The sequence below is a fragment of the Malania oleifera genome, chromosome 7, assembly GCF_029873635.1.
Source record: "Malania oleifera isolate guangnan ecotype guangnan chromosome 7, ASM2987363v1, whole genome shotgun sequence".
Classification (NCBI taxonomy): Eukaryota; Viridiplantae; Streptophyta; class Magnoliopsida; order Santalales; family Ximeniaceae; genus Malania; species Malania oleifera.
In genome coordinates this window covers 57,260,806-57,332,894 of record NC_080423.1, presented here as the reverse complement: position 1 = coordinate 57,332,894, position 72,089 = coordinate 57,260,806, and the positions used below count along the sequence as shown (strand labels likewise).

General features: G+C 34.7%; 2 protein-coding genes across 2 annotated transcripts; one reads left to right on the top strand and one right to left on the bottom strand.

The window, feature by feature from the left end:
• Window positions 1–21,659: 21,659 nt before the first annotated feature.
• Window positions 21,660–22,253, top strand: LOC131160847 (beta-fructofuranosidase, insoluble isoenzyme 1-like). The gene has a single exon (XM_058116727.1). It carries the CDS (start codon window positions 21,660–21,662, stop codon window positions 22,251–22,253), a length of 594 nt encoding a protein of 197 aa, XP_057972710.1.
• Window positions 22,254–23,536: 1,283 nt separating this feature from the next.
• On the bottom strand, window positions 23,537–31,517 carry LOC131160312 (dihydroceramide fatty acyl 2-hydroxylase FAH1-like). Its single transcript, XM_058115870.1, has 7 exons — window positions 30,907–31,517; window positions 27,926–27,996; window positions 27,234–27,326; window positions 24,812–25,008; window positions 24,482–24,587; window positions 23,946–24,092; window positions 23,537–23,850 (listed from the first exon to the last, which is right to left on the bottom strand). Exons 2-7 carry the CDS (start codon window positions 27,974–27,976, stop codon window positions 23,731–23,733), a joined length of 714 nt encoding a protein of 237 aa, XP_057971853.1. The 5' UTR covers window positions 27,977–27,996; window positions 30,907–31,517; the 3' UTR covers window positions 23,537–23,730.
• Window positions 31,518–72,089: the final 40,572 nt, after the last annotated feature.

Genomic DNA, 72,089 nt, shown 5'->3' with positions numbered 1-72,089 from the left:
TCTCTAAGTTATTATCCTTAGGCTCCATTCTGAAACAAAATAGGAATTGGTTAGAATTCCTTTATCGTATGCAGTTAACACAATCATAAACCAAATCATGTCCACTACTACTCTCACAGGTCTAAGCCTGTCCCGTCACACCAACACGAAAGTCGTCAATGGTCTGCCTTGCCTTTACTGGAATCGTCATTCTAGGAAAAACTTCGAATACTGCCGACACATCCTGATCTAGCAACATAACAACCCTCAACCAACACTACCCATTTCCTACATCCTATACTCGGGTATGTACACCTCAATACTCCTAACCAAGTCTACAAGACCTAAAAAAACCTAGTTAGCTCTGATACCAAGCTGTCACGCCCCAAACCCGGAAATGGGACCCAGGGGTGAATTTAAGTATCCTAACATGTCTCTGTATCAATTAAAACATACATGATACAACATACGAAGAGGGTCCAGCCCCGTGGGGTGACGGATGTCCACATACCTACATACAACCATTCATACTCATCCATAATACGCAGCGAAATACGGTCTTTCTATACAAAAAGTGTACCATACCAGAGTCTATACATACTAGGGTAAACATCCCTATGAATACCATACATACTACGGGTTTCTACAAAATCCATCATGACAACCCGGTTACAAAAACTCATACCTACTAGGCACTAGTAGTAGCTAAACCACACCCCCGCTTCTAGATGCTAAGACGCTAGTTTCGGCTACCCGAAGGACCTGAAAAACATTTGTATATATTCAGGGTGAGACACCTCTCAGTAAGGGAGAAAACAGTTTATATCAGTGTGTGGCATACCAGTGTCATTTTACATACTTTAAGACACTATACATACGATATAGTTTGAAACAATTCGTACAGTTTCAAAACAGTTCCATACAATTCCATACATTTCCACACAGTTCCAGTATTTTCACAAAAACCATTCCAGTTCATACGATACCCAACATACATACATACGGTCAGTGTCATCACACTAGTTCGCAACTACACCAGGTCACCTCGTCTCACAACGATTACATTGCTACATACGCAACTACACGGCAACGACCAAGGCCCAATGGTGAATCCATTGCTTCACACGCAACTACATAAGGTCACCATTGCGTTTCTACACATGCAACTATGAAGATCTACCACTCAAGCCCAATACTCAATCCATTGCTACATACGCAACTACACAAGGTCACCTAGTCTCACCCCGATTACATTGCCACGTGCCAACTACGCTACGAAGACCTAGGCCCACTATGAATCCATTGCAACATACGATGTAGCATATAGCTCACACCACTTCGGTGACCAACCGAAATTAAACTGGTGATATTTCTCACCCTCGGATATAGAGTCGGTCACTCTTGGCGTACGGTAATTAACCGCCACATAGACGATTTTACAAAACCTGGAATCATTTTGGAACTCACGTCCCTATACATTTCAGCGTACGATAATTAGTCGCCACATAGCTATTTTACAAATACTTGGAACAACTTCATACAACCATACATACCACACTTATTTGGTTTACGGAAAATCATATCATTTACAATTTCAAGTATACAGTTTATGCAAATATGGATTACGGTCACCTCAATAATATAGTTTAAACGCAACCAACAGTTTTCCAAAAAAAATAGAGATGATACCTGAAATCCCCAATTTTCCCAAAAAATTGTAACCCGAAAATCCCGCATTTTTTCCCGATAGATTTCCCCAAATCGGTAGTCAAAACATACATACGATCATAGCCTACAGGCTTATTGATATTGATTTAAAAAATGGAGTGATATAAACAGAATCCCCTTACCTTAACCTAAAAATCCAACTACGAACTCTACGGCTCTCAAAACTACGAACCGAGACTCCGAAATCTACAAACCACAGTACATAACATACTTACAATCCATATCACTACACATATACCGAATCATAAATGAAAACTGAGCCTTACCTCGATTTTTTGCCCAAAACCTGAAAACGCTCAAATCGAGATTTTGATCCACTAGAAACGTAGAGAATCCTTCACTGATCCTCGCAGTAACTTTCGATTTGCGATTCTGGTAAAAAACGGCGAAGGAATCAAGGAGAAAGAAAGAGAGCTTCGAAATCTAGAGAGAGAGAGAGAGAGAAAGAGAGGATTTCCATAACTTAGCAATGAAGCAAGCCCAAAATATCTTTTATAAGCCTTTGACCCGAGAGGCTTCGTCGACGAATTGGTGTCCTCGTCAACGAAGTCTTCAAGGATTTCATCGATGAGACAGCGATTTCATCGATGAACCCTAATATTTAAATTTCCCTGAACCTCTTGACTTTTTCTCGTCGACGAACCCCTGAATTTCGTCGACGAAAATCCTACTACTTTCGTCGACCAATTATGCCCTCGTCGACGAAGTCTGCAGAATTTCCATTTTACCCCTCTTTTACAAAATAAACCCATATATCATGGTTTGGGTTCTTACAATTTTATAGTATGTCAGACACCGCAACAATATGGTGTGGAGAAAAGGATAAACAGAACCATCGTTAAAAGGGCTCGGTGTCTCTGGTTGAATGTTGGACTCGCTATGAATTTCTAGGTCGAGGTGGTTAGTATGACTTGTTTCTTGGTAAACAGATCACCAAGGACATCACAAGAAAGGAGATTTGCTGAGGAGGTGTGGACTGGTGCCGAGGCAGACTACTCCAAATTGAGATTATTTAGGTGTCCAACCTATGCGCACATTCTTGGTAAGAAGATATCAAAACTTGAGGCGAAGTCTAGACGGCGCACCTTTCTGGGATATCAAAAAGGCATGAAAGGGTTCAAGGTGTGGGATCCAGTGGCAAATATGGTGGTGATCAGTAGAGAGATGATTTTCAATAAGAAAGCCATGTTGTAGCGTACTCGAGAGTAAATAAAGACACAAGTGCCAGAAAATCATAGGAGCACCGAGCATGCAATTTAGATGGAGCTGGAGACTTAGGATAGAAATACAAGGAGTTCTAGCTCAAAAGATCAGCTAGCGGTGCAGGTGGAGTAAAAAACTCAGGGTGGAGATGGTGGTGTTCAAAACACAGGGATTTCTAGCTTGGATGAATAGCAACCGCATCGTAGCATAGTTGTAGACAAACCCAAACAAATTGTCTAGCCACCCCCCAGGTACGATTTTAACAATCTGGTGTCTTAAGCGCTTATCACTTGAAGCGAGGATCCTACTACATTTTAAGAGGTTGTGCACAGCTAGTAGAAAGGTAGTTGGATAGGCGTTATACTGGAGGAGATGGAGTCATTGCATAAGAACTAAACATGGGACTTGCAAGAGCTTCTAGTTGGGAAGCAAGAAATTAGATGCAAGTGGGTATACAAAAAGAAAGAAGTGGTTTCAGAAAGGGAAGGAGAGAAGTACAAGGCTCACTTGGTAGAAAAGGGATAATCATAGAGGAAGGGAGTAGATTATGATGGAATCTTCTCCCCTATGGTTAGACACACTTCCATCAAGATAGTGTTGGAACTGGTGGTGCAACACGATACGCATCTAGTGCAGATGAACATAAAGACGGCCTTCCTCCATGGTGATCTAGAGGAGCTGATTTACATGAAATATCTATAAGGGCCAACCTAGACATGAGCACTTAGTCTGCAAACTAAAGAAGTCACTTTACGAGGCTGAAGCAGTCTCCAAGGTAGTGGTACAAAAGGTTCGACGTCTATATGATACGTATTAGCTACAGAAGGTGTGAATATTGAAATTTGAATAGCTTCCCAATAGGGGGGTGAATGGGATTTAAAAATTTTATTCCCTTTTATCTTAGTTCTTTTAAGTTATTAAAAACTTAAACACAATCACAAAATTCTTTTAGAATAATCACAATCAAAATAATATAATCAATCACTCAATCCTTGTAATAATAGCCATATCAATATGAAAATTTGTTGAACTTGTTATAAGCCCTGTATCACAATTATACTTCTTCCCAATGTTCAGCTTTTAAATAAACTTTCAGATTATTGAGTCAAGGATGATCAATCAACGTAGTCCCTTTCGGTTTTTGCAATCAATGATGATCAATCCAAAACAAATTACCTTCCGGTCTATTTAACAACCAACCAAATACTCAGAATTTATTGATTTTAAAACAACCACACAAATTACAACTTTTTCTAAAAAATAAAGAGTAGGGAAGAGAAGGAAGAACACAGGATTTTACGAGGTTCATGTTGAACACAGCCTACGTCCTCACCCTTGGCAAAACCACCAAAGGATTCACTATCACCGTTCCTTTACCAGGAAAAACAATACCAATTACAACACTCCTTGGGTAAGGCTATAGCTCACCTTCTCCAAACAATATCCCCTTGTTTGTTCCAACGATTCAGCACTCGAACCGTCAATCATTCTGTTACAAATATATAAAACAAGGCGTACAAGAACTTGCTCCACAAAGATCTGATTAGTACAAATTGAAAAACTATGTACTTCAGTAAATTCAGAATATGAATTTTAGAATGAAGCTTTAGAAATTTATCACTGTAAGTATCTTTCAATGGATGAAAGAATTGACAACCGATGCACAATCACAGTGAGAAACTCAACAATACTTCAGAGATTTTCGCGAGTGATGAGAGCAATGGAGAACTTTTAGAATTTCTGTAAGCTTTGAGAGAGTATGAGAGTTAAATTGATTTCTTGGTGTTTAAAATAATGAAGCTTGAGGGTATTTATGCCCATTGGAAATTTTAAAATCTGCCTCGAGCCAGACGACTGTGTAGTCACTGGCAATCGGCTGTCCATGTATTACAACTATAAAATTCACAAACAGAGAGGTGGCAGTCACCTGTCCTCAGGTTGGCAGTCGTCTATTACTAGAATAACTTGGTTTTAAAACAAACTCAAAAGGGTGGCAGTCGGCTAGAAGAACACACACAAACGACTCACTTGTCACTGGCAGTCGGCTGTCGGCTGTTTGGCAGTTGTCTGTCAGGCTTCTGTAACATGTTTAAAACCTTTCAAAAATATGTCAGTCGTTTGTCATGTGACAGATAGTCGTATGTCAGCAGACTTATCTTCTTTTAAAAGAATTTTTATCTCTCTCATTTTTTCTTAGTTATTCTTGGAGTATAAACTTGTTTAACTTTGAAAAACATGTTCCAAGTTTTTAAGACTTTAGATTTCTGAGTGTGTTTTTGCCTAATGAGCTTCAATATGAAAATTCATATTTGAATAAACTTAGAGTACTTACAAAGCTTTGTTCTAAAAAAAATTTAAAACTTCTTTACTTTGAGTCCTTTTCATGCTGCTCTTTAATCTTCCAGACTTCTTATGAGCTTTCATTATGGATCTTTGGTATTCATGTGTGACTTTCCTTGTTTCTTGATCCTTGTAAGCTTTCATGTCAGGGTATGTGAATTTTGATCAAATCATCTTTTCCTGAAATAATTTCACTTGAAAACACATTAGATAACTTTACTTTGTTATCATCAAAATCAAGAGTTTGTAAGCCTAACTAGGCCAAAAAGTATGATTGTTGCGTCTATGTGAGGAGTCTTAAGGATAGGTCTCTCATATTTTTGTTGTTGTTGCATGTTGACAGCATGTTGATTTCTACTAAAGACATGACTGAGGCGAATCAATTGAAGAATTTGTTGGGAAAAGAGCTCGACATGAAAGACTTGGGTGTAGCCAATAGGATTCATGGCATGGAGATTCACAGAGGTAGAGCTGCAAGGAGACTATGGTTATCTAAAGGCAGCTATGTGGAAAAGGTGTTGGAAAGGCTTAGCATGGCTAATGCTAAGCTGATGAGCACACCATTGGCAAGTCATTTCAAGTTGTCTACCACTCAGTGCCCAAAGACAGACGATGAGGTTCGTGATATGTCGAAGGTCCCCTATGCTAGTGTAGTTGGGTGTTTGATGTATGTTATGACGTGTACAAGGCCAGACCTAGCACGTGATGTTAGAGTGGTGAGCATGTTATTTCCCAATCCAAGTTGATAGCATTGGGATGCGGTCAAGTGGATTCTCAGATACTTGATGGGTACAACTAAATATGGCATCATGTTCAATAAACAAAAAAGTGATCCGTTAGTGGTAAGGTACGTAGATTCTGACAATGCAGGAGACTTGGATTACATGAAGTCTACCACAAGGTACATATTTAACCTTGTGGGAGGACTTATTTTTTGGAGGTCTATGGTGTAGTCGCTCATAGCTGTATCTACTACTAAGTCAGAGTACATGGCAATGGCTAAGACTGCCAATGAAGCTTTGTGGCTTACGGGATTGGTCAGGGAGATAGGTGTCCAGCAAGGTGGAGTTCAGGTGCAGTGTTAATAGTCAGAGTGTCATCTACTTGGTGAAGAATCAGGTGTACCTTGTGAGGAGAAAGCACATTGGTATGGGGTTTCAAAGGGTTAGGGAACTGATTGCTTCAGGAGAACTTCTACTTGAGAATATTCATACGTCTAACAGTGCAGTTGATATGCTAACAAAGCTGGTCACAACAGACAAGTTCAAGCATTGCTTGGACTTAATCAATGTCTCCAGGTGCTAGATGAGAGACAATCTCAATCTATTGTCCCAGGTGGAGCAGTGGTTATGTTTTCAGATTTCTCCTGAGTGGTGAATTTTCACTAAGGTGGATATTGTTGGGGATGTGGCTCATATTTTAGTGGAATGCATGCACCGCGAAAGCATCATAAAGCAAAGAACAAGAGAGAGGTTTGCAGGAAGAAACTATTATCAGTTTGCTTGATGGTTTGGGATAACCGTTGATGGTTTGGCTGTAACCATTGACGATTTTAGGTAGTTTGCAAGGAATTTCTCTAAGCTTCAAACCATTGACGGTTTCGTTCAGCGCAAGTTACGATTTTTGAATCTGGAGATCAGTAGATTGGGGGGATTGGGGGATTTTCCTCCGGGGATTGTTACAGGGATGATTTAGATAGGTTCTAAGGTTCCTATACGGTTAGGGTTCGTATTTAATCAATATTTGTAACACTACATGTAAGCTTGACATTGTGATAGTGAAAATTCAGTTGCTGCCCCCGTGGATATAGGCACATTGTCAAACCACGTATCTTGTGTCTTTGATTATTGCTTTCTTATTCCGTATTGTTTATCATTGAGTGGTTGCATTGCTTGTTTTGAATCAATTGTGTGGTTTTCGCTGTGCACTCGATCCAACAGTGTTTTTCTCTTTATATAAAATACTACTAAAAATAAATATTTATTTTAATATGATTAAAAATTAAAGAAAATTAAATGTGAATGGTGTATAAAACCAAATATTTGTTCATTGATTTGATATATTTTTATTTTCTTTTTCAATTTCCTTGAGAAATTTGATTCCTTTATGTTTTTCTTTCCTTTTTCTCATATTTTCTAAGTTTCAAACGGATGCTTAAACATGTCTACAACTTGGGATTTGATCAATCTTGTATCTTGGTGCAAAAATGCATGGTTTAAACACTGCATTCCTAGGCAGACTTTCATTTTATGGCTGGTAATCTGGAATAAACTGAAAACCATAACATGTTGAATTATAGCTCATTTCTAGAAGCTCACCGTTGTTGAACTTGAGATTGTCATGGAAGTCTTCAATGGTGAGCTAATTTTTCTATGGTAGGTGATGGGTTGTTGTAATAGTGTTATTCTCTAACCTATATAAAGTCATCACTTCCATTTGTAAATCCATCCCCAAATTTGCCTACTTCTCTCTTAGGCACATTCTCTCTTCTCTCTCTCCTTTTGTCATATTTTTGCAATAGAGGAATATTAGTTGATAGTGTCCGAGGACATAGGCACAATTAGTCAAACCTCGTTAAATTCTGGTGTTCTTTCTTTCATCTATTCAGTAGTTAGCTATTGTCAAGTATAGTTGTAGTAATATATTGTGCTAATTACATGTCTAAGGAAAATTATGTCTAGGAAAGTGGGACATAAGCGGTCCATTGTGACCCCCCACTTCCCTGGGAATTTACCTGGTATAATTTTGTACAATCATTCACTCTTTATTCACCTGTGCAATAGTAAATTGTGGTGAAGTTAGGTGGAATAATCCTGAGTTTCACAACAATTGGTATCAGAGCCAAGGTTATTCTTAGTATGCTTTGTGGTTGCAGCTTAGTCTGATCTTCCACATCAGAAAATTTTTCCTTAGGCTATTAGCATTCCACATCTGCAGCTATTGAATAGCATTTATGGCAGAGATGACAAATAGCGCAAAAACATCCATATCAAACTCGTCTATTCTGGAAATAACTATTGTGACAAATGCCAAATTTGCAGTGGAGATTTTTTACGGCACCAATCATTTTGATATGTGGCAAAGTGAGGTTCTAGATGCTCTCTTTCAGTGAGGTCTAGACATTGCCGTTGAAGAAAAGAAACCATAAGATATTAAGAAGAAAGAATGGGGGACCATCAATCGGTTAGCATGTGGTACAATTCGATTGTGTCTTTCAAGAGAGCAGAACTATGCATTCTGTAAGGAAACTTATGCAAATAAGTTGTGGAAGGCACTAGAGGAAAATTTTTTGAAGAAAAGCTCTCGGAAGAAACTCCATATGAAGAAGAGACTATTTTGCTTCACTTATGTCTCGGGTACCACTGTGAATGATCATATCACCAACTTTAATAAGTTGGTTACTGATCTTTCACTTGTTGTTATGCCATCAACTAGTTCTTCGAGTATATGGCTACTAAATTCTGGGTGTAGCCATCATATGTGTCCCAATCGAGATTGGTTCTTTGATTTTAAAGAACTAGAAGGTGGAGTTTTCTACACAGCAAATGATATCCCTTTTACCACACATGGGATTAGTTCAGTCTGCTTGAGGAATCAAGATGGATCAATCAAAATATTAACGGACATTAGATATGTACCAAGTTTGATGAAAAATCTTATTTTTTTGGGAACCCTAGAATCAAAGGGGTTCAAAGTAACATCAGAAAATGGAGTCATGAAGATCATCTCTGGTGCACTCATGGTAATCAAGGGAATTTGGAAGAACATTAACTTGTATCACTATCAAGGTCATACAGTTATTGGGACGGCAGCAATAGTTTCTACTAATGATTAGGAAATAAAAGCAACCAATTTATGGCATATACATTTGGGGTATGTAGGTGAAAAATACTTGAGACTTCTTACAAATCAAGGATTATTAAAGGGAGCAAAAACCTGCAAGCTAGATTTATATGAACATTACATCAAAGGGAAGCAAACAAGAGTGAAATTTGGCACTACAATCCATAATACCAAGGGTATTTTGGCTTATGTTCACTATGATGTGTTGGGACCTTCCAAGACAACTTCACTAGGAGGAAAACACTACTATGTGACCTTTGTTGACGATTTTTCTCAAAGAGTATGGGTGTATACTATGAAAACTAAGGATGAAGTGTCAGGATTCTTCCTCAAATGGAAAAATATGGTGGAAACTCAAACAAGCAAAAGGATCAAGCGCCTCCGTACAGATAATGGTCGAGAATATAAAAGTGATCCATTTCTTAAATTCTGCGAAGAAGAAGGTATTATATGACACTTCATAGTGAGAAGTACACCACAACAGAATGATGTGGCAGAACGTATGAATCGAACATTGTTGGAGAAGGTTCGGTGTATGTTGTCCAATGCTAGGTTAGGTAGAAAATTTTGGGCTGAGGCTGTAACATATGTCTACCACGTCATCAACCGCCTACCGTCTACTGCTATTTGTGGTAAAACACCATTGGAGAAATGGTTTGGAAAGCCTACTACAAATTATGATTCCTTACATGTATTCGGTTCCACTACCTACTATCATGTCAAGGAATCAAAGCTGGATCTAAGGGTTAAGAAAGCAATCTTTATGGGAATCACCTTTGGAGTAAAGGGATATCATCTTTGGTGTCTAGAAACAAAGAAGATAATCTTCAACAAAGATGTTACCTTTAATGAATCTACTTTTTTAAAAAGGGTGACAATAGAAAGTGTTGAGCAGGCAGATGGTGCTCCAAAACAGGTGGAGTTTGATAGAAGAATTGTTTTCCCAGAAAATGAAGAGACAAAAGACTCTCCTATGGTAGAAGAAGAGTTGCCTAAAGAATAGGTTTTAACCCAAGAACCTCCATAGCAACATGAATCTATTGCATTGAAAAATCCAAAGAGAAAAATTAGAAAGCTTGCTCGCTTTGTTGACATGGTGGCTTATGCATCTCCAATTGCAAACGATGATACTCCTGTCACTTACAATGAAGCAATCCAAAATTCAAAATAAGAAAAGTGGGGGGGAGCCATGAATGAAAAAATGCAATCCCTTCATAAGAATCAAACATGGAAGCTTGTTAGTCTTCCGAAGGGAAAGAAGGCAAGTGGGTGCAAATGGATATATACAAAGAAATATGGATTTCCTAACGAGAATAGTGTTCGTTACAAAGCAAGGTTGGTGGCTAAAGGCTATGCACAAATGGAGGGAATTGATTGCAATGAGGTATTTTCTCCAGTAGTAAAGCATTCCTCCATTAGAATCTCATTGGCTTTGGTACCAAAATTGGATATGGAACTAGTTCAATTGGATGTAAAAACTGCATTTTTACATGGAGATTAGGAAGAGGAAATCTACATGACTCAGCCAGGAGGTTTCAAAGTTGTTGGAAAAGAAAATATGGTGTGAAAACTTGAAAAATTGTTGTATGGATTAAAGCAATCCCCAAGGCAGTGGTACAAACGATTTGACAAGTTTATGATGGGGCAAGAGTACAGAAGAAACAAATATGATCACTGCGTGTATTTTTGCAAGCTGTAAGATAGATTTTACATATATCTTCTTCTTTATGTTGATGATATATTGATAGCCTCCAAGAGTCAGACAGAAATTAACAAATTGAAGGCTCAATTGAATAGGGAGTTTGAGATGAATGATCTAGGCGAAGCAAAGAAGATTCTCAGTATGGAGATAAGTAGAGATATGAAATTAAATTGTTAAATTTTGAGTGTATGGTTGGTTATTAAATAGACCGGAAGATAGATCGTTTTGGCTTGATCAGCATTGATTGCAGAAACCAAAAGGGACTACGTTGGTTGATCATCCTAAACTTATTAACCTGGAAGTTTGTTTAATATCTAAACACAAAGAAGAAGTGTGATTGTGAGATAACACATGGCTTTTATAAATTCGGTGTGTTTTACACTTTGATACAAGGCTATTGATATAAAGATTAAGATATTGATTATATTTTTGATTGGTTGTGGTTGACTTGATTTTGTGATTGCTTGTTGATATAAAACAAAGTATTAAAAAGAAAATCATTTTAAAAACCCAATTCACCCCCCTCTTGGGAAGCTATCCTAATTTCAATTGGAATTAGAGCTTAGTTATAGAAAATTCCTAACAAGAAGCTATAAAAAGATCTAAATGGCAAACATAAGAGTAGTTCCTTTTGGAGAGGGCCAATCCTCAACTTGTCCACCAATCTTTTGTGGACACAACTACACCTTTTGGAAAAAGAGAATGCAAATCTATCTCCAGCACATGGATTGGAAAGCATGGGAAGTAGTTATGGATGAAGACCTTATTCCCACTAAAATAGTAGATGGAAAACATATTCCAAAAGAGAAAAAGGATACGATTGATTCAGATTATAAAATTCTTCAAATAAATTCGAGTGCTATAAATGTTTTGTATTGTGCTTTAGATGCTAACAATTTAATAGGGTCATGGCTTGCAAGATGGCTAAAGAAATATGAGACAAATTAGAAGTTACATATGAAGGAACTATTGATGTTAGGGACAATAGGATAGGCATGTTAACAAGCAAGCATGAAGCATTCAAGATGAATCTGGATGAAACCATATCAGGTATGTATACAAGATTTGCCCACATAATCAATTCCTTAAGTGCCTTAGGAAAAACTTATACCACCTACGAAATGATTAGGAAAATTTTGAGAGGCCTTCCCTCAATATGGGAACCAAAGGCTACAGCAATTACCGAAGGCAGAAACCTTAAGACCACTTCCTTAGATGAACTCATAGGTTCACTCCTTACCTATGAAATGGCTTTAAAAGAAAGAAATCCTGAACCAAAGCATAAGAAATCTATTGCACTAAAAGCATCTAGTCACAGCTCAAGTGAAGAGGAAAGCGAAACAAGTGACTTAGATCAAGATGAATTAGCATTCATCACAAAGAGACTAGGTAAGTTTTATAGAAGAAATAAAAGATTTCCTAGAAAGTTCAATAAAAGGAAAACTGAAAAAGGAGAATCAAGTAGAAAATAAAATAAAAGTAAAAATGAACCTCCAATATGCTATCATTGCAAGAAACCATGGCATATCAAACCGGACTGCCCATTGCTCAAGAAAGACAAGCACTTGGGATGACTCAAGCTCCAACGAAATGGAAAACGAATTAAGTGGACAAGAGATGGCAAACATATGCTTCATGGTGAATGACGAAGAGGTAAATTCTTACTACTCTTCAACAGAATTTTGCAATGAATCATGTGATGAATCATGTGATAGTATGCCCTCATACAAGGAATTACAAGCTGAATTGTTTTCCCTACATAAAAGATTCATAAAAATTTCCAAAAGAAATATAACCTTGAATGATCAAAATAAAGAACTATTGAAGCAACTTGAATCATTCAAAACCATCGAAAAAGAAAAAAGACTCTTGTATTGAGAAGTTAGAGGAGGAAGTAAATAAAGTAACTCAAGAATTAGGCAAAACTCATAAAGAAAACTTGAATAAAAAGGATTTAGAAGTAAATAAACTTAAGAAATTAGTAGAAGATAAGGAGAAAATTATATATAACTTTACAAAAGGTAAAGATAATTTTGAAAATATGATTGGACAACAAAGGCTACATGGAAATAAAGAAGGAATAGGTTATAATGGTAAAACAAATAAAAAGAATAAGAAATTATACATGGGATACTTCGTCAAGGAAGCCAAGCACTATGCTAGCACTTCCTCAAACAACAAACATGAACACACTACTTGCTATATGTGCAAGACTAAAGGTCACGTAATGTTTGATTGCTCACTAAAAAGAAAGTATGTTAAAGTACAAGGAGAATGGAAAGTTAATAATGAAACTAACAAAAAAACAAAGAAAGTTAAAAGAATTTGGGTTCCAAAAACTAACACAATGAATCCTCCATTGTAGGTATGTTTTAGGACAACATCGTCAACGGATAAGTGGTACTTGGACAATGGGTGTTCAAGACACATGACCGACAATTAGATCAAGTTTACCTCTCTAAGACAAAAGGATGGAGTATATGTCACCTTCGGCGATAATGCCAAAGGTAAGATTATTGGCATCGAAAGAATAGGTAAAGAACCTTCTATTACCATTGATAGTGTTATTAGTAGAAGGATTAAAATACAACCTTTTAAGCATTAGCCAATTGAGTGACAAAGGGTTTGAAATAACCTTTAAGAGAGAAAAATGTGTTATCCAAAATCCTAAGGAAAAAAAAACCTTGTTTATAGCTCATAGGATAAATAATTTTTATTGTATAAACCTTGAGAATCTAGTGAATCAAAACGTAACTTGTTTGACAGCAATGAATGAAATAAGTTGGCTATGGCATAGGAAATTAGGACATGCTAGCATGGACCTATTATCCAAATTATCAAAGAAAAATCTTCTAAAAGGATTACCAAATACCAAATTCATAAAATACAAGATGTGTGATGCATGCCAAAAGGGAAAGCAAGTTAAAACAAGCTTTAAAAAGAAAAATATATATATTTACTAAAAGACCCCTAGAACTACTACACCTAAACTTATTTGGTCCAACTAGAACTTTAAGCCTAGGAGGAAAACAATATGCTTTTGTAATAGTGGATGATTATTCAAGATTCACTTGGGTATTATTCCTAACAAACAAAGATGAAGCCTGTGACATGCTAATCACCTTATGTAAGAAATTACAAAATGAAAAAGACTATAATGTAACAAGTTTTAGAAGTGATCAAGGTAGGGAGTTTAGAAACAAATAGGTTGACAAATTCTGTAATGAATATGGAATAAATCGTAATTTCTTAGCACCTAAAACTCCACAACAAAATGGAGTTGTAGAAAGAAAAAATAGAACCCTACAAGAAATGACAAGAATAATGATAAACAAAAATAACCTACCTAAATACTTTTGGGCTAAAGCTGTAAATACAACGTGTTATATTGTAAATAGGGTGTCTATAAGATCAAGTATAGACAAAACACCGTATGAAATAATGGAAAGATAGAAAACCTAATATCTCTTACTTTCATGTATTTGGGTGCAAATGTTTTATCCTTAACACTAAATATGATTTAGCAAAGTTTGATGCAAAATCTGATGAAGGTATCTTCTTAGGCTACTCTACAAATAGCAAAGCCTATAGGGTTTATAATAGAAGAACTCTTACTATCATTGAATCAATACACATAACATTTGATGAATCAAACAATTACATTTAATGAATCAAACAATTATGACAATAAAATTAAGATTGATGAAAAAGAAGATATTCCATAAAAAGAAGAAGATCTTGAAATCAAAGAAGAAAATAATAATGAAACTTCAAATGAAAACATTGTAGAAAATCATAACTACCTAAAGAATGGAGATATGCTAAAAGTCACCCAAAAGAACAAATTCTTGGTGAAACATCAAAAGGAATAACCACTCGTGCCTTATTGAAAAATATTTGCAACCATTATGCCTTTTTGTCTCAAGATGAACCTAAGAATATTGAAGAAGCCTTAAAAGATGATTCTTAGATTTTGGCTATGCAAGAAGAGCTAAATCAATTTGAAAGAAGTCAAGTGTGGGAACTTCTACCTAAACCCAAAGACAAATCAATCATAGGAACTAAATGAGTGTTTAGATATACAAAGGATGAAAATGGGATAGTTATAAGAAATAAAGTTAGGCTAGTAGCACAAATTTATAATCAAGAAGAAGGTATTGATTACGATGAAACTTTTGCTCCTGTAGTAAGAATGGAAGCAATTAAGATGCTCTTAGCTTATGCAGCCCATAAGGATTTAAAATTATACCAAATGGATGTAAAGAGTGCATTCTTAAATGGATATATAAATGAAGAAGTATATGTCAAACAACCTCCAGGTTTTGAAAATTTTAAAAATCCAAATCATGTATTTAAGTTAATAAAAGCTTTATATGGATTGAAACAAGTTCCCAGAGCATGGTATGAAAGACTAAGCAAGTTCCTAATTCAAAACAATTTTTCAAGAGGAAAGATAAATAGCACTTTATTTATAAAAACCAAAAATAAAGACATGCTTATAGTAAAAATTTATATTGATGATATTATTTTTGGAGCAACTCATGAGGATTTGTGTAATGAATTTGCTAAGTCTATGCAAAAAGAATTTGAGATGAGCATGATGGGAGAGTTAAATTACTTCTTAGGGTTATAAATCAAACAAAAAAAAAATGGAACTTTCATAAATCAAACTAAGTATATTAAAGATATGTTAAAGAAGTTTGATATGGAAGAAAATAAACCTATAGGAACTCACATGAGCACCTCAACTAGTCTTGACAAGGATGAAAAAGGAAAACAAGTAGATACCAAGCATTATTGAGGCATGATAGGAAGCTTACTTTACCTAACAGCAAGTAGACCAGATATCATGTTTAGTGTATGTATGTGTGCCAGGTTCCAATCGGCAACTAAGGAATCACACCAAATAGCAGTTAAACGAATCCTTAGATATCTACTAGGTACACTTGAACTAGGCTTATGGTATCCATAGGGAACGGAATTTGAAATGATAAGCTATTCAGATGTAGACTTTGCTGGATGCAAGATAGATAGAAAAAGCACTAGTGGAACTTTTCATTTTCTAGGACACTCTTTAGTCTCCTGGTCTTCAAAGAAACAAAACTCTATGGCATTGTCCACAGTAGAAGCAGAATACATAGTAGCCGGGAGTTGCTGTGCCCAAACATTGTATATGAAACAACAACTAAAAGATTTCATAATTCAACATCAAACTATTCCAATAAAATGTGACAACACAAGTGCCATAAATATTTCAAAAAATCTGGTATCTCACTCAAGAACAAAACATATTGACATAAGACATCACTTCTTGAGAGATCATGTGCAAAACGAAGACATAATGCTAGAATTTGTAAATACAAACGACTAATTAGTAGACATATTCACAAAACCACTCTCTGAAGAGCAGTTCATATTCATTAGACGAGAATTAGGAATGATGCATATACGAGAAGCAACTTAAACAAGTTTTCTGCTTGGCAGGCGACTGCCACCTAGGTGCCAGTTGATTGTCATGCTACTGACTTTATATTTTCTTGTTTGACAGGCGCCTACCTACTCCTAGCAGGCGACTACCTCGCAACGGGTAGGCTTTAAAACCCTATTTTATGTCTTTTTAACTTCCCTTAGGCGCCTGCCACTTCTCCTCTCTCTTCGAAATTCCTCATTCCTACTCTTTTCCAAATCAATTTCTCTTCCAAATCAGCCTGAAACCTTGAATCAAACCTAACCTCTACATCATTTCACATAAAAACCTAGGGTTTATCAGTTTCCCTCTTCAAAAAAAATATGCCATGGATCAAATCGGATGGTAATAAGGGTTCCTCCTCCTCCACAAGGATCAACAATGATGAAGTAGAGAAGTGGTTAGTAATTCCTCACGCCAAAACTCTCTATAGGAATCAAATCGCTTTAGCCGAACCAATCTTAGGTAAAATACTTGATGTTAAATTCTTCAATTCTGATTTTCCTAAAATCATAGAACTTTTTAAGGAAATTGGGTGGGAATGGTTTATCACGTATCAAGCAAAAGGGTACTATCCAAACGTGGTTTGGATTTTCTATGCTAACATGGAGAAATTTGAAAATGGAATAAAAACAAATCTTCTAGGAAAAAGTATTCATCTTACTCCCATATCTTTGGGAGAAATTCTTCAAGTCAAACTAGGAGATTTTGAGGTTCAAGTTGCTGAGAAACAATAGATAATGACCCAAGGATTTACTCCAGAGGAATTTTTACCTCTAGTCATAACTGATACACCTATCTCCTTTGGGCATCCACCCCTTTACAAACAGCTCAATCTCCAAGCTTTAATCCTACACAAACTTATTACATATAATATCCTATCACGTTTCGGTTCTCATAATCATATTTCCTTCTTAGACTGTTTTGTTATGTGGTGTATTCTCAAAGGAAAAAAGTTGGATCTTCCAAGTTTACTTCTCAAATGGATCAATATGAAAGTTGATGCCCCTTGTGTCATTCTACCATATGCTGGGGTCTTAAATATGGTATTTGCACATTTCAATGTTCTCACACCATCATTCAACTTCACTAGCAAAACCCATTACGATATCTTTTCTGATACTATTCGTAAGCATGTGGGATATAAGCAAACTTCTCAAGGATGGTTTCACAAGGGACACGCCACATCTCATCTACACCACCTCCTCAGTCTTCCATGACAGCCCCTTCAGTACAACTTGACCTAGAAACTCCTTCTTGTTTCGTTCCATTCTACAATCACTACATGACCTTTAGTGATGGAATGCAATCTGGACTTGGTACACTTCGGGAGAAGGTTTCCACTGTGGAAACTCATTATTCAAGCCTTGTTTAGCATGTTGACAAGATTGAGAAACATTTGGCTAGTTATTCCAAAGGCAAAACTCATATGGATATCAGCTCTGCTTCATCTAGTGATGATGACTATGCTGAAAAATCTGGTGAACAAAAAGAAGAGGAAGATAAAAGTGGGTCTATGGAAGCCTTTGATTGATTTGTTTCATCTATGTGATATTTAAAACTTTTTCCGATGTATTAGTATTTTTGAGTACTTCACCGAATAGTATTTCCTTTGTGTTTTGTACAAGTCCTATGTCTTACAGCTTTGCACTATATTTTTTGTATCGCTCCCTTTTCCTTTTTGATTGATGTCCAAAGAGGGAGAGTGTTTGAGAGAAAGCAATGCAAAAAGAAATATGCTATGGTCTTGTAAGAATATGAATGCTTGTATGAATTCATTTTGAAAATGACATGGTATATTTGGTATATCATGCTTGTTGAAAGAGGTAGCCATGAGCATTATTTCCTTTTTTTTTTGGCTCTAGATTTCTCATCATCAAAAATGGGGAGATTGTTGGCCTAACAAGGCTTACAATTCTTATTTTGATGATAACAAATCATGATATGTTTAATATGGTTTGTTTCAAGCGAAAGTTTTTCGGGAAGAAGGCAAAGCTTAGAGAGAATTCAAAACTCAAAAGGATGATAAAACTTATGATGAAAGCACTATTCAAAAAGATCAAGAAAGAAAGATGATCAGAAGCTCAAAAATGATAGAAGAACAAAGAGTCAATTGAAGATCAAAAGAATATAGTTTTAAGAATGGTTGAATGTAAGTACTTCAAGTAAACTTCAAATATAAACTGAATTGAAGCTCTTATAAAACAAAAGAAACTTAGAAATGTGATGTTAGAAAAACTCTAAAGAATGTTTTAAAATCAAAGTGAATGAGGGTTCAAAAGAAGGAAATTTTTTTGTGAAAACTGATAGGCCAGGCGACTGCCTCCTTGTGGCAGGCGACTGCCTAAAGAAGAACATTTTTTTAAAGAGGCAGTAGGGTGCCAGGTGATTGCCTGAGCATAGCCAGGTGCCTAGGTTTTGGCAGGCAACTGCCAGTATTCTGAATTTTAAATTTCTTCTATGGCAGGCGACTGCCAGGTCGTGGCAGGCGACTGTCACTCGAACAATTTTTTTTTTAAATATCCAACAGGAAGATTTTTTAAATAGATTTCTTGGGCACTACTCTTTTGAAAAACTTGGGGATTACTCCAAGTAAACTTGGGTGGCAAGGAATTACTTTTAAACATCTATAAATAGCCCCAAACTTCAAAGATTTTGATACCAAGAAATTTTCCAGCAATCAAAATTCCCTAAAAAGCTCTCAAACTCTCTTGTGTTCATCCTACTTCAACTACTGAGTTACTACTAATACAAATTCCAAAGTAGAGCTTTCAAAGTCTAAATCTTTCAATACTTGGAAGATATTTGGTGATCTAAATTCAGTTTGAGCTTCAATCTTTTTATATTTGATTTACTTTGAAGTATACTTGTGCTGAATCTTGTACTAATCTACTCTGCTGTGAGAGTGTCTTTTGTACACAAATTTTTCTCTATCTTGTTTCTTGTTTATAGACGATTCAAGGTTGTAGAATCGTTGGACCGAACGAGGGAATATCGTTTAGAGAGGCGGGCTCTAGCCTAAAGGAAGGAGTGGTTGTAATCGGTATTGTTCCACCCGTCAATGAAACTGAACTAGTGAATCCTTTGGTGGTTTGCCAAAGGCGATGACGTAGGCTGGGTATAAACCAAACCTCGTAAAACCTTATGTCTCTCTCTTCTTCCTTACTTTTTATTTTTCAGCAAAAAATTACAACCTACGTGTATGCTTTAAATTGTTAAATTCTGAGTGTATGGTTATTAAATAGACCGGAAGATAATTTGTTTTAACTTGATCAGCATTGATTACGGAAACCGAAAGGGACTATGTTGGTTGATCATCCTAAACTTATTAACATGAAAGTTTGTTTAATATCTAAACACAAAGAAGAAGTGTGATTGTGAAATAACACAGGGCTTTTATAAATTCAACGTGCTTTACACTTTGATACAGGGCTATTGATATAAAGATTAAGATATTGATTATATTGTTGATTGGTTGTGGTTCACTTGATTTTGTGATTGCTTGTTGATATAAAATAAAGCAATAAAAAGAAAATCATTTTAAAAACCCAATTCACCCCACTCTTGGGAAGCTATCCTAATTTCACCATCACTTCCATTTGTAAATTCATCCCCAAGTTTGTCTACTTCTCTCTTAGGCGCATCCTCTCTTCTCTCTCTCCTTTTGTAATATTTTTGCAATAGAGGAATATTAGTTGATGGTGTCCGAGGATGTAGGCACAATTAGCCGAACCTAATTAAATTCTGGTTTTTCCTTTCATCTATTTAGTAGTTAGCTATTATCGGGTATAGTTGTAGTTAATATTGTGTTAATTATATGTCTAAGGAAAATTTTGTCTAGGAAAGTAGGACTTAAGCAGTCTATTGTGACCCTCTACTTCCCTGAGAATTTACCTGATGTAATTTTGCACATTCATTCACTCTCTATTCACCTATGTAATAGTAAATTGTGGTAAAGTTAGGTGGAATTATCCCGAGTTCACAACATAACATTCTATCAAAGTTTAAAACTAGTATTGATTTACATTCCATTTTTTAGAAGATTGAACTGGAGACCAATAATCACCTCTCTTTAATGTCGGCCTTCTCAGGAGATAATGGAAAAGTTATATGATTTTTGAATCTTCCTTCCCCTGCATCCTAGGAGGGGGGAATGTAAAGGGTAACCAAATCAAAATCCTAATCCTAAAGCAAGTTTTTGCTTTTTGACATTACAACTCACCTTTATTATTTTTGGAAATGTAAGAATAAGTAATGTTTGAGAGCATGAATTTCATATTTTGAATTCAAATTTGAGTGAATTTGAAAATTTTTTAATATAATTTTATTTTATATTTTATTTAAATTCAAAACAACTTCAAATTCAAGATTTGGAGGATAAATGAATTTTGAAAATATTGAATTTAAAAATAATTTCAGTGTTACTTGTTCACTGGAGTATGTTTAGATGTCGAATTTTTTTAAGTTACGAGATTTAGGAGATTTTGATTTTGTGCCATAGCTGTTTGTATCTATTTTTTTATCTATTAGTTTTTCCCAATGCTAATATATTCTACTTACCACCTTCTCAAAAAATCATTAAACCATATCCCTCATCACAATTTTATCCCCTCAAATTCAAAACATTTCAACTTAGTCAAATATTAAACTCAAAGAAGCAAACGCAACTTTATTTCTTGTCATTTTTTTCTTACGATAAGTTTGTTGTGATGAATAGGATTTTTCACTTTGACTTTTTTATCAAAATATTAAAAAGAAAAATAAAAGAACACAAAATGAAGGAAATTAGAAAAATTTACACAAATGTACCCAACCGTCTTTCCAAAAGTCGGTTTGAACTTTAAAATAAAATAAAACAAAAAAAATCAGCCGCAATTCTTGACTGCCAAAATAAAATAAAAAATAAAAATTGAGAACCAACTTTTCAAAAGTCAACCCCCCCCCCCCCCCAAAAAAATCCCAACCCCCCCCCCCCCACCCAAAATCATTTAATAAAATATATATTAATTTTAATTTAAATAATAATAATATATATATATTATTTTTCAAATTTTAAGATTTAAATAAAAATTGGTAAATAAAAAAAATATTTTTAAGTGTCATTTAATATAAAAAATATTTTCTACTTTTTATTTATTTTTCAAATGAATTAAAAAAGTAAATTATTTTTTTAATTTCAAAATATTATATAAAAATTAATACAATAACAAAAATATTGAAATAATTTACTTTTGAGAATAATAAGACAAAAAAGACATCTTACTTCCTAATTACATAAAAAAAATTATTTAAAAAAACTAACTTCCATTTTTTCCCAAAATAGAAAATTTGTCTCTAATTTTAATTAATTTTTCCTTTCCCTGCTATTCTACTTTTCTTTCGAACTAAATAGGACCAATGTACTGCAATGGAATCTATCATCTCTTCTACCAGTACAGCCCGAAGGGAGTTGTGTGGGGCAACATCGTTTGGGCTCACTCCATCTCTAAGGACCACATCAACTGGGTCGCCCTTGACTCGACCATCTACTCATCCAAGCCCTTCAACATAAATGGGTGCTGGTCCGGATCTGCCACCATCCTCCTGGGCAACAAATCCGTCATCCTCTACACTAGACTCGACCCCCAGAACAAGCAAGTCGAGAGCTACGCCGTACCTGCTAACCTATCCGACCAGTATCTCCGTGAATGGTTCAAACCCAACGACAACCCCCTTATGGTTTCCACCCCGAACATGAACACGAGCGCGTTTCGTGACCCGACCATGGGCTGGATCGGGCGAGACGAGCATTGGAGAATGGTCGTTGGCAGCCGAATGAAGCATCAGGGAATGGCCTACTTATACCAAACTAGAGATTTCATGAATTGGGTCAAGGCAAAGCACCCACTCCACTCCACTCCGAAAATCGGAATGTCGGAATGGCCGAATTTTTACCCAATTGCGGGCGCGGGCAGCACGGGTTGGACACATTGGTGCTGGGAGAACACGTGAAGCACGTGTTATAATTTTTTTATTTCATTACATTTTTCTTCCATTCCATTATTTCATTCTAATTGTTTTTTGTACCTAGATTTTTGTGCAAGTTTTTTGTTTTGTTTTATTTTTTTTTTTAATCCAAACCGACTTTTAAAAAGTCGGTTAGGTAAGAAATATTAAATTTTAAAATTTTCCTATATAAAACATACATAAAATAATATGTTAAATAATTTTTCTATTCTTAATTATATATTAAATAATTTTTTTTATGTAATTAGGAAGTAAAATGTCATTTTTTGTCTTAATATTCCCAAAAGTAAATTATTTCAAAATTTTTTGTTATTGTATTCATTTTTATGTAATTTTTTGAAATTAAAAAATTAACTTACTTTTTTTAATTCATTTGAAAAATAAATAAAATGTAAAAATATTTTTGTATTAAATGACACTTAAAAATATATTTTTTATTTATAACTTTTTATTTAAAATTAAAATTTGAAAATAATATATATTTTATTATTTGATTTTGGGTGGGGGTTGGAATTTGGTTTTTGGGGAGTGACTTTTGAAAAGTCGATTCTCAATTTTTATTTTTTATTTTTATTTTGACAGTCAAGAATTGTGGCTAACTTTTTTTTTTATTTTATTTTAAAGACTAAACCGACTTTTGGAAAGTCAGTTTGATATATTGTGTAAAATTTTCCAATTTCCTTCATATTTGTGTTTTTCATTTTTATTTTTTTAATATTTTGGTAAAAAAAAAAACTCCCACTTTCGTTTTCTAGTACAAAGGAAACCAAAACACAAGACTACATCCAAAAAAAAGAAAAAAAAAAAATGAAATACCACACACATCCAACATAAGGATCGATTTCAACACCTAAGAAAAAGCAAACATACTAAATGTGCATCAATAACTAAGGTTGATTGCTAAGCTGCACCAACATTATTCATGGATGCTACAATTTCGCATAATACCTCTTCATATGTATAAAATTTTGATTTCTAATCTCAAAATTTTCTCTATATTATATCTCATTTCAAAGAATAACTATTCTGCAAATCAACTCTATAGTTTCTTTTGAGTGTTATAGGCATATTCAATTTTGAAAATTATGTACCAAAAATAAATTATTAAAATAGATGCAAAGTACTAGCCTAAATCTTTTAAGATTGAACATGTTCAATTTTTCATAAGATATTCAAAGCACTCGAAGGTAATTTACTTTTTCTTTTCAGATATTTAAAAGACAAATTGTAATATGTGTGTGTGTGTGTATTTGAAGTACCAAAAACTATTTTAATGAACTTATAAAGATTAAATTTTAAAAAAAATTAAAAAATATGAAAGAAAAGCATCATAAATATATGTTACAATCAACAGGCCCACAATGATAGAAAGCACATGCACCCTCGTAAGCCAGGAATGATGAACACCATGATCAACTCCTTGGAAACCTGATGGATAACTTTATACACATCTCCTGCAAAATCACCTACTTTTCTCAGCTGCTTTTGATTGAGGAATTGTTCCAAACACGATGTCCCACATGGACGAAGTGATCCCGAAACCTTTGTTATGAACTTTGAAGTGATGGTTCAAGTGATATCTCTGTCAAACATAATTAAAAATACATCCTCATGCTCTCAAACAAATTAATTCCTTTGCGGGAAGATAAAACCCAGTTCTTTCGGCTTAGTTTTTACCTTTCGATTTTGAGAAACTCCCTCAGATGGCTTCCCATGGTGCAGGTAGTAATGGGTGAGATCGTACATCACATATCCCAACAAGCCCCCAGCAAACAAAGCAGGAGCAAACGATGGAGGTGATAAAAGCTTAATCACAGTCCACAACTAGCAATCACAGACGATGATTAATCAGAATCAGTAGCAGCGGATCGAATAAGAAATGAATTCTTCCTAATCTCTTTTTGTCTAATTCATTAAGAACCACTGGCATTAACAGTATCTTTGGTGAACAATATTGGCAAAATGTGCATTCATTTGACTGGCTAAACTTGGAAGGGGATTGTATTAATTGAGTACTCGCTGTGCCAGGACTCTGAACATAGAACTGGGAGACCGAAAAATAAAATAAAACAAAATAAAATTGAAAAAAATAAATTCTTAGTAATAAGTTCACACATCACTCTATCCAACCTTGAAGAAACCAGAGGACGAACTTGCAATTTCTTGCATTTGAATGGAACAGAAATGCATTAAGATGGTGAAGTGCAACATACCGGTACAGACAAAATAGCTGTTGCAGCAGGAGGGAACACAAGCCGTAATCCATCCATAGGGTGCTTGTGATGGCAGCCATGCAGAAGATAGTGTAGGGTGTTTGCCCTGCAGCCAGTTCATAAATCATTTTTTTCAGAAGACATCAAGCTGCTCATGCATGAAAATGAGGCAGCCAAGTATCTTTTTCTTTTCCATTTTTTCTTTGGTTAAAGAAAAGAAGCTAATACTAGGGCCTAATAAAACAAAAAGAAGACATGCATTCCCATGCAGAAAGAGAGAGAGAGAGAGAGAAAGAGAGGGAGAGTGGGGGGTGAGAAGAGTAAGCTAACCAATAACTTTTTGTTTTAATGTGGAAAAGGAAGCGGTGCAAAGTGTACTCCAGAAATGTCCACATCAAGATGCCACCACCAACAGTCCCAGCTACTTGAGGAGGAGTGAGGCCCATTCGCACGGACAATGAAACAAACCAACATACCACTGGCAACCAAACGAGAGGAACCACCCACCAAACTGTGCGGGTCAAGGACTGTTTCAGATCAAGAGAAGCAACTGGGCATTAAATAGAATTACCAACAGACCTTAATCATTTAACTTTCTGCATTTATATGATCACCAATACTTAGCGACATCATAATAATATACATGCAAGATGGACTTCTAATTGATCCTGCTTATATGTATATATATAGAATGTGTAAAAATATTATTGCTGCTTTTGCTTGTGTGGTTTAAATTCGTTTCATTATGTGACTACTTAACACAGATTGCTGTAGTCACAAAGAAATCCACAATTGTGATAAGTGAATTGGAAGTTACTGAAAATAAAAAAGAATTACATCATAAATGTATCTCCCACAAATTTGTGGCATTAACCATTGCCATTTGGTATTGGTGACCATTCTGCTTCAACCGAAACTTTCCATAAAAGAAAAAAATTTATTATTGCCCTCTGACATGTAACAATACAGATATGCAAATGCACTCGCCATTACATTTTGAAGAAATAATCTGAAATTTGAACAAACTTTCACATAGAAACTAGTGCACAATCCATGCTTATGACATGTATTCATTTTATTTTTTATTTTTAAATTCAGTTGGTTTATATGAGAGACAAAAGTCAGATCAAAGTAGACCATGCTAATCATCTAGTCCTCTTCCATGGTTGCTTTTAGACATGAAATTCTGACACCTATTAATTCTGAATTCTGCTTGTGCAACATAAACTGTAGATTGCTTAAAAGCATAAAACTTTTTCAAATAAATTATTAAATTACAACAGTCAAAGCTCATCAGGCATGAAAAACTAGAAGAAATCTTCCAAGTTTTAAGCCACTTTTTATTCTTGAATTATGTGAGGGTTTCATGAATAATTTGGACAACAAAACTTTGTTGAAAACATACTGAGAAAAAGTTTGAAAGCTATTTGTAATGGAAGTGCAGGAAAAATAATAGAAGAGAACCGCTTTATCAAGAGAGAAGAGACTAATTTTGAAAGATTGAAGCATATGGTATCGCTCAGAAGACAAGTTTTGGGGCCAATAAAAAAATGATGTTGCTAGGATTCAAAAATATGGAGACAGTTAATGCCCAAAAAAAATTGAAAATGCATGGAAATTAGTAGTTCCTCGGAAGTTTGGGATCAAACTTCTGGAAAGAGTAAAATCATAAGTTAGCTCTTGTAATATTAAGTTAGCTCTTGCAATATTAAGTGTAATTTATTTAATCCCTATGCTTTTGATCAGTACAATTAAAGACTTAAACTAATTAAATTATGCAACTAAAGTTGTCACCTCATGGCTGCAACTTCTTTTTCTTCTTGTTCTTTCTTTCTTTTTATGGTTAGGTTCACAGAAACTAATAGTAATACAACATTAAATGCTAGGTCAGCATTTTGTTTGGTCCTCAGTGAGTTCAATTGAGGCTGTTGGACCTAATTTGGATGACAAATGTAATTATGTGAAATTAGTGAGTACAAACTAAAGTGCGTGAATTAAATTAAATTTCAATTAATAGTTCAGAGATTCATTTACAATTTCACTTTACTGCAAATGTAATAAAAGAAAATACAGAACAACATAATAGTCATACGATGTGAAAATGATCCATCCATAGAAAACAGGAGATAATAAAGTGTACAAAAGCAAGCAACATTTACGCACAATGACACATCCATAAGAAGAATATATATTCCATCTTAATTTAAGCATCCAAATTCACGCACAAGTGAAACACATTTCACAATCCAAATCAATCTGTGACACAGAAGAGTGGGAGCTCAAAACAATCGACTTTATATCACCCATGATGCGACTATAAGATTTTTCATTTGCCATATTTGGACCTTTTACCAATTAAATTTCTCACTTTTTTGTACTGCATTCAATTCAATAATTAGATTATATTATCAATATTCTTTCAAAATCTCAGGTACCACATTAACTGAGATAAAATGTATAAATATTTTACAATGATCAATTAAATTTATTGTAATATCAAGCATCAACTTACTAGTTCTATAAACATAGGCACTAATTGCTGTTGTTTTGTGTTGTGGCATTAGATTTCATAAAAAATTATGCAAGCCATCATGATAATTTTCTGGTATGTAGCATAGAAATAAATCCACAAATATAATCCCACTTTCGTTGATTTGTTGCCTTCGTAGTGAAAAGCATAGGTATGTGTTTTTTCATTCTTGTAATTGTGTGGTTGGGTGGAACCTTTAAATACAATGAACAGGAGCAATACCTCCAAGAGGTCACTTGCGAAAAATCGGGGGCCTTCCTTGCTGACAATAGGTTGGTGAACCCATCGTTGGTATTCTTGTCCAAGATGGCCAACCTGCAAATTATTTCAGCAATTTGAAATCAGATTAGTAAAAGAGTTAAAAACGTGGCATCAACATGTTAATGCTAATGAATAATTTGAGAACATAGATAATGCATAATTCAGCAAGCATTTTCTTCTTATGTAGATTGCATTCTGAGACAACTGACAAGCACAAGAAGCTTCAAATTAAAGGAAAAATTAAAGCTTCTAAAAATATTTCAAATGGAGTTATAAATTGGACAAAGTAGCTCAATGGATAAAAAGGATAGCCCAGCATACAAAGTTGCTGCCAAACGCAGGATTCTAGGTTGCTGAACAGATGCACCAAGGACCAGGCCTGCCCTTAAAAAGCTCAATTGCAATGTCAAAGAAATCATTGCCTCCCAGTCAATGCCAATGATTTGGTTCTGCAACTGGAAACAAAATCAAAACCCCCTCCCACAAGTGGGGAGTGAATTTCGAATAACTTTCTAGGAATCCAGAAGCTCCCACAGTGACAAAAAAGAGCCCAAAAATGCCATTGCATATGCATAAGATAGCAATGAAGTTTAATGTAATTTTTTGTATGTACAGTAAGAATTTAGAGAGGAAAAAGAACAATTAGATCTGACCTGGAAAACAAGAGGCTTATTCAAATCCACACTAAAAGCCTTCGTGACCATCTTGGAATCTTCTTATATAACTGGCATAAACCAATCAAAAACAGAAATATAGGTAGATAAAAACCCAACTCAGAAAACACATAATCTTTATTTATAGCACCGAAATACGTGTTGAAATGGGGGGAACAAAAGATAAAATGATCTAAAACCTGCAATTTGGAACAACACTCTCAAATGATAATTCAGGCAAAGCAAGGGGAAAATGAGAGACTTATCAAAGGAGGAAAAAACAAAAAAGATAATTTCAATAGAATCATCATTAATTATTAAAGAAGAAATATTTCTGCCTAGAAATCCAATTTTATAATAGCACCCTGAAATCCTCATAGATGCTAGCATAATTCGTACACTTAACAGCAAATTAACTGCTAAGTATAATCATCCAAGTGATGAAATAGGTAATTGCCCATTCTGATAAAATAACCTGTGGCAGTTTAGTTGCATTATTGCCATCCTGAAAGCATCCAAAGTCATGAATCATTAAACCATCTCAAATTTATCTTAAGCTGCTAAACGCATTCAACTTGATTTTCACAAAACTCTATCCTCCTCTTTTGATGAGAACCCTTACAAAGAAATCAAGATATTACAAAAAGTTTATGTCATAATGTCCAAGAAAGGGGATCGGATGTGGTGTTCTATAAAAATAACAAAACCTGTAACCCCCTAAAAAATCATTATTGGAGAACAAATATACCACTACCAACCACCTCCTCCGACTTTTCAATACCAAAAACAATTCAATACAAGAATTGTTCCAAGCATTGCTAAAGGAAGGGATTCGCTGAAATGCACTCCTTCCACTCCAGGGCTTCCAAACCCATTTACTTGGATATGCTACTCAACTTAAAAAGCCGAAAATGAAAGGAAAGACTAGAAGAAGAAAAGGCGTATGAACAAATCAAAGATCCAATGGACATGGCAATAGGGAAATTCAATGGAAGATGATCCACACTCTTGGCCTATATTTGCATATGGTGCCTAATAGAACACTCAGTTGCAGGGTGTTTGGAAGCCGATTCAATGCAGACAAGTAAATATATCGAACACCAGACTTTTTGCATCATTTTTAGTATTCTAACAATCATCACCATAAATCACGGGTGACAAGAAATTATTAGTGTAGTAGCTTGCCAAAGGGGATCTAAGGTATTGGGAAACACAAGTATCCCACTTAATTCTAGCCTTCTCTCCATCTACCACCAAGAAAATAACTACTTCACTGAATAAAGTAGCGAGTCTAATCATAAACTTGCACCCAACACAACCTTTGGATGTAAAATCTTGAAGGAACCTTGCTGAAGTTAATCTTGCCCTCACAACCAAAAGTCTTCTCAATGAGATATGTCCATCTCTCAAATCACAGGATTAATTTGCTAAGAATTGCCATACTAATAGAGAGAAGATGTTCTTGGTTGACTGATTCCTTCCACTCTGACAGCAAACAAGATAATTCTGAAATTTCTCCGACCATTGAGACAAATTTTGAGGCCAAATAGTTACAGATATATGCTGTAATACTAAAGAGGGAATTCTTATTGAGAAAGATTTCCTTCAAGGATAAATCATAGCTACTCACTGAAAACCTTCTATTTGTGGACTTTGAGAGTTGAGACCAAATTATATTTCCTAATGAGACTAAGACTTCCACCTCCAAATGTGACTCCTAGTTTCTATTGTGCTGATTTCTTTTCAGAAGCCATAGACAATGGGGTTCCTGAGCTTGATATTTAGGTTATACTTGGTTTGTGGAATGGAATATACAAAAAGAACATGGTGCTGTTTAAGGCAGATGACGGTAACAACCAACAACAAAAAAAACAATAAATGGCTTAGACGATCTCACCATGGGTGGGAATATCTTTCCTTAGAACTACCATTGTCTTTTTCGTTCTCATTCCCTTTCATATTCTGGTATTTCCATGTTGGATACAAGGACCAGTCAATTGCAAAATCATCATGATCAGAAAAATCCGACCCTCACATTACTGTGGCACTTCGAATGGTAATTACATAGGATTTTAATAAATTTAGACTTGAGCTCAATTTTTTTTTTTAAATTACCAAGAGACAAGAGTTATATAAAATACGTCTGACTCACCAGCTAAGAAATCTATTTTGGCCCAATAAAATAAAACTTTACTACATTAAAAATATACAAGTCTTAATGTCATAAAATTTTTGGGGGCAATTCAAAGTAAATTAGTTATTATAGTCTATCCCCACCAAATGGGACTTAAGACTTGGTTTTGTTGTGTTGTTGTAGTCTATCCAAAAGTATTTTGAAAGAAAGACAATTAAATGTCAAATTTCACAAATGGACGTGTACATGACAAAAATATTTTACTTTTTGCTCATTATTATTATTATTTTATTGGTGTGGGGGGGTTAACTTGGCTCTTGGACTGGAGATGATTGCTCTGAAGGAGAGATCCAATAAGACACCTTCAAAGAAACCTAACACAATCTAAAGATATTTCTTAATGTACCACCACGCCATCAAAATCACCCTTACTGGAGAGTAAGTCAAATCAATTGGACAAGATGTTGATAGTTCATGAAGAGAACAAATACATCAAGTCAGTTGTTCCAAGACCAAAATCGGTGGATTCTTACATTGATTATTCTGAAAGGTAAAAGGACATTCTTACACTGATTATCTAAACATACCCATTTTCTCTTTGCTAATTCTCAAGTTGCGAACCGCATTGATCGATGAGTTATCTCTGTGTCAACCATAATAATTTTCGAATATTTCTTACATAATGTGGTTCTTTTAAACAAACAAAAAAAAAAAATTATGTCATCAAACAGGGGAGACAGAAACGACACAGAAATTATTTGAGAGACAACGATCCACAAATCATGAAACAAACAAAACCCATGTGAAATGACAAAGAAAGGAGGGAGGGATTTGCAAAGAAACCAACCTGGGAACAATGGAGGGGTAACCGGCGAGCCCGTTGGCGTTCTCAGACCCAGAGAGAAGAAGAAAGCAGGAGATCCTTCCTCTGTCTGGGGGAGCCCAGAACGCGTTTCTCTCTCCTGCTTTGGGAGAATGGCCGTGGCCTCGTGGGGTCGAGTTTATAAGGCAATTTGCCAAAAGGGTAATTTGCAATGTTGAGCTCAGACAGCTTCGAAAATCGAAATCACAGCTCCGCCTCTCGTTTCCCTCCCACCGGTTTTCCAGCTCTCGCTTCGTTTCTTAGCGCGTTGGACCTTTGGTCCTTGGTCCTTGGTCCTTGGTCCTTGGTGACCCAGCGTATGACTGACTGGTATCATGACAATTGACAACCAGTTTACCCAAAAAAGAAAGAAATAAAAATTTTGATGGGCAGTGCTTGCGGTAATTGACGACTTGAAATTTTGAATCTGTTGTTGTTGGGGAAAATGGAAGGGTCATTTTCTGAATTATGAAATTTCTTTTTCCCTCTCTCGCGGTGGAAGCACCGTCTTCCTTTATATCAAATCACGACACCCCTAACATCATCCCTTGCAATCTTCTTTCACTTTTCAACAATGTCTTGGCATTTGGCTGAGCTTGGCTGGACCTGGCTCAAGAAAATGTTATATTGTGAATATAAATAATTATATAATATTTATTATTAATAAATTTTAAATATTTTGTGAAATAATCTTTACTTCAATTTCAAGTCACTGTTCATGCATTGATACAAAAATTAATTAAAAATATATAATTCTTTTCTTTTTCTGAATATGTTTTTAAAACCATTACTTTCTTTTTTTTCTAAAAAAAGATAATTTTTTCAATGAAATTATATTGTGCTTATGCTTTTTATTCCAAAAAAAAAAAAACCAAAATCATCTTTTTAATAAACCGATTTTAAACCACTATTTATGATGTAACTATTAAATAAGATCCTAAAATCAATATTCAAAAAAAAAAAACTGAATCTCTATTTTTTTTTTGAAACTTAAAATTTTAAAAAAAATTTCTTAAAATTTTTTATTTACTATCAATTATAAAGAAAATGACACATAGATCTTTTAATTAAAAAAATAGATAGTTTTTAAGGCTAAACCCAATCTCATTCAACCTGGAAACGCGAAGAGCGGACTTTGAAAATTGATTTTAGGATCATAAATTTTATTCTTATTTTCTTCAAATTATTATAAAATTTTTATTCAAAATTTTCTCCAAAGTATTAATAAATTTTATTCGAAATAAGAATAAAATTCAGCATGCTAAAAAATGGGAATTGAATAATTGGAAAAGGAATTAGTGCAAAAATGAGAATTGAATAATTGGGGGGTGTAACAGTGCATGTCTCCCTAATCCTAAGATTTTTAATTTATATTAGATACACTAATATATTAGATACAGTAAGTATTTATATACATCAAATTTATTATGATTTTGTGTATGTATTTAATTAATTTATATAAATTTTTTTATACGTATGGAAAAATTATATTAGATTCAGTGTATACACTCAATGAGTTTAATATTTATTTTAGTGGAATATGAGCAGAGTGCTTGCATTTAAAAGTAATTGAAAAATATAAATATTATATATTACGTGCAGCAGTAGTACTACTACTCAACAAAAGAAAAGAAATTGTCTCATCGAGCTAGATTTCTAAATTAAATACTATTGGCTTTTTAAGTCATATCGTTTTGATAATGACAAATCACAACATCTCATTTGTGCATTTAGTCTATGAACAGATTTACGTTTCAAAAAGCACAGACGACTAATGTCAAATGAAAGCCTTGAAAGTACCTAAACAAGCATATCTTGGCGCATTCTATGGGAATCCGAAGAGCAAAAGTTTGAAGACCTTTAATTTTTCTGTTATATTGTTTATATGTTTCAATTGTACATGCATTTCATTTGATTTAAATTGAAACTCAACACTGACCTTAGATTGACCTTAGGCACTCTATATTTCATGGAAAATCATTTTACAAATGTGCAAAAATTATTTCAAGAGAAAAACTCCAAAACAAGTTTTTCTAAATCTCTTTTATGTTTCTGCTATCGCATTGATGAGTAATTTTCTCAATTAATTAGTTCTCATCTTAAAATATGTTCAATATAAAAATTGTGGGATTGTTTCTTAACTTTCTTTTGATATGAATAACATCCCATTTTGAGCTTTCGAGAAAAAGTAATGCCCAAAATACTAAAAAGTGCCCGCAACAGAAAATTCTCTTCATGTTTCTTCCGTATCATTGATAAGGGATTTTCTTAATCAATCACTTTTTATCTTAAAAAGTGTTCAACATAAAAGTTGTGAAATTTTCTATTAGCTTTCTGTTGATACTAAAAATGTCTAATTTGTAGTTGTACAGAAAAAGTTATGTCCAAAAACTTGAAGGGTGCCAGTGTAGAAACGCCCCAACGGTCGAAAAATGGCTAGTTTTCAAAATAAACTATTATTTTAAAGCCCCAACGGTCATATAACGGCTATATTATGTTTTTTCCTATATAGACAAGCTCAAACACTTGGAAAAGGTTAAAAAATCATATTGGGAGCATACTTGCTTATTCTTTAATTCCCAAACATTTTTTATACTCCTTTTGAAGATTAAATTCCTACTTCTCCTACTCTTTCTTTTTGAAAACTCCTTTTGGAGAAAAACTTTTGAGTTATTCAAGAATGGTTTAATGTTGACTTTATGAGTCATATCCCGTTTTGATTATGACAAATCCAAGGTATCTCACTTGTACACCTAGTACTTGAATAGATATTTCTCTTGGATGACACGAAGAGTGGAGGTACTGTCAAAGCCATGAGGAGCTGAAAGATTACTTCATTAAGGATATAGCTTGGCATCATAAAGAGTAGAGAATGAAGACACTTTTATTTGTATCGTAATTGCATTTATTTTTGGATATGTAAATAATGCATTCATGCATGATGTGAATGACAGCTCAATGAATAGATTGACCTTAGGTTCCAAAATATATCATGAGATGTCCCTTAAGCTAAAAAGCCATACTTATACAAACAAGGATAAATTTATAAGGTCAAAGTTAGGGCATACCTTGATTTTTCAAAGGGCTCGGTCAACCGATCTCTTAGCGTTATAAACGCCTCAATTGACCGACCTTCTTTGCTGGTCTATTTACATAGCCTCAATCGACTGACCCTAAATGAACACACCTTCCTCAGTCACCTGACTATTCTACACTACCTTTTCAGCTTACTCAACCAACTGGCCAAAATGACCTAGGAATAGCCCCAGTCGACCGAACCTATGAAGGTTCAAAAGAGGATTTTTGAATATTGATTACACTGGCCACACGTCTAAAAGCTTAAACTCTCTCATTTTTGCATTTTTGAATATTGATTTTCGAGAGTAAGCTTGAGTCATTCCCATTGTATTTTATTCATAAATATCTTTTGGGAAAAACTCTCCATTTTCTTTTGAATCTTTGCATCCTTATTGCAAGATTCAAAGGCTTGCATTGTGCTATTGATAAGCTTTTTTTTTTTTTTTTTTTCAAGCTTAAACCCTAATATTTGTTGTGCTTAATATTTGAAAAATATTGTTGCGATATTTGCTTAGGGCTTTAAAGATTCTTTGATAATACATTTAATGAATATATCATCTTGAGATCAAAAATCTTACTCTCACATATTTATATACACATATTGTTGAGAGTTGACATTTAGCTTAACTAAATCTCCATTGAGCTTAATCTCCTATCATTTTGTGAGTGTATTTGCCCTTAAAGTTGTACATCATTTGCTTAGTGTAGAAGCATTCTCTTTGTACACAAATTTATTATTATTGTATTCCCGACGTGTGGTTGAAAAAGGATTGCACTGGCCTGTAACATGCACCAAATTAGCTCAGACCTGGTTAGGAGAGCACCAGATTGGTTTAGACCCGATTAGGAGAACTAGGTACTCCGCCCTATAAAGGAGTGGTTGTAAAGGTTGGGCCTAGCCCTATGAATTTGAGTTGGGCTATTCCTCGCCCAGTAAGGAGAAGTGGTTGTAACTCATGATGCTCCACCAATAAGTGAGCAATAGTGGAATCCTCTAAACTGGTTTGGCTTGAGGCGGGGACATAGGCACTGTTGGCCAAACCTCGATAACATATCTTGTGTCACTCTCTCCCTACCCTTTTTACATTATGCACTTTCATGTTTACATATATCTCTTGATATTATTGCTTCGACGCTCGGGTATTATATTGTAGTTTATTGGGTAACGACGATACTTGTATAATTTATTTAAATGTCCATACATCTATTAGATTGATATTTGTTTAGTTTGACCCTAGGTTGTGATATACTGTTGTAATAGTCCACTTGACCTAGAAAAGTTTTTAAATATCCAATTCACCCCTCTTCTTGGGATCACACCAAAAATCACAATTGGTATCAGAGTCTTGTTGCATAGACTTAAACGTTTTTGTAAAAAATCACAATGGCTCAATTTGGTGCATCCCCATTTCGTGAGGGACTATCTTGTTATAGGCCTCCAATTTTCTACGGTAAAAATTTTTCTAATTGGAAACTCAGAATGACTATCTTTATAAAATCATTGAATTAGAGGACTTGGAGAGTAATTGATCAAGGGAATTTTGTGCGTATGAAAATTGTTAATTATGTTGAAATTAAAAAATTTGAAAATGAGTTAAAGTGAGAACGACATGAATTTATTGCAAATAAATTTCGATGCAATAAATATTCTATTTAATGTTTTAGATACTAATGTCTTTCATGAAGCCATGGCTTGTCAAAGTGCTAAAGAAATATGGAAAGAACTCGAAAAGCGGTATGGGGAAACCAAGCAAACAAAGCTTATCACTCTAAATGACTCAAGCTCAAAAGATTATGAAGGAGTAAATCGGTGCTTTATAGCTTTAACTAACGAGAAGGTAAATTCCTCTCCTTCTACTTCTTTGAATAATTCATGCAATGATTCATGTGATAATTCTCGTGATACATCTGATACTGAATCATGTGATAGTTCTGGTAGTGAAAGCATGCCTACTTATGAGGAATTGCAAGTTGAATATATTAGAACTCATAAGTCTCTTGTTAAAATCAACAAAGGATATATGTCATTGAAAGACAAGAATAAGGCTTCATTAAAAGAATTAGAATCTAAAATTCTTGTTATAAAAGAAAAGGATTTGAAAATCATAAGATTAGATAATAAAAATGCAATGATGGAAAAGAGCTGAAAGATTTAAGATCCCAGTTGTCCATTGAAAATATAAAAGATCTTAAAATTTTTGAAGTAAAAAGTAAAGCAAACAGTATGACTAAAGAATTTATAAAAATTACAGGATGTTTGTGAAGGATTAAAGGATTTAAAAATTCAAGGTCTAGAGAGAAAATTAGAGAACCAAGCTAAGATCATCCTAAAATTCACTAGGAGCCAAGAGAACCTTGATAGATAGACTATTAGGCTCACAAAAGTTGTCCTTAGACAAGGAAGGTATAGGTTACAATGGCATTGAAAAAAAGAAGAGAAAGAACCTATATATGGGATACTTTGTTAAGGAATCAAAATTCTATGTTAGCTCTTCCTCTGGTCCATATGATCACACTACCTGCTTTCAATGTAAAACGAAGGGCCATATCAAGTTTGATTTCCCGTTCAAAAGAAAAGGTGTGAAAATCAAACAAGTACGGAGAGTCAAAGAAACACCAGGATTCATCCCACCTGGACTCTAAGAAAATTGAGTACCACAACAAATCTCATCATTTCCTTCTTAGACCTAGATGAAACTTTGATCTGTTTTATTAAGAGCATGAAGCTATGGAAGAGTGCTATGTCAAATAGTTATGCTCAAGGATTATTAGCTATGTGTCAAATATTAGTAACCTAAATTACCTTGGCTAAACACTTTAAGAAAATATCAAAATAGGGCTAAACTTAAGAAATTGGTTGTGCTCGGTCGACTGTCCTTTTATTGGCTTAAAAGTCTCAGTCGACCGACCTACTTCATATGATATATTTTGTTAGCCTCAAGCACCCGACTATCCTAGATCAAAAGGGGCTTAGCCAACCAGTCTCTTGGTTTGGTTGACTTAATCAACGGTCGATCAAGGTGTGGAATTTGAAACATCATAAAAGTTCAGTCAACCGGTCTCACTATGAACTATCTCCTTCATCCGACAAACCCTTGGATCTTGTAAAGTCAACAGGGTCCAATTAATCGTCGCTCTAGGTTAGCCGACCTAGTAGGAACAAATCGATCTACAATTAATGTGGTTCGATTGACGAAAGGGTTTCTCGGGTGACCAAACCTACGATCTATATATATTTTTAGGCGCCGGACAACTTCATTTTTTAACCACTCTTGAGAGCAGACCGTGAACCTTCCTCTATGAAGTGCTATTCTCCTATTCCTCATGCCTTGCTAGCTTAAAATCGTACCCAAATCCATCATTCACAATGTCAAAATTCGAGAGACGCATTGTTGGAATTGGTGTATTCCCAAGAGGGGGGTGATTTGGGTATTTAAAAAATTTCTTTCGAGGTCAAATTAACCAGCAGCAATAATACATAACCTAGGGTCTGTTTAAGTATTTTCTAATATCACAAATATTCTACTGAGCAAATATTTAAACAGATAAAGCAAACTCAGTATATAAATCAATCAAAGTAATAAATAATAACATACATGTACAGTAAATAAAGAGTAGAAATTAAAGAGTATGCACAAGATATGTTATCGGAATTCAACCAATACGACTTACGTCCCCGCCTCAAGCTCAAAAGTAAGAGGATTTCACTAATTTGCTCACTAGTGGGTGGAGCGACACCATTTACAATCTCCCTCTCCTTACTAGGCAAGGGAATACCTTATATCAGATTAACAGAGCTGAACCCAACCTTTACAACACCTTAACAGGATGGTACACCTAGTTCTCTTAATCGAGTCTGAACCAGTCTAGTGCTCTCCTAATCGAGTATGAGCAATTTGGGAATTTTCACAAGGTAAGTCTCCCTCTTTCAACCACTCGTCAGGAATACAACAGATAATCAAATAATTTTTGTGTACAATCAAATGTACTTCTAAACTAAGCATATGTGTACAACAATATGCACAATGTACTCACAGATAATATGAATTAAAGTTCAATGTGAGAATGTGTATTTTTCACTCAAAAATATTTCTCAATAAAAGCCAAGTGTGAAAAATAATTTTCTTACTAACAAAGAGTAAGAGACCTTCCAAGCAAAGATATTAAAATAAAAATATGCTTAAGGTACTCTTTTCAATATGCCGAGAATTTTCCTAAAATTAGTTATTGACTCTATAAGTCAAATCCTATTTTGATAATGACAAATCACTTGGTATTTGATCTATGAATTAAGATTGTGAACATGAACAATATTTAGCATGCACGGAAGGTTAGGAGTCATGGAAGCCACGAGGATTAAAGCATATATATATATATATATAACTTGGTACAATCTATGGAATTAAAAGAGTATAAGAATGAAGATGCAAGCGTCAAGTTCAAGATCGTCATGGGAATGGGTATTTAGAACTGAATGTATTAACATATTTCATATGATTTAATTCGAAACTCAAAATATATCCTAGACTGACCTTAGGACTCATGCATCTCATGAAAATATTTTAGGGGTTATTCATTGACTTAGAGACTCTATTTAAAACCCCAAAAAATGTTTTATAAAGAAGTAAAGCAAGAAAGCAAAAATGCTTTTTGAAAACAAAATAAAAAAACTGAAGTTGGATTGCCCAGACGACTAAGGATTACCCTCAAAAGTCTAAAGATGCAACTTCAGACGACTAAAGTTTTACTTCAGACATCTGAAGAATTTTCTCAGAAGACTGAAGAATTAGTTCATTCATCTAAAGAATTAATTTTGAAACATAGAACAGGTAGAACACCTTTAGACGTTTGAACCTTCAGTTCAGTCATCTGAGCTACGACTTCAGAAGACTGAACCCATAGTTCAGTCGTCTGACCTCGTGTCCAAACTATAATTTTCAGTGCTTTAAGGAACATTAGATGTCTGAACCCGAATTTTCAGTCATCTAAACCTGTGGGAAGTTTAAAAATTTGATCTTTAGCAAGAGAACACGCGGGTTATACACTTGATCAAATTGATCCAATGGTCAAGACTTATCCTAAGGTTGAGATTACCTATATAATCAACCTCTAAACCCTAGTGCCTCAACTTTGGGAATAGAATTGGGAGCCTTGAACATATACACATCTATGAACATTGTTGAACTTATTGTTAAGCTCTTGTCTGCAATTTCAAAGTGTTTACATCATATTAAATCTTGGTCTACGTTGATTTTCAAAAGGGGTTCTAACAACTATTGTGCAAACAACTTTGGTATTGAGGTTTGGTGATCAAACTAAGTGTTTGCTAGTTCTCAAAGAGTTTTTCATCTCACAAACTGATCATTGAATATTCATTTTGAGAAGTTGATTTTAAGTTATTATATATATATATATATATATATATATATATGTTTTTGTGGAAGATCACTACTTGAGAAAAGCTTTTGTATAAAACTAAAATCTTGAAGAAAGTTTTAAATATATCTTCATTCATAAGGTTGCTATTTGATTAGTGTAAGAAGTATTTGATTGCAAATCCTATGAACCTCTAAATACATATTATTGAGGGATATTATTTTTCAAACATAGTGTTTAAATATTTGTTATTTCAAAGCTGTTTATTTATTCAAAGATCCAACGTTACAGATTATTGATAGCAAGAATATAGATTTGCACATTATCAAAGATTATTTTTGAAAGGATCTTATTTTCTAATCTTGCTTGAAGTAATATGAAATCGAACCTTTTTTTTTCTCCAAAACATTTATTTATAAAATCATATTTGGGAGATATTGATTTAAAGGATTGATTTGTAAAACATATCATTCATATAACGATATCATCGTTACATACATACTGAGCTTCAAGTTTTATCATATGGATATGTGTTAGGTTTTCCATTGTACTCACTAGCTTTGTTAGAAGTAATATTGAGGCTTTTTTTACAGATTTGAAATTTTATATTGTAATCACGGTTCGGAATGTGAACCAAGTGAGGAGGGAGTTGTGCCTCTTGTAAGCAACGGATTGTAAGGGAAGCTCTGTTCCGGTTAAAAGAGCAGGAATTTAGTGGAATCCTTGAGTGGGTTGCTCAAGGCGAGGACGTAGGCCGGGTTGGCTGAACCTCATAAAATTGTGTTTGCCTTCTCTCTTCCCTTATCTTTTTAATTTCCACTTACATTTCATTATCAACTTTTGCATGGTTGTATGTTGATTTATATTATATGCACTTGATAATTAATTGGATAAAGTAGAATTTATTGAGATAATAATCTGAATTAATTTCAAGCCCCTGCAATTAATCTGTTAAATATTGAAATAGAGATTAAGTGGTAAAATAAACTTAAAGAATTTTAAAAAACCCAATTAACCTCCCCTCTTGGGATTACACTTGAATTAACACTAGTTTTTCAAATAAATCTTAGAGGAACTAGGATTCTTGCTCAAAAATAATTTTGTAATGAGAACAAGTGAGCTCTTAGAATCTTGCAATGGATGTGCAAGGATTCCCAAGCTAGAATAAGGTTTCTCCCAAAAATATTTATCAATATATATATATATATATATATATCTATATATATATATAGGAGAACCTTTAAGCTTACACTTAAGGATGATTTTCAAAATAAAACTTAAGTGTGTATGCTTTGGATGAAGAATGAATGCCCAAATGGAATGTGTTCTCCTTCAAAAAGAATTTTTCAAATGAGTGTGGGAAAGAGAGTGAAATGATTTGGATATGAAAAATTTATGCCCAAATGAAATCTCTCTTAAAAAGATTTTCAATGCAATAAGAATAAGAGAGTATGGATTAAAAAAACACAAAATTTGTTTGAGAGGATTTTCTAATCTAAGCATTGATTTGAAAATGATTTATGAAGGGCTCTTTATAGACTTCTTGTAAAATATGACCATTTGGGACACAAAGGGAATTTTAGAAAAAGTTTGAATAAGTTTAATTAAAATTAACCCCTAATTACCATGGTCAAAATGTGCCAACCCGAGAGGTTCGATCTACCATTGACAAGGTTCAGTCGACCACTTTTATAAGTTCAGTCGACCATGGCAATTTTAAACTAAATGTTTGGTTGACCAACTTAGGGCGATTCTAAACCCTTGATGGGTTCGGTCGACCAAGACAAAGGTCGGTCGGCTACTCATCTAAGTTCAGTCGACCAAGGCAAACTTGAACTACATATTTGGTTGACCAAGTAGTTAGGGTGTCAGACACTTTATGGTTTAGTCGACTGAGGACGGTGCGTTCAATCCAGTATAGTCAATTGACAGAAGTCAACATGTTGACTTCTGACTGATTAGGTTAATCGAAGCATTTATAATGCAAATTGGTCGATCAACCAAGGCTTAGTCAAACTTTTGAATTTCTAGCCTACGGTTTGTTCGGTCGATTAAGCTAATTAATACTAGTAGGGTTCGGTCAATTGGGCTTTTAAATTAAGCCTAAAAACCAGACGTCGGTCAACCAAAGGCTTTGCTTTTGCCCAAATTTTGACCCTAACCAATTCAAACTTTTTTTTTTTTATGAATTTAATTGTTGAGAAAAAGGTTTTCTGTGAAGTGTGTTGGTCCCTAGGGTCTGTCTACAGTCATTCTAAGCTATCCATTCACATCATGTATGTCATGCGTTATTATAGATAAAATTATAAAAAAAATGCAATACAACTTAAAATAGATGTCTTCTTCTGTCTTACTCTTCAAACTTCATGGAATACGCCAGGATGTATGATCTTAAGGTCCTTCTAGCTTCCATTTTCCCTTTACCTCATGTGCATGTTAAGATATAGACCTGTTTATACTCTAAATGCACACTTGAGATATAGACGCTTTGTTAGCATCAAAACAGGATCAGACTCAAAAAGTCAACACGCATTGAATCTGGAGCAGCTCCTAAAGAATGGTTCATCTCTTGGGACAAGAAAATTTGGTACGAAAGGGACTTCAGGCTGAGAGATCCTATCTTGGGTAAGATCCTTGATATTCCATTTATGCAGGGTCACTTCAATTATATGCTAGAAATGTTTACATATCAAGGGTAGTACCCTTTTATCTCCGACCAGCCTAAGGGAATGTATCCTATCCTCATCAAATTATTCTATGCCAATTTAGGTCAAGATGATCAAGGGTACTATTCCAGGGTTTTTAATACATACATCAGGTTTGATGCTGACTATCAGACGGAGACATTTGATGTGCAGCGAGGTGATGTTATATGTCCAAATCTCGGGTCTGCATGGATTAATGAATAGGAATTCTCAGTAGAGCGATTTGCAAATCATGTTATGATGATTCTAATGGTTAACCACCATCATACCCCAGACTACAGGATATTTAATTTTGAAGCCAAAATTTTCCATCACCTAATCTCCTACAATATTCTACCAAAAGCTGGCTCCAAGGACCACGTATCTTTTCTAGACTGCTTCATCATATGGTGCCTTTTCACAAGGAAGAAATTGGATTTGCCCACTTTGATCATCAAGTGGATGTTTGACCTTTGGAAAGAGAATAATCTTGTCATACGAGGGCATTCTAAACAGGGTCTGCTTGAGAATGGAAGTCCCAAAATCTCACTACTTATTGCTAAAGAAGAAGAAGAGCTCCGACTCATTCTCCTCCACCACCTTGAATCTAATGGATTACAAATTTTCAGGAAATATATGGTTGTCGGCCATTCTAGAGAGAGCAAAAGGCCCACCAAAAGCTCCACAGGAGCAACCTCCTCAGCCCACTAATACAGAGATTATAGAGGCTATCACAGGTCTTGCAGCTTCCTTTGCTGAATTCAAGGGATCCCAGTTCTAGTCCACTGAATCTATATAAAGAGAATTAACGGAGCTAGCTGCCTTGTCAGATACCAGGTACATGACGCTTTAGATAGAATTTAGAGATTATAAAGTCTTGGCAGAAGACAAACACATTGACCTTCGTGATAAGTACAATGATATTTAATCCATCATGATGGCAAACTTTCATTTGCTCGATGAATGCCTAAGGGAACTTATTAATGATGATGATAAGGAGGACCAGATGGATGTCATTGAAGGGGAAGAATGTTTTGCTGGTGGAGAAGAGGGTGCCTTTTAGAAGCAGCTTTTTATTTTTCAGCTTATATACATTCTCCTTTGGGTCTGTAACTATATACATCTTACATTTTTTTCTTTGAATGCATCACTACATTGCACATACACCCACTATCAATTTTTCTTTTTTATAATACTGGTGGATAAATTATCTTTTTGCTACTACCTAGGGGGAACAACCATTGACTGCAAATATTTTTGTGTGATTCACTATCACTGCACTTCACTTACTATCCTGTTATGTTTACTAGTTAATTGGATGGATAGTATATATAGTATTATATAGCATGATCTGAAATTGAGTGTTTCTACATGTTCTGTTTTACTTATGTCACTATATCTGGAATGCCACCTGCATGGCCGATGCAGTAATGTGTAATACTGATGATCGGCATCTATGAGATGCAAATATCTTGTGAATTGCTTGCTGTTGTGTGATTTGCAGGTTTGGGAAATGTCCAATTTACAGACGGCATGCTGTTGAATTTTTGTTGAAAATCCCATACTCAAACCCACACACCATATACTAAGATGTTCATATTGTGCTAAATGTTAAAATTATGTTTGAAAGGATGAGAGAAATTTAAATGAAATTTGAACTTCTTTCCTAAATCACTTTTGCATATACTATGTGTGCTGTCTATCAATCATGGACTCATTTACATTATTCGATCATTATCATTGTTTTCGAGTCCTTAGGAAGCCTTATGATCCGTGAACATCTCACATCATTTTTTTTTGAGATTGTTGAATGGTATACTAAAACACATTGCTTGATTCAATGCTTTGTACCTGTAACTTATGCCCTTTCTGGTTGGATTATTATAAACTGCTTTATTATAAACAACCAGGTGTGCAACATGTCTTTATGGAAAATGCCCTAGTACAGACAAAATGCTTCCAAAATTCTAAAGAGACTAAAAATTCTCCAGTTTTAGAAAATGCAAACCCTACGGAATTACATGTTTAATTGCCTTTATTTATGAGTCCTAAAATTTTGTTTAACCGTATATCCGGTCTTCATTAAATTTACTTTGATAAAGATTGCTCTATAAATATGTAAAGAACGTGCAAGACTTATTCACTGATGTGTGTGTGTTCTTGCAAATTCCTATTTAAAACTAAACTCGGTTTTCAAATTGATAGGGGGAGCCTTTATACTTAAAAATAATACTCCTTTTTGCTCTCCCACCTTTGCTTATTTTCTTTCAAATTTTTTTTCATTCATGGTGGTTGTCCTTTCGGGTTAACTCACATTGCTTAATTAGTCAAACAGAGTAATACAAGCTTGCCTAAATTGATTTTAAAGTTTCTTTTTCAGCAATGCCATGACATCTAATCCCTTAGCACTCGATGTGCATCTTAAAAAGAGAATTTCTTTTAAATCATTTTTATTGGGCTCTGATTATGTCTAAAATGCCCTTCTTATCTGAGAAGTTTACTTGTTAGCCCCTTCTTGCTGATGTCAAAATGGGGAGAAATATTCTAGAAAAATTGGGCATAGTTGTTTGTTTCTCTTGGTATTAGAGCTTACATAACAAACTTAGATGCATAACTTTAAAATGCTTTCTATTCTGAATATGCTTAAACTATTATAGACTTTTTATTTATGCATATTCTTAGGGGGAGCCTTCTTAGGATGTACTCATTTTTGCTCTTGCATTTGTCATTATAGAAAAGGGGGAGATTGTTGACTGTATAAGTTCTATCTCGTTTTGATTATGAAAAATCTAAGGTATCTCACTTGTGCACCTAGTACTTGAACCGATATTTCTCTTAGATGGCAAGAAGAGTGGAGGTACTGTCAAAGCCATGAGGAGTTGAAATATTACTTCATTAAGGATATAACTTGGCATCATAAAGAGCGGAGAATGAAGACACATTTATTTGTATCATAATTGCATTTATTTTTGGGTATGTAAATAATGCATCCATGCATATTGGGAATGACAGCTCAATGAAGACCTTAGACTGACCTTAGTAACCCGAATCGAAAAAAGAAAATAAAAGTTAATAAAGGAAAAGGGGGAATAAAAGAAAGGGAAAAGAAAATTTTAAAAAGGCATCAAGCAGGGTCTCATCGATGAACGTCCTTATGGGTTTCATTGACGAGTATACGTGTCTCGTTAACGAAGATTTACCAAGACAGGTTTTAGGTATTCCTAAGTTTCGTTGACAAGCTTACAACATCGTCGACGAAGCCCTGCCTATAAATAGTGTTGCTTTCATTTTAAGCGATGTTTTATCTCTCTCCTCACGCCTCTCTCTCTCTCTCTCTCTACCCTACAGTTCCCTCACTCTGTCTCTTCGATTTCGATTCCGTTAAAGCCCAGATTGACGATCAAGAACCACCACGAGATTCCTGGGAAGATTCTCTTCAACTTAGGTAGAGCAAATTTTCAATTTGGAGTTCTTGGGCACCATTACAAAATCAAGGTAAGTAGGATATTTTTAATATTAAACTAAGTTTTGGGTGTGTGAGGGCTTAGGAGATGTTAAATGATAAATATCCTGGGGTTAAACTAATTAAGTTGGGATTTTTGAAATACAGGGTTTCGTTTCCTATTCGATTTGGGCAGAATATTCGAGGAGCAGGTAAGGGGATTTAACTATAGTAGGTTTTACTAAGTTTGAATCGGTTAGATTTGATTATAAAAATTTATATATTTAGGTATGATTTTCTAAAAAGTTTAGGCATTTGGAAAATAATGATTTTGATATTTATTATATATGGGAAAAATAGTGTGGCATGAATATAACTTTCATAACTTAACTAGTTGCGGATATTGGTTGTTTTGAATCTGGATTGGTGGAAAATACTGTTTGATTGTGAATATTGGCTAGTTTTAAATACAATTTATTTGTGAATAAAGATTGGTTGTGAATACTGGCTACTTGTGAGTACTGTGTGGTGATTAAATTTTGATGTGTGTAAATGGGTCATTTGTATAGTTATTTGTGTGTATCACAATATAACGTTGGCAGACCTGAGGAGTTCATTATATTGCCTAGATATAATCACGATATAACGTTGGCAGGCCTGAGGAGTTCGTTATATTGTCATTATATATTTAGGTAGAGCATTGGCAAGCAAGAGGAGGTTGTTCTATAGATATTGTAACGACCCATTATTTCGGCATTTTTTTTTTCCACATAATAACATACACAATATCCAATTAAACTGTCAGAGTCTTGGTCAACTTGGACCCATGGGTACTAGGGATATATCTATTATAAAACTACAATACCTAAGCAGCGGAAAACATAAAATCAAATACATGCCATAAATACCAAAAACCATACTAGAGTTCTATTAAATCCGCAATATACATATACATACAATCATCCACAAAAGACCAAAAAGTGCTCCTGAGGTACTCCAGTCCTTTTCTACTGCTGCAGGGTTCTTACCGCCCTTCTACCTAGATTTCCTGAAATGTTTGTAACGCCAGGGTGAGAAACCTCTCAATAAGGGAAATAAACTAATATTAGTGTGTGGCAACATGAGCATTTTCGTGTTATACATAATATCAGTACATAAATCATATATGGTAAAAACTATCTGTATCGTATCTGCATAAAACATGATACATCATAACATGATATAACGTACTAAATTTCTATACATGAAAATCATCTTATATAACCGTACGATACATGAATAATACCCAGGATGGATAGCAAGTTGATGTCATGTATTACCCCCACATGATTGGGTTGTGCGGCCCGAAGACGGGACTTAGTAATGGCTGGCTGACTACGCTAAGTCAAACATGAGTCTGTAAGTACAATGGGCCTGCCCCACCAGGTTCGGACTGCCAGGGGAGTGCCTGCGCTACCATGAAGCCACATCAACTGCCATCTCCCACACTCTGCATAAGATGTGTGGTAGCACTGTCATGAACTTGTACTTGAACTTGAACTTGTAGTTATGGTACTATGCTTGTGAAATCTAAACTAAACCATTCGGGTTTGATAACATATAGTACATTTCAAATATTGATACATGGTTATTTCATATTCATAGTAATACTTGACATGATAATATTTTCATGAATTTAACATATCATACCTGATTACGACATCTGTGCCAACGTAATTCACGACATCTGTGTCGGCATATCAAAACATGTAAGTCATGACATCTCTGTCGGCATATCATAACGTACCAAACATGAAATTCTTGTACTATTTAACATAATATTCATAAAATCATAGTTCATGTACTGTTTTCATGGTTTTCCTGAAAATTGAGAAAAACATGCTTATTTTGGAAAAATAATAATATTCTGATATAACATAATTTCATGGAAATTATACTTATGCCACACAAATATGAATAATACTTTTAAGCATAAAACCTGATCTGAAATCATATTTCCTGATAATTAATATTAAATCCATTTTCCTATTCAACAGCAGTATTCCCAAACATTGTGTTAATACATACATAATTTCTAAAATAAATGTTGTAATATGGTAAATAAATTCATGAAATATACTGACTTAGTTTATCCCCTTACTTGACTATTGAGAAACCCTTAATCTAATCCAAATCTACACCCATGGTATTCGCAACTCAACACCCTGACATTTACATTTTTCCCAACAAAACTTTAGTATTATTCCATCTATTACATTTCCTCATACCTGAAATACCAAATACCCTATAAAAGTTAAAATAACCAACTTACTCAAATTTTTGGATGGTGCCCAAGTTGGCCTAACCAACGATCTACTCTAGCAGACTTGAAGAGAATCTTCCCAGGAGTAGTGTGGCGGCTACCGATCGTCGAATCGGAGGAGAATCGAGCCAAAAATCTAGAGAGAAGAAGTGGAGGAAGAATTTTAGAGAGAGAAGATGAGTTTGCATGCAAAATTGCTCGCTGAAATTCAAGTTTGAGCTATTTATACAACTGGCTTCATCGATGAGACACGTCATTTCATCGACGAGGCCAAGGAGGGAGTTCGTCGACGAAACCAGAGGGTTCGTCGATGAACCCTGCTTTTTCTCCTTTTTGAATTTCCTTTCTCCTCCTTTCCTTTCTTATTTAATTACTATAAGTCTTCAGGTCTCTGCATTCTCCCCTCCTTATAAAATTTCGTGCTCGAAATTTATTATCTGTATTGAACACCATTCTTTGAGGAAAATGGACTACTTATTTTATTACTTACCCTTACTTGTGGCGGAGGAATACCATGGTTATATTCAGGGTTCTGGGAGATTACAAATATATAAAATAAAATTTCTCTCAAAACCAAAATACTACCTACTATCACAAAGATTATTACATACATTGACTAACCTGCATAAAAGAAACTTAACATACTTACCTGTATCTTTTCCAATTACTACTAGTCCCCACCGAAGAGGTGCGGGTATTTCTATCAAATTTCTTCTTCAAGCTCCCAAGAAGCTTCTTCCACCACGTGATTCTTCCACAGGAGTTTTACTAATGGTATTTTCTTACTACGCAATTCTTGTTCCTTCTTGTTCAGAATTTGCACTGGGGTTTCCTCATAAGCCAAGGTATCACTGAGTTTTAATTTTGCATAACTGATGACATGGGAGGCATCTGGGACGTATTTCGTTAACATAGAAATGTGAAATACGTCATGTATTATGAACAAAGCTGGTGGTAAAGCTAACTTGTAGGCAATTGGACCCACTCTCTCAAGTATTTTGAATGGGCCAATAAATCTAGGACTCAGCTTACCCTTCCTTCTAAACCTCATAACTTCTTTTAGTGGTGGTATTTTTAAAAATACATGATCTCCCACTTCAAATTCCAATTTCCGGCGGTGATTATCTGCATAGATTTTCTACCGACTTTGAGTTGCATTGATTCTTTCTCTAGTAAGCCAGACTTTATAGTATGCTTGCTGCACTATTTCTGGTCTCAAAACTCGCCTCTCACCAACCTTATCCCATTATAGAGGAGAACAACATCTCCTACCATATAGCACCTCATAAGGTACCTTACCGATGCTGATCTAATAACTGCTATTGTATGCAAACTCAACCAGTAGCATATACTGGGTCCAACTACCCCTAAAATCCAACACGCATGCTCGAAGCATATCCTCTAATATCTGAATCGTCCTCTCATTCTGTCCATCCGTATGAGGATGAAACGTTGTGCTGAATGATAACTGAGACCCTAGAGTCTCCTACAAGCTCCTCCAAAATTGTGACATTAAACGTGGGTCTCGGTTTGATACAATAGACACTGGCACCCCATGCCATCGTACAATCTCCTGAATATATAATTCTGCCAGTCTGTCCATGGAGTAGTTGACTTTAATAGGGATAAAGTGAGCGGACTTTGTCAGTCGATCTGCGACGACCCAAATAGCATTTTGTCCCTGTCGTACCAACGGTAAACCCATCACAAAATCCATCGAAACATGATCTCATTTCCACTCTAGGATGTAAAGTAGTTGTAACTGTCCCACCGGTCTCTAGTACTCAACCTTAACTTGCTGACATGTCAAACACTGCTACACAAATTCGGAAATCTCCCTCTTCATGCCACTCCACTAGAAATACTCTCGCAGATCCCTATACATTTTAGTACTACCTGGGTGAACTGTGTATAGGGACCTATGAGCCTCCTTTAAAATCGTCCTTATGATATCCACATCTGTAGGCACACATAATCTAGTACGGAACCGCAGAGCTCAATCATCTGAAATACTAAACTCCTCTCCCTGTCCATTATGCACTTTAGCTATCAGTTCCACTAATTCTGTGTCATCTTTTTAGTCTACTTTGATCCTTTCTTATAATGTAGGCTGCACCACCAGGTTGGCAATAAATACCTGGTGATCATTCTCTACTAACTTCATGTCAAACCTCTCTAAGTCCATCAGGATCGGGTGTTGAATGACTGCTACTAACTATGTTGTTCCCCCTGATTTCCGACTTGGTGCATCAGCTACCACATTAGCCTTCCCTAGGTGGTAACTGATAGTGCAGTCGTAATCCTTAATAAGTTCCAACCATCTCCTCTGTCTCACATTCAGTTCATTTTGTGTAAAGAAATACTTTAAGCTTTTATGGTCGGAAAATATTTCACATTTCTCTTTATACAGATAATGCCTCCAAAATTTCAATGCATAAACTACTGCATCCAATTCTAGATCGTGAGTGGGATAATTCTTTTTGTATTCTTTCAATTTTTTGGAAGCATATGCCACAACTCTTCCCTATTGCATTAACACACATCTGAGCCCTTTCAAGGATCCGTCGCTGTAAATCACATAACCATTACACCCTGATGGGATGGTCAACACTAGTGCAGTGATGAGATTTTGCTTTAATTCCTAGAAGCTTTGCTCACAACTATTGTCCCATTCAAACATGACATTATTCCTGGTTAGATGTGTCAGAGGCCCTGATAATGATGAGAAACCCTCTACAAACCGACAGTAATATCCCGCCAGTCCCAAGAAACTCCCAACTTCCTGAACATTCTTTGCCCTAGCCCAACTCACCACTGTCTGTATCTTGCTCTGATCCACTGAAATTCCATCCCCTGATATAACATGTCCCAAAAATGTAACTTTCTCTAACTAGAATTCACATTTATTAAACTTGGCATACAAATTTTTTTCCCTAAGCATCTGAAGTACTAGCTTTAAGTGCGCCTCATGCACCTCAAAACTCCTTGAGTAGACCAGTATATCATCAATGAAAACTACAACGAATTGGTCTAGATATTGGTGGAAGATTCTATTCATTAAATCCATGAATATAGCAGGAGCATTTGTTAGACCAAAAGGCATAACTAGAAATTCATAATGCCCATACCTGGTCCTAAAAGCTGTCTTTGAAACGTCTTCTGTTTTAACCTTCACTTGGTGATAACCTGACCAGAGGTCAATCTTGGAATAGACCTAGGTCCCCTAGAGTTGATCAAATAAGTCATCTATATGGGTAGAAGATACCTATTCTTAATAGTTACTTTGTTTATTTCTCGGTAATCTATACACATCCCCATAAACCCGTATTTCTTTTTCACAAATAATACTAGAGCTCCCTAGGGCAATACATTAGGTCTGATAATTCCTTTATTCAAAAAGTTCTGCAACTGATCCTTTAGTTCTCCCAATTCTGTCAGAGCCATTTGGTAAGGAGCTTTAGAGATCGGCGCCATCCCTGGAAGTAAATTGATGGCAAAATCTATCTCGCGATCGGGAGGCAACCCGGAGAACTCCTCTAGGAAAACATCTGGAAACTCTTTTCCTACTGGTGTACTACCAAGTTTCAATTCATTTTATGTCATCTCCTTTACATAGGCCATAAACCCTTGACACCCATCTAGAAGTAATCTTCTTGCCTGCATGGCTGACACTAACTGAGGTAGAGAATACACCTGTGACCCTACAAATCTGAATTCTTGCTTCCCCGGTGGTCTGAATATCACCTCTTTCAAATGATGCTAGCATAGTTAGTTGCCAACCAGTCCATACCAAGTATTGCATCGAATCCATGCATGTCAAGCACAATTAGGTTAGCTGGTAGTACTCTCCCCTGAATTTCTACTGGGTAACCCCTGAGCACCCTTCGACACTTCACCACTGATCTAGCTAGTGTAGCCATTGACAATTCTACATCTAATAATAGGGTCTCTTCTCCAGAAAATTTAACATACCCCACATATGCAAAGAAATGGGTGGCACTTGAATCAAATAAAACAATAATTGGATATGATAAAGCAATAAGGGTACCTGTCACAACATCTGCAGTAGTCTCAGCATCTTCTGGTGTTAGAGCACAAACCCTCGCTGGGGCTACATTCCTCTACTAACCTCCACGAGGTGCTTGATAACCTCCTTGATAAGGTCTAGGAGCAGAAGCGATACCAAGTGGTGTATGGCAATCTTGTACCAAATGTCCTAGTCTACCGCAGCGATAATAGACGCCTCTCCCTATTCGAAACTCTCCCAAATGTCTCCTTCCATAGGTTTGACATATAAGGTGGGTCTGCACTCCCTGAACCTCACGACCCACTATCTCCTACCTCTGTCCTTTACCATAATTTCCTCTCTCCACTGACCTCGGCTAGATCCCTACTGGAAACCTGAAGGCATGGATCTTTTCTTCTGTCCATGCTCCTTTGCATCCATCTGCTCACTGGCTTCAGCCACAGCTGCTCTGTTTACTAACTCAGCAAAGTCTTGCACTTTCAGCACTGCTACTTGTTTGTAAATTTCTCACCTCAGACCTTTTTCAAATTGTCTTGCCTTCTTTACTTCATCAGGAACAATATACGGGGCAAAGCAAGACAACTCTATGAACCTCATCGCGTACTGCTGGACTGACTGTTGTCCCTACTTCAAATTCAGGAACTCCTCCACTTTGGCTTCTTTGATAGTGGCTAGAAAGTATCTATCAAAGAACAATTCTCTAAACTGGCACCAAGTCATAGCTATAGGTACCATCCTCTGCTCCTCCAGTAGTTTTACAGTAGTCTACCATCTTTCAGCCTCCCCCATAAGTTTATAGGTGGCAAATAAAACCCTCTACGCCTCCGTATACTGCAACACCACTAATACTTTCTCTATTTCCTACATCCAGTTTTCAGCGACTGCAGGATTTGCTCTGCCTGAAAATGCTGGAGGATTCATCTTGGTGAATTTCTATATAGTACACCCATTGCTTGCAGATGGGCCTTCTTGCTTCCTAGTGCTCCATGCAATCTCAGCTATGACCTGCTGAGTTATACTATGTAATACTGCATCTGAATCAATCCCGTCTGCACCCGAGGGCCTTGCACCATCACTACCACTCGTATGGGCACTGCCACCCCCAAGGTGCATCCTAAAAAGACAATAAACATGGCTCAGGGACCCTATCCTTATAATTTATGTATTTAACCTTATCTTAACATCCTCAACTTAATTCAAGACTCAGTCCTATACTTTAGAACCAAAACCCGACAATAGTTTACTATGGCTTTCCTGAAATCGTCACCCTAGGAAAGACACAGAAACCACCACGGAAGTCTTCCCTCAAAACTGCAGAACAAAACCTCAAAATTTTTTCCTATACTCTGGTATTGTCTCCGCTATACTCTAGAGTCTACAGAACCTAGCAGCCAAGGCTCTGATACCGAACTGTAACAACCCATTATTTTGGCATTTTTTTTCCACATAATAACATACATAATATCCAGCTAAACTATCATAGTCATAGTTAACCTGGACCCATGGATACTAGGGATATATCTGTCATAAAACTCTAAACCTAAGCAGTGAAAAACATAAAATCATATACATGCCATAAAAGACCAAAAACCATACCAGAGTTCTATTAAATCCGCAATAAACATATACATACAATCATCCACAAAAGACCAAAAAGTGCTCCTAGGGTCTCAACCCAAAAATCCATCTAACCCTAGCTTATCCACTTGCCTTATAGATAGGGCAATCTAGTCCACTTCTACTGCTACGGGGCTCTATCCGCTCTTTTACCTGCATTTCCTGAAATGTTTGTAACATTAGGGTGAGACACCTAGGTAAGGGAAATAAACTAACACCAGTGTATGACAACATAAGTATTTTCATGTTATACATAATATCAGTACATAAATCATATCTGGTAAAAATTGTCTGTATCATATCTGAATAAAACATGATATATCATAACATGATATAACGTACTAAATTTCTGTACATGAAAATCATCTTATATAACTGTACAATACATGAATAATACCTAGGATGGATAGTTAGTTGATGTCATGTATTACCCCCACATGACAGGGTTGTGTGGCCCGAAGGCGGGACCTAGCAATGGCTGGCCGACCATGCTAAGTCAAACATGAGTCTGTAAGTACGATGGGCCTGCCCCACCTGGTCCAAACTGCCATGGGAGCGCTTGCACTACCATGAAGCCACATCGACTGCCATCTCCCACACTCTACATAAGATGTGTGATAGCACTATCATGAACTTGTACTTGAACTGGAACTTATAGCTACGATACCGTGCTCGTGAAATCTAAACTAAACCATCCGAGTTTTGATAACATATAGTATGTTTCAAATACTGATACATGGTTGTTTCATATTCATAGTAATACTTGACGTGATAATATTTTCATGAATTTAACATATCATACATGATTACGGCATCTGCACCAACGTTATTCACGACATCTGCGCCGGCATATCATAACATGTAAGTCACGACATCTGCGCCGACATATTACAATGTATTGAACATAAAATTCTTGTACTGTTTAACATAATATTCATAAAATCATAGTTCCTGTACTATTTTCATGGTTTTCCTGAAAACTGAGAAAAACATCCTTATTCTAGGAAAATAATAATATTCTGATATAACATAATTTCATGGAAATTACACTCATGCCACACAAATATGAATAATACTTTTAAGCATAAAACCTGATCTGAAATCATATTTCCTAATAATTAACTTTAAATCCATTTTCCTGTTCAACAATAGTATTCCCAAACACTGTGCTAATACATACATAATTTCTAAAATAAATTTTGTAATATGGTAAATAATTTAATAAAAAGTACTTACTTAGTTTATCTCCTTACCTGACTATTGAGAAGCCCTCAATCTAATCCAAATCTACACCCATGGTATTCCTAACTCAACACCCTGACATTTACATTTTTCCCAACAAAATTTCAGTATTATTCCATCTACTACATTTCCTCAGAATTGAAATTCCAAATACCTTATAAAACTTAAAATAACCAACTTACCCAAATTTTGGGATGTTACCCAAGTTGGCCTAACCAATGATCTACTCCAGCAGACTTAAAGAGAATCTTCCCAAAAGTAGCGTGGCGGCTTCTGATCATCGAACTGGCAGAGAATTGGGCCAAAAATCTTGAGAGAAGGAGTGGAGGACTAAGTTTAGAGAGAGAAGAGGAGTTTGCATGCGAAATTGTTTGCTAAAATCTGAGTTTGAGCTATTTCTACAACTAGCTTCATCGACGAGATACGTCATTTCGTCAACGAGGACAAGGAGGGAGTTCGTCGATGAACTCATAACCTTCATTGATGAATTTCAAGCCTTGAAATTACTCCTCTCAGTAATCTTTCATCGACGAGACACGTGGCATGTGACGAATCCAATAGGGAGTTTGTTGACAAAATCGGAGGGTTCGTCGACGAACCCTGCTTTCCCCCTTTTTGAATTTCATTTCTTCTCCTTTCCTTTATTATTTAATTACTATAATTCTTCGTGTCTCTACAAATATACTACGGGTAGGTCATGGAGATTGGATACTGGTGAATAGTGGTGTCTACGTGAGCCATATGTCGCAGAAGCATAAATGGTACCTGTGTGGGCCACATTATATCCTGTGTGGATGTGAGTCCTGTGTGGATGGTATTTCCTATGTAGATGTGAGCTCTGTGTGGATGTTATTTCTTGTGTGGATGTGAATTCTGTGTGGATGGTATTTCCTATATACATGTGAGTCTTGTGTGGACAATAAATTCATGCATGGATGAGTGACGTGATTTATGTTCAGATAAGATATATGGTATGTGAGTTTAATTATATGTATATTTATGGTAAAGTAAAACTCTCCGCCGAGGGCTTGTTGAAAAAGGCAAGTACCCTGGTAATTTTCTAGGTGCTAGAGCAGAAGGAAGTTACTTGTATTGGTGGGTAATCTTCCTTATTCTTGAAAACTTTACCTATACACATAACCTGAGGGCTTACTAAGTAAGGTGAGTGCCCTAGTGTTAATACTATAACAGAGGGAAGCTACTTGTATGAGCGGGTAATCTTCCCTATTCTCAGGAATTATCATTAAAAATGATTATGTATGCGAGAGTGTAATTTGTATGTGCTTTCTCTACTTATGATGAATAGCAAATGATTATATTCTTTATTTAATAAACTCTCTGCCACACACTGTTATGATTTATTCTTCCTTACTGAGATGTGTCCCACCCTAGCATATGATTATATTTTCAGGTCCGTTAGGTAATCGAGCTTAGAGCTCCGGGTAGGGTAGTATTTTTCGTAATTTTGGGGTGACTGTAAGAATGGTTTATGTATAACTTATGTTTTAAATACGGGGATGTAATATAAATAGATGGATGCTCTTATTTTATTTGGGACTAATAGATAAACTTTGGTATTTGAATAGATATATTTTATTTATTTTTGCTGCATGATTGTAGTTTATGGTATCAGAAACAGGTAAATAAAACACGTAACTTTTGGACCCCACTTGGTGGGTTTGGGGCATTACATACCTCTTAACATTATAAAAGCCTCAATTGACCAACCTTCTTTGCTGGGCCGTTTACATAGCCTCGGCTGGCCGACCTCAAATGAACACACCTTCCTCAATCACCTGATTGTTTTACACTATCTTTTCAGCTTACTCAGCCGACTAGCCAAAATGACCTAGGAACAACCCTGGTCGGCTAACCGTGCATTATTTTTAAAATATTAGAGAGGTCAGTCGACCAACCTTTATACTTAGCTAGCCAACCCTCTCAGGTTGGTATAGAATTTCTACTTGGTCAGCTGACTAACCCCTAAGTCAGTCGACCGACCCTCTAGGGTTTCCAATATTTTTAAGAACTAAACATATCTAATTTCACAATTAAACATTTTTAAAATACCGGTCGTGTTCCTAATGGTTATAATTCTTGGGGAGTCTATATATACCCTATTCATTAGCTAGATTAGCAACTTGATTAGAAATATTCTTTTTAAAATTTCTTTGTGTTATTTTTTGCTATTTCACTTACATTCAAGCATATATTTTCAAATCTCTTTCACACATTATTGTTTGCACATTCATTTAAGAAAGAGAGCATAAAACTCACCTTCTTCATTTGCATATTAATTGCAGCTTAAAGCTAGGTTGAGAGTTCATTATTATGAGCATTTCAGTACTTAGTTCAAAAGCTTAAACTCTCTTATTTTTGCATTGTTGAATATTGATTTTTGAAAGTAAGTGATTACGCATCAAAATTGCATAATTAGGTATTTAAATTCATGCATTGAAGATTTTAACTTTAATTAAATGCCTAATTATGCCCAATATTTTAACATTACACTCTATTTATAATATTTGGATTTTATTGAATAATTTATGAATTTTTGGTATTTTTATTATTGCAGGGTAAGTTATGGACGATAAAGCCTAAGGTACTTCGTAATTTTGGCATAATTCTCCCATCCAAACTCTGATTGAGTTGATTCAAAGTGTTGTGGAAAGCCGATAAAGTGCTCTACAATTCTCGTATTTTGATCTTTGAGAGATACAGACTTTAGAAAGGTCAAAATTGGGCTTGTGTACTAGAAATATATATATTATTGGGTTGATTTGACCCGGCTATGCAGCTGGGTTCTCCGTGTGCGTGTGTAGGGCTTCATAGGTGGGGGCTTTAAATTTCTCTTTTTCTCTTCTTCTTGCTGGCAACTCCCCTCTCTTTTTCCTTAACCCTCCCTCTTCCTTCCTCTCCCTTAGCTTCCTCCCTCTCGGCTTGAACTTTTCTCACATCTCCTCTCTCCCTCTCTTCCGTCTGCTATTTTATTTTTTTCTGCCTCACTCTCTAACTCTCTGCCTCACCCTTCTCTTGTCTCCTTTTCCCCTTTCCTTTCCTCATTCACTCCCCCTCTATTTCTCTTTTATTTTCCCCTCTCTACTGCTCCCTCTCCATCCTCCACTGCTGCTGCCCGTGAACATCCCAACGAAGACCCGAACCACCATTGCTGCTAGCCCTTTTTCCCTTTGTTGTTCTACCATTAACCAAGCCCTTACTGATTGTTAGCTGCTACTAAAGAGTTTCCCGAATTCAAGGCTATGCTTCTGATGCCCATACCAAAACCACCACTACTGCTACTACTTCAACACTCATGACCAGCCATGGCTTGCTCTCTCTCTCTCTCTCTCTCTCTCTCTCTCTCTCTCTCTCTCTCTCTCTCTCTCTCTCTCTCTCTCTCTCTCTCTTCTTGTTTTTAAATACTTGAATGAAAATTGTTAATTTTTAGTAGAGTTTCAATTAAAGTTTTAAGCTTTTAAATTCATGTTGGGTTATTATTATTAAGTTTAACTTATTTTATTTCTCTTCTCATTTAGCATTATTATTAGAGTCAATTTTTGCTTGCTTTATTTTGCATCATTAAAGTTTGGTTTGATCTCTAAATAAAAAAAAAAGAAAAAAATCTTCTTTAGAAATTAAATTTTGTTAGGTTCTATTTAAATTAAGTTCGTTTAATTAAGAATTTTTATCGTGTTTAGTTTATTGTTTAGTTGTTAAGAATTAATTTTAGTTTACGTTCTTGATCACATTAAAATTGGTTTTTGTTTGAATTTGTGATTGATTGAGTTTTTTTAATTGCGTGTTTAAGTTTTTTCTTAAAGTCATCATCTTTAGTTTTTTTCGAAATTCAAACGTGGGTTTTAATTCTTGCCTGACTCATTAAGCGTAGGATTTTCATTTTTCATTGTTAAATTTAGTGCGTGTTAGGATTCATAGTTTAAATTTCACATTGCTTTAATTCGTCAAAAGAAATATCAAGCATCCTAGAAAACCCGAATCTGAACTTTGTTCAGTAAAAATTTCTTTTCTTATTTTCTTTGGGATTACATGAAATTTGGAATTAGACTGCATTCCCTGAGGAGACAATTTGGCCTTTGAGCTGATTATTACACAACTAAACTCCTATACTAGGGATAACATCTGAGCTGCTCATTTTTCGAGTGAGTCAGTAAGCTTAAGTCATTCCCAATGTATTTTATTCATAAATATCTTTTGGGAAAAAAACACTCCATTTGCTTGTGAATCTTTGCATCCTCATTGCAAGATTCAAACGCTTGCATTGTGCTATTGACAAACTCATTTTTTTGCAAGTTTAAACCCTAATATCTATTGTGCTTAATATATGAAAAATATTGTTGAGATATTTGCTTAGGGCTTTAAAGATTCTTTGATAATACATTTAGTGAATATATCATCTTGAGATCAAAGATCTTACTCTCACATATTCATATACATATATTGTTGAGAGTTGACATTTGGTTTAACTAAATCCCCATTGAGCACAATCTCCTATCATTTGTGAGTGTATTTGTGCTTAAAGTTGTACATCATTTGTTTAGTGTAGAAGCATTCTCTTTGTATGCAAATTTATTATTGTTGTATTCCTGATGTGTGATCGTAAAAGAATTGTACTGGCCTGTAACGTGCACCAGATTGGTTTAGACCTAGTTAGGAGAACTAGGTACTTTGCCCTGTGAAGGAGTGGTTGTAAAGGTTGGGCTCAGCCCTGTGAATGTGAGCTGGGATATTTGTAGTGATCCTAAAAAAAATAAAATAAATTAAATTAAATTAAAATTAAAATTAAAATTAATTAATTAATTAATTAATTAATTAAATTATTATTAATTAAATTATATAATATAATATATTAATATAATATAATATATTATAATATAAGTTAATATAGATATATATGAAATTACTTCCTAAGAAAGCTTCCTCAAGAAAGAAGCAAGTTGCGCCTTCCATCTCTCTCTCTCTCTCTCTCTCTCTCTCTCTCTCTCTCTCTCCTCATTTTCTTGGCAAATACTCAGCCGATAGGGAAACGGAAGATACCATTAGGTTCCTATCTCCACCATCGACATTCCTATCGAAGTGGATTTGTCGTAGCAGCGACGTAGGCGCCACTTTTCGGGTAAGGTATACTCCCTCTCTTTCCTCAATTTCTCCTTAAATCTTCAGTTAAATTGACGATCAGGTACCACCACGGGGTGGCAGTATAGATCGTCATCATTTTGGTCGGAGTAATTTTCAATTTGGGGTCTTAGACACCACTCCAAAGCGAGAGTGATATTTAATGAATTAAAAAAAATAGGCTATTTTTGAGAGTTTAATTGTTTATTTGAAATTTATGGGCTTAGGAAATTGTTTACTTTTTGAGTCCGATCCCTATTTTAATTATGACAATCAACAGTATCTCATTTGTATGCTAAGTTTATGAACAGGTTCATTTTTCTAAGAATAGGTAACAGATGGGAAATTGAAGCCTTGAATGCACATCAACGATCATATTCCAAGGCGTATTCCATGGATAATCAGAGGAGTAGAAGAATTGATAACTTTATTTATTATTTTCTAAGTTGTAATAATTATTTAGGTTTAATGTATGCATGCATATCATATGATCTAAATTTAAGCTCAACCAAGATCTTAAATTGACCTTAGGGGTGTAAACTTTTCATGAAAACATTTTTCCAAAACAAGTTTTTTTCAAAAAAAAATCCCTTTATGTTTCTTCCATCGCATTGGTGAATACTTTTCTCTATCAATAACTCCTTATCTTAAAAAGTGTCCTACATGAAAGTTGTGCAATTTTCTCTTATATTTATGTTGATACTGGGTATGTTCAATTTAAAGTTGTATAGAAAAAGTTATGTTCAAAATACTAAAAGGTGTTCGCAGTAAAAAAATTCCCTTCATGTTTCTTTTGTCTCATTCATGAGAAATTATTTCTATCGAAAACTCTTTATCCTAAAACGTGTTCAACATAAAAGTTGTGGGAAGTTATCTTAGATTTTTGTTGATACTAACAAAGTCCAATTTGGAGTTACATAGAAAACGTTATGTCTAAAAAACTGAAGACTGTCTGCGCAAAAAGCACCCCAACGGCCGAAAAACGGCTAGTTTTCAAATTAAATTATATTTTAATACTCCAACGACCATAAAACGGCTAGTAATGGGTTTTCCCTATAAATACAAGCCAAAGACACATGAAAAATTGAGGAGAGATATCTTGAGAGCATATCTACACATTCTTTATTGCTCCCTCATTTTTCATACCCCCTTTGTACATTAAATTTCATATTTCTCCTACTCTTTCACGTTGAAAATTCTTTTTAGGAGAAAATATTGTGGATTATTGAAGGAAGATTGGAGCATATATTCACTCGTATATTTCTACTTCAAAGGGTTCTTTTTCTTGAGGTAATTTTGAAAAGGCTTGAGCATATATTCAAGTTTTTATATATTGCTTGAAGGCCTCTACTTTTTATTCTTGTTGTTTTTCAAGGATCAAATTTCTCCTACTTTTCTTCAAAGTATTTTAGGGGAAAAATATTTTTGAGGTTTTATTTAGAAAGGCTTGAGCTTATTGTTGGCCTTACAAGGCTTAATATCCTATTTTGATGCTAACAAACAAGTAGGACTTAACATGCTTCGGTTGAGTGTTGTATTTTTTAGGAATCAATGTTGAAAGTATTCATGTAGCATGGATCAAAGTCTGAAGATCATAATAGCATGAGGATTAAAGAGATAAACATGAAAACTCAAAGAAAATAAAGCTTAGACCTCAAAATTCCATATCATGAAAGCTCATAAGGATCAAGGAACGTGGAAAGTTTACATTAGCAAAATGATCCAATTCAAGAAAACTCAAAGATCATAGGAGCTCAAAGTTTGAATCAATGATAAAATATCAAAAGAGTTTAAAGAGATGAAAGCTCAAAGAAGTCTGAGAGATCAGAGACCAGCAACAAAGAGAATTCAGAGCAAATAAGAATCAAAGAGATCTTTAGGACAAGTCTTTGTAAGTACTTCAAGTTTATTCAAATATGAAGTTTTCATTTTGAAGCTCATTAGGCAAAGAGACATAGAGAACTTAATATATAACTTGGAACAAATTTTCTAAAGTTAAACAAATCTATATTCCAAGAATATCTGAGCAAAAATGAGAGAGAAATCAAAATTTGACAAGAAAAGAAAAACAGTCAGTGGACAGATGACTGTCTGTTAATAGACAGATGACTGGCCAATCTAACAAAGCTTAAAACTTAAAAATAGAAGCCTTACAGGCAACTGTCAAGGCTTTGATAGACGACTACTAGTGCAAAGTGAGAAGTCTGTGAATGTTTTACCAGACGACTGTCCACCTTTTGTATTATTGAAAAACTTAAAATTATTCATGGACAGACAACTCTCACCATATGGACAGATGACTGCCACCTCATATTCCTGGTGACAGACGACTACCACTCAAGGGACAGACAACTGCCACCTCTCTGCCTATGTTTTTACAGTTATATCATATGGATAGACAATTATCAGGACTTCACAGTGGTCTGCCTCACGACATTTTTCAAACTTCCAACGGATATAATTTTTAAAATTCAAATTTTTGGAAACTTAAATCATTTTAATATTTGGAAACAACTTGTAAGTATTCTTGAGGAACAAGCAAGGAGGTTTTCTACTTCTATAAATACCTCAAGATACATTGATTTTAAGACACCAAAAGCATTAAGAAATCATATCTGCTGTCTTACTCTCTCATTCTGAAATTCTGAAAGTGCTTCAATTGCTCACATCCTTGCACGAAGTTAAGAGAAGTTTTGCTAATTATCTCACTGAAATTGTGCTTAAATTGCAAATTTTTTCATCTATTGAAAGAACTCTATGGTGATACAATTCTAGAGCTTCAATTCTGAATTTCATATTCTGAATTTACTTTAAAGTATATTAGTTGTGCTGTAATTGCTGTACTAACCAGCTCTTTGAGGAGCAAGTTCCTTGTACACATCTATTTGATTTTTATCTTGTAGATTGACGAATCCAAGGACTATTTGGATCGTTGGCTAAGTAAGGGGATATTACTTAGAGAGGCGGGCTCTAGCCTATTTTGAAGGAGTGACCGAACGAGGGGATATCGTTTGGAGAGGCGGGCTCTAGCTTACTGAAGGAGTGTGTAAAGGTATTGTTTCTCCCGGTAAAGGAACATGTTTAGTGAATCCCTTGGTGGTTTGCCAAAGGCGAGGACGTAGGCTGGGTATAAGCTAAACCTTATAAAAATCTCCGTCTCACTCTCTCTTTCCCTATTCTTTATTTTCAGTACATATTTAAATTATGTGGATGGTTTAAATTTGAAAATCATATAAACTATGTATATTTGGAAAGCAATTAAACCTTAAAGTTTGATTTTGATCTGGGTTGCGGAAACCGAAAGGGAGTACGTTGGTTGAACCATTCTTTGCGGAAACCATACGGGAGTACGTTACTTGGATAAACATCCTAAAGATAAATTAACTTAAGAGTTTATTTGAATTCTGAAGTTTGGAAATAGTAATTGGATTTTATATTGAACATCATATTGAAGAAGAAAATTCACTACAGGGCTGCAAACTGATATAAGCAAGTATAAAATTATCATATTCAAAGTGTTGTATATCTTATTCTTGGTTTGACTGATTTTACTTTCAAATTGTGGTTGAAGATTGAATGTTTAATTAGTTGATTGAATAAAAGAATCTTAGTTATTATGTAAATGATAAATTAAACAAACAAGTTAAAGAATTGGTTAAAGAATCCAAAAGGGTTAAGAATTCCTAAAAGGAATTAAAAGAAAGTTTTAAAATCCAATTCACCCCCCCTCTTGGGAAGCTATTCCTAATTTCACTTATATTCAAGTTTATATCTATAGCTTGATAGCCTTTTTATTATCATGTTCTTCAGAGATCAAATTTCTCCCATACTTTTTATTTGAAAATATTTTGGAGAAATTTATTTGGAAATTATCTTGAAGGCTTAAGCATATATTTAAGCTCACACATATATTGCTAGAAAGCCTTATTGAATTTGTTTTTATAAAGGTCAATCATTTTAAATGAAAACCCTAACTTCTCCCATTTATTTATTTGGAAATATTTTTATTAGAGAAAATCTATGGGTTAGTTCCAGAATGCTTTGAGCATATATATATATATATATATATATATATATATATTGTGCTTGAGAAGCTTCTTGATAATGACTTGAACTAATATTCACTTTCCTATATTTTGCTTGGAAGCCTTATTAAATTAAATTTTAATAGGTCATTTTTGTAATGACCCGAATAATAATGGTATTTAAATAATAAAGAGAGAGGCAAATAAAAATAGTAAACGTCGACGAAGTGGCATTTTGGGCTCGTCAACGAGGTGCGCTTCGTCGACAAGAAGATACCGAGAGGCTACTTTTTTTTAGCTCTGAATTTCATCGACGAGGAATAGTATTCGTCGACGAATTTCCTTCTTGACCTCATCGAAGAAGTGACATGGCTCGTCGATGAAGGCCAGTGTATAAATAGCCCTAAACTCGATTTTCTCTCAGAAATTTCACGTAGAACACTCACTCACTCTCTCTCTCTCTCTCTCTCTCTCTCTCTCTCTCTCTCTCTCTCTCTCTCTCTCTCTCTCTCTCTTTCGATTTCTCCCCCTTCTCTCTAAGATCTCGGGCCGGATTCTCACCGGTTCAACGATCTGAAGCCACCACGACGCTCCTGGGAAAGTTCTCTGCAAACCTATCGGAGTGGATCGTTGGTGGAGCTACTTTGGAATTCATCCTTGGTTTAAGGTAAGGTTTTTTATTCAAAATTTGGTCTTTCCATAGTTATAGAAAATGTTGTACACGAAGAAATATTGAAGTTTAGTTATGAGAAATGTTGATTTCAGGGTGTTGAACGGGGAACCCTGCGAGTGCGAGACGAGTGTATTTTAGGGGGTTTCTTTGCAGAAATCAGGTAAGAGAATAAACTAAAGCAATCATTTTACCATGAAAATACTATTAAATTACTAGTAAATTTATGTTCAGAAAGCATGTATTACATTTGAATATTATTGAAAAAATGTTTATTTGGGAAAATACTGCTATTATATTGAAATGTTTATATTAGTATGAAATGTCAGAAAATATGATTTTAGTATAGAATATATGGTCTTATTCAGAATTGTGTGGCATGAATATTATTTTATGTGAAAAATATTATGTTAAGGCAATTTTACATTTAAAGTATGTTTTCAGAAAATATGGAATAATGTAATACATTACGATTTTGCAATACATGATAAATAACATGTTTATTCAAATCATTATTTATGAAATATTCGGCGCAAGACCGTGATTGATAGTCGGTGCAAGGCCTTGTATTATGTATGATTTTGGCGCAAGGCCGTATTTATGAAATGTTCGGCGCAAGGCCGCAGATGTGAAAGTATTCGGCGCAAGGTCGTATGTATTTATGCTATTACAGAAAATGTTATCAATCTATTTACGTTAAACTGCATATTATCATGTATTATATATTATCAAAACCCGGATGATAGTTTAGTTCAGTTACAGGAGCACGGTACCGTAACTATACAAATCAGATTATTATGTTTTAGACTTGTGCTGACCGCCCGTGCAAGTAGAGGGGGTGGGAGATGGATAGTCAATGTGGCTTTCAGTGTAGAGTTGTAGACGTCTACCTGGCAGTCCGAACCAGGGTGTGGCAGGCTCATTGTATTTACAGACATTTTTAACTCGGCAGTGGTCGGCCAGCCATTATCGGGTCTCGCCTTCAGGCTGTACAACCCGTCATGGGGGGTAATACATGACATCAACTAGCTATGCATCCTGGGTAAATTTCAGTATTATTAGCTATACCAGATAGTTCATGAACAGTACGATTTATTAGAAATATGAAAGTATATATTTATGCAGTTATTAAATGATCAATGCTTTCTAGTATGCAAAATATACTGTATATTTATAATAGTATTGAATATTCATGTTTCCACATAGCTATATTTAGTTTATTTCTCCTTACTGAGAGGCGTCTCACCCCTAGCTTAAATAAATTTTAGGAAACCCAGAAAAACTGACGGAGCAAGGCCGCCGTTGAGTTAGTTGTGCTACCCCGCTAGGAGGGTAAGTTTTGAGCTAGGATCATAAGATTTTTGATATAGGATCCTAGATATATTTTTGGATATTTTGGGGATTGTATATGAGTACAGTGTTATTGTGGATTGTAGCTAACTTTGGTATTATGTATTTTATGGTTTGATGGATGTAATTTATAATTACTGCTCCTTAAGTTTCCGCTGTGTATGTCAGGTGTACCTCGTTACCCACGGGTTCGGGTTCACTTTATTGATTGTGATTAATCATACAATAAATTAAGTATGTTGTTACAATTTTCATAAAGAAAATATTTTCCATACTCTCATTGGTTTACTTCAAAAATATTTTGAGAGGAATACCATACTCTACTGAGCTTCATTTTAATATCATATGAGAGTGCATTTTAGTGCTTCATATTGTACATCATCTGCTTAGTATAGAAGCACTTTTATTGTACACAAAATTTATTTATCTATTATATTCCCGGCATGTGGTTGGAAGAGGATTGCACTGTCCTATAAAGTGCACCGGAGTAGCTCAAACCCTGTTAGGAGAGCTAGGAGCACTGTCCTGTAAGGTGTGGTTGTAGGTTGTGGCTCAGTCCCGAAATTTGAGCTGAGGAGACTCCGCCCCGTAAGGAGATGTGTAACCGGGTTCTGCTCCGCCTGTTTAAGTGAGCAGGTTAGTGGAATCCTTCTCTCTCTCTCTCTCTCTCTCTCTCTCTCTCTCTCTCTCTCTCTCTCTCTCTCTCTCTCTCTCACACATTTAAATTCCACACTATAATTTCCACATGTGTGTGAATGTTTTTTTATTGTCATTCTTATTTTTCATACACACTTTAATTTTTAAATGAGATTTAATATGGTGAATTATTGAAGTTTAAATTAACAAAATATTTTTTAAATCCCAATTCACCTCCCCCCCCCCCCCCCGCCCCTCTTGGGATCACACCATAACTCTCAATTGGTATCAGAGTCAAGTTGCAATAATCTTAACCGTTTTTGCATAAAGATTGTAAAGGCTCAAATGTGTGTATCCCTGTTTTGAGAAGGTTAATTTTTTGCATTTCCTCTACTATTTTTATAGTATAGATTTTATCGTTTGAAATGAAAAATCATTTTTGTAAAATCAATTGAATGAAGGCTTTGGAAAGTGATTGTTAAAGAAAATTTTATATCCCAAATGTTTTTAAAATTTATTGTTTCCCAAACTTTAAAAATAAATTGAATGAGCATGACATGGTTAATAATGCATATCATTTTTTATGCCATGCATATTTTTATTGTGCCTTAGTTACTAATGCACTTATAAAGTTTATATCTTGTTTTAAGTACTACGAAAATTTTTGGGAACCATGAGAGGTACAAAAAAATCGAGAGAGAGGAGAACGCCACTCCAAGGATTTCGTGCTTAAACGGCTAAGGAGGAGTAAAATCGAAGGGGTAAATCTTCCTCCTTCTTCTTTATTGAATAATTCTTGCCATGATTCATGTGATATTTATGTTAAATCTTTTGTTGAATCATGTATCAAATGTTGATAATGGTATACCATCTTATGCGATGCTAAATAGGAATTTATTTTTTTTACTCATAAGATTTTATTTAGGATGAGGTATAATGCTTTAAATGCTCAAATAGTGTTTTGTGCTTAAATTTTTAAATTTTGAGTATACACTCTTGTTTTACTAAAAACTGTAGGGATGCTAGCCAATATGAAAATGCTTGTGAAACATCCAATCTATTTGCTTAACGTATATATATTATTATGATTCGTTATAATATAAATATATTAGCTATTGCATGCTTGATCTTGTGAATCCACAGAAAATGGACAAAATGTGTATTTAATTCATAATGCTATATACGCTTAAAGTTTAAATATTTTAAAAACAGCATATATATGTCCACTATATTGAATTGGGCTTTAGGGAATTAATCATATATTGTATATCATATAATCCTAAACTCATCGTTGGGCTTAAATGATTAATCATTTTCAAATATTAAATTAAATTTAAGGAATTCATGAGCTCATCCTCTTTGTAGAAAATATTGGCTTAAAACTAAGAATGAAATACCATTTCAAAGCCAAAGTTAATTCATTGAAAATTTAGATTGTTTGGCTAAAGAGTTGAAATATAAAAGATGGAAACCCAATAGTTAGGTTACATAATTAAGGGGGAGCAGCATAGTGTTAAATTCATCCTATAAGCGCTTAATTGCATTGTGCATAATTTTGAAATATTTTATGGCTTCATTTACATTGGAGGTTTTGCAAGAACTAAATGCCACTATCCATTGCTTGGTAAATGTTATACTATTTGACGGATATTTTATATTTATTTTGAACTATACTGATCTGCATGCTTGAGTTGAATGCCATCTTCATGGCTAATACAGATCCTTGTGAATTGCATGCTGATAGTTAACTAGGATCTTGCATGTTGTTTTGAATGATCATTAGTCATACATGCTAGCTAGTTGACTGAAATCATGACTCCATAAGACTTATTTTTTTTTTTTATAAAAAAAATCTAAATTCTTTCACTGGTCTTATATAGTTCCAATGTAGTGACCATGTTCAAATTCAACATTTTATTCTTAAGTGGTCACTCAGACTATTGCATGCTGATTGAACTCTATGAAAATCTTTGTAGTGCATGCAAAATATTTGAATAGGTCAGTACATGTTGAATCCTAAGCGGTATGTACTAAATTGAAAAATATGTACTTTCTTCATAATCCTTGAATTTTCCTAGTATTCTACAAACCTAGGAAAATCTAGTTCATGGACACCGTTTGGTCCAATCTTTGGATTCGAAACTTAGCTCGGGATCCAAATAGTAAAACATCATCCTTATAATTAAATGTCACATGTATTGATGATGGTCCATAGACTAGGGAAATTGCATGACTTAGGGGGAGTTTTCCATTTTGCACACACTTATTGTATATTTTGAGTTGTGTCATCTTTATATTGAACCCCTATTGCATAATTTGTGAAAATAGCCTTGATTGGCTATTGAGTGCTGAATTGAAATGCAATATGTCATGCTTATGTGCTAAATGCCTATATTTGCTACATGCTAAAATCTATTTGAAGGATGAAAATTTGATAAATGAATGAGCTTTTAAATGAACATCATCCTTGAACTAAAATGTATTCATGTATGCATGCAAATATACAGGGGAGCTATGCCCCATCATTAAAAATAAAATAAAGCTTTATTATAGTATTCTTGTGGATTCGTATGCATCATTTTTTTTTTTTTTGAGTCCTAAATTTTTATGAAATCCATGAACATCATATCCTGTTTGTTGGATTTATACTTTGATATGGATTGTTCTTGGATATATGAACACCATTGTAGGACTTAATTTCAATCTTCCGATGCATGTGTATTCTATAGAATGATTTTACTGGCTGGATAGTCTTAATTAATATCCAATAATTTTTTTAAAAGACTCATATTCATTACTTATACTGTGTTAATGAATTTTTCCCATTTGGTATCAGTATAAGCAGTTAACTTCATCTAAGCCCGCTTTTCAAATTAATAGGGGGAGCTCTTGAAATTAAATTTCCATATCTTGTTGTACTCACCCATATTTTAGCTTAGATTAGAAGTTTTGTGTGGCTTGTGTGTTTAAGAATGATGCTTTTCTTGAATATTATAAGTAAAATATATTTCTTAGCCACAATTTTTCAAAATTTTCCATATGATCTGGTATTTAAATTGTCATATCTTTAGGATCTATATGGTTGTTTTTCTAGTTATTTGTCAAAATATTCTGTGCTTAAGCGTTAAACCATAAAAAGTTTCTTTTTTAACAAGCATAATTCCTAATATTTATTGATAATATTGAAAGGGGGAAAATTTTTTTAACATTTTTTTTTGCCAAAACTGAACTCATATAGGATATAGCTTGTTTTTTGCTTGTGTGCTTAATGATACTCATGACATGCACTACGTAGTTTATAAAATTCATTTGTCATGAAATTATTCTTAAAACTTAAGGACTTTGGTTTTTAAATCATCTTCTTATTTAAGAAATAACTTTTAGCCCTTTTGTTGATGATAAAAGGGGGAGAAGGTTAATGAGCAAAATTTTATAACAATACTCTCCTACTTTTGTTTTTCAAATGGAAAATGATATATGTGATTTAATTGAATATCCTTTTAAGTTAGCTTCAATACATATATTGCACATTGAACCTACCTGTACTTAAATGCACAACTTAGAAAATAATGAAGTCTTCATGTTTGAATTGAATTATATTAAATATTTTTGAATTATGCATATTGTGAGGGCAAGCCTTGTTAGGCATACCTAATTTTGCTCTTGTGTTTGTCATCATTAAAAAAGGGGAGATTGTTGACTTTTTGAGTTCGATTCCTATTTTGATTTTGAAAAACAATAGTATCCATTCTATGTGTTAAGTTTATGAACATGTTCATTTTTCTAAGCACAGGTAATAGATAGGAAATGGAAGCCTTGAATGCACATCAACGATCATATTCCAAGGCGTATTCAATGGACAATTAGAGGAGCAGAAGAATTGATGACTTTATTTATTATTTTCTAAGTTGTAATAATTATTTAGGTTTAATGTGTGCATGCATATCCTATGATCTAAATTGAAGCTCAACCAAGACCTTAGATTGACCTTGGGGGCCTAAACTTTTCATGAAAACATTTTTCCAAAACAAGTTTTTTTTTTTATAAAAAAACTCCTTCATGTTTCTTCCGTCACATTGATGAACACTTTTCTCTATCAATAACTCCTTATCTTAAACAGTGTTCAACATGAGAGTTGTGTGGTTTTCTCTTAGATTTCTGTTGATACCAATAATGTTCAATTTTAAGTTGTATAGAAAATGTTATGTTCAAAATAATGAAGGGTGTTTGCAGCAAAAGAATTCCCTTCATGTTTCTTTTGTCTCATTCATAAGAAATGTTCTCTATCGAAAACTCCTTATCCTAAAAAGTATTCAACATAAAAGTTGTGAAAGTTTCTTCTAGATTTTTGTTGATGCTAATAACGTTCAATTTAAAGTTATATATAAAAAGTTATGTCTAAACAATCGAAGGTGTCTACGCAGAAAGTGCCCCAACGGCCGAAAAACGGCTAGTTTTTTAATTAAATTATATTTTAATACTCCAACGGCCATAAAACGGCTAGTAATGGGTTTTCCCTATAAATAAAAGCCAAAGACACTTGAAAAATTAAGGAGATACATCTTGAGAGCATATCTACACATTCTTTGTTTCTCCTTCATTTTACATACCCCATTTGTGCATTAAATTTCATATTTCTCCTACTCTTTCACTTTGAAAATTCTTTTTAGGAGAAAATATTGTGGGTTAATGAAGGAAGCTTGGAGCTTATATCCACTCGTATATTTCTACTTCAAAGGCTTCTTTTTCTTGAGTTAATTTTGAAAAGGTTTGAGCATATATTCAAGTTTTTATATATTGCTTGAAAGCCTCTACTTTTTATTCTTGTTGTTTTTCAAAGATCAAATTTCTCTTACTTTTCTTGAAAATGTTTTTGGAGAAAAATATTTTGGAGGTTTTATTTAGAAAGGCTTGAACTTATATTCAAGTTTATATATATATAACTTGATAGCCTTTTTATTATCATGTTCTTCAAAGATCAAATTTCTCCTATACTTTTTATTTTAAAATATTTTGGACATTTATTTTGAAATTGTCTTGAAGGCTTAAGCATATATTTAAGCTAATGCATATATTGCTAGAAAGCCTTATTGAATTTGTCTTTATAAGTGTCAATCATTTTAAATGAAAACCCTAACTTCTCCCATTTATTTATTTGAAAATATTTTTATTGGAGAAAATCCATGGGTTAGTTCAAGAATGCTTTGAGCATATATATTCATTGATATATATATATATATATATATATATATATATATATATATATATATTGTGCTTGGGAAGCTTCTCAACAATAGCTTGAGCTAATATTCACTTTTATATATTTTGCTCAGAAGCGTTATTTAAATTAAATTTTAAAAGGTCATTTTCATAAAGAAATCATTTTCCATACACTCATTGGTTTACTTGAAAAATATTTTGAGAGGAATACCACTCTACTGAGCTTCATGTTAATATTATATGAGAGTGCATTTTAGTGCTTCATATTGTACATCATCTGCTTAGTATAGAAGCACTCTTATTGTACACAAAATTTATTTATTTATTATATTCCCGGCGTGTGGTTGGAAGAGGATTGCACTGTCC

What these genes read in the sequence shown, in the direction of transcription:
- LOC131160847 (XM_058116727.1), top strand. Translation starts at nt 21,660, where the DNA reads ATGTACTGCAATGGAATCTATCATCTCTTCTACCAGTACAGCCCGAAG.
- LOC131160312 (XM_058115870.1), bottom strand. Translation starts at nt 27,976, where the DNA reads ATGGTCACGAAGGCTTTTAGTGTGGATTTGAATAAGCCTCTTGTTTTC. An exon ending in TCGCAAGTGACCTCTTGGAG is followed by an intron (nt 25,009 to 27,233) that starts GTATTGCTCCTG and finishes GATCTGAAACAG; the next exon opens with TCCTTGACCCGCACAGTTTG. An exon ending in ATTAAAACAAAAAGTTATTG is followed by an intron (nt 24,588 to 24,811) that starts GTTAGCTTACTC and finishes AACTGGCTGCAG; the next exon opens with GGCAAACACCCTACACTATC.